General features: G+C 36.6%; 1 pseudogene; it reads right to left on the bottom strand.

Moving 5' to 3' along the window:
* Positions 1 to 37,447: 37,447 nt before the first annotated feature.
* On the bottom strand, positions 37,448 to 37,565 carry LOC145288501 (5S ribosomal RNA; annotated as a pseudogene).
* Positions 37,566 to 72,089: the final 34,524 nt, after the last annotated feature.

The following is a 72,089-nucleotide window of genomic DNA, read 5'->3' as shown; positions in this document are numbered from 1 at the left end:
TGACCAAAAGTTGGTCAAGTGGGCGGTCGCTGGTCTTTGAAAAAGAGAAAGCCTAGTATACTGCGAGAACAGGTACTACACTTTGAGGTATTTATTTGCTCCCCCCCCCCACCGAGCAAATTAGGCACAAGGCCGATTTTTAATGTGAGGAGTGAAGGGGAAATGGGGACCAACTCCCCGGGGAGTAGGGGAGCTGGATAGTGACAATTCGTAAGAAGGGTTGCCCCTATATTGACCAAGGTCTTATCTGTAGGGTCGCCCCCACATAGGGTCTTTGCTTGCAGTATCTGCTGGAACAGATACTACACTTTGATCTATGATCAAAAGGCCAAGAATAACAGGGTATTTATTTGCTCCCCCACCGAGCAAATTAGGCACAAGGCCGATTTTTAATGTGAGGAATGAAGGGGAAATGGGGACCAACTCCCCGGGGAGTAGGGGAGCTGGATAGTTACAATTCGTATGAAGGGTTGCCCCTACATTGACCAATGTCTTATATGTGGGATTGCTCCCACATATAGTCTTTGCTTGCAGTATCCGCTGGAACACATACTACACTTTGATCCTAGCCCGAAGGCCAAGAATAACAGGGTGTTTATTTGCTCCCCAACTGAGCAAATTAGGCACAAGGCCGATTTTTAATGTGAGGAGTGAAGGGGAAATGGGGACCAACTCCCTGGGGAGTAGGGGAGCTGGATAGTGACAATTCGTAAGAAGGGTTGCCCCTACATCGACCAAGGTCTTATATGTAAGGTTGCCCCCACATATGGTCTTTGCCTGCAGTATCTGCCGGAACAGATACTACACTTGTATCCCGGCCCGAAGGCCAAGAACAACAGAAATAAAGCAAACCACTTTTCTATTTTCAATACCTGGATTTATTTGCTAGTGAGAACTTCTGCTGATAGGGATCAATATATTTTATTTTAGTTTAGTTTAGTTTAATGTTTATTTAAAACAGACTAAAAATAATATTCAGTGGTTTGTGTTCGTATATGAGAAAAACGGGAGAAACACAATGGGCTTTTAGATTCATGAAAATCCACATTTTAAAAGGTCAAAGACATTGACGAAATTTCTTTTGCATAAATCACGTTTTCAATTTCAAATTATTCAAACAATTTTTACACAGATTGCGAAGCATTTGTTTTGTTTTTTTTTTGTTGTTGTTTTTTTGTTTGTTTTTTCATGAATTATGATTCATGATTTAAAAATTCTTTCTTCTCTCCATGACATCCATTTCTCTCTCTCTCTCTCTCTCTCTCTCTCTCTCTCTCTCTCTTTATATATGTATATATATATATATATATATATATATATATATATATTCCTCTCTTTATTTATATATATGTCTTCATTGCTTTTTTATTTTTATTTTCATTTCTTTTTTTCTCTTTCTCCTTTTTCTTTTTTCCTGTCTATCTTTCCCTCTTTCTTTTTAACTTCTTTTGTCTTTCTTTCTCTTTTTCTTTTTCTCTCTCGTTCTTTTATTTCTTTATCATTCTTTCGTTCTCTTCCCTTTTGTCTGTCTTCCCTTTTTTTCTTTCTTTATCTTTCCTCCTTTCTTCCTATCTTTCTCTTTTATTATTTTTCAAACCGACGGAGTTTTATTTTTCTGCCACCTCTTTCTCCTTTGCTGCAATTAATCTTTATTCTCCTGGCTTCTTTTGTAACATGGAAATACCTCCTCTTTCCCCTTCACCCACCCTTTTGTTTCGTATCTTTTTGTCTGAACTTGCTTATCTCCCGTATACTCTCTCCCCTCCCTCTCTCCCTGTCTCTTTCTCTCTCTCACTCTCTCTCTCTCTCCACACACACACACACACACACACACACACATATATATATATAAATATATATATATATATATATATATATATATATATACATATATATATATATAGTCTTTTTCATTTTCTGCTTTTCCTTCTTTCTTTTCATTTTATTTATTCGCACCAATGTCATTTCATCTATTAGATTGCTTCTTCTTCTTCTTCTTCTTCTTCTTTTTTCTCCTCCTCTGCCTTTCTGTGATGTCATCTTATTCGTGACGCGATTTTTCAGTGCAAAATACCCGGTATAAATGCACTTGATTTTTCCCCTTCTATTAAATTTTGCAAAGGATTAACTTGATCTATTGCTCTAATGCTCTCGTACGAGGTGCCTTCAATAAGTTTCCAGACTTTTTGTACAGGCATTTAAAATTATTGTAGACTCTTGAAAAACTGTTATTGCTATACATCTTATGAGATGATTGACCAATTCCTATGATTTAAGGTTCAAATGAACAGTTACAGCAATAATTGGAATACACCCTACTAAAGCTTGATTGTCACAGCTACTTAATTTCAAAAATGCAATCTGGACACGAGGACACTTTAAAGCTACATCATCATCATCATCATCATCATCATCATCATCATCATCATGGGCTCTTTACCCGGACCAATGTGACTCTTCCTCTCCAGAGTTTCCTATCTTCCATCAGTTGCCTCAGATCTTCAAGTTCACAGTTGGCGTCGTGTGCTATTTGTTGGATTACGTGGATCGAGGTGGTCCTCTGCTTGTGCGTCCGTGTCGTGGAGTCCATAGCAATACATCACTCACCAATTCATGCTTGCTTCCCAGACAATGACCGGTAAATCGTAGGCTTCTTTCTCTGATCATATTAGATATGGCAGGTAGGTTGCCATAAAGTTGCTGCTTCGTGGGATGATTTTGCCAAGATATATTTAATATTGTTCTTAGCATGCGGGTGTATGTGCCGTCTAGTTTTCTTTCCAATCTTTTAGTGAGTGTCAAGGTTGTAGCACCGTAAACAAGGACAGACTCTACCACTGCCCTGAAGAACTGCCTTTTCAGTTTGTCAGCGACTCTCGAAGTCAATACTGAATGTACCCATCCAATGCGGTCCATGCTTTTGAGATGCGAATTCCGATATCTCTCTCTGTGGAAACTATGTTGCTGCCCAGATACGTAAACTCAGCGACTTCTTTCAGTGTTGATCCAACCAAGGCCCTGATCTCTCCTTTCACATTGAAAGTCATAAACTTTGTCTGATCCGTATTTATGTGGAGACCAATGTCATTTGCAGACTTTTCTAGCTTACATAACAGTGTTTGCGCATCAGCAGTGTTGTTCGCGAACAAAGCAATATCGTCTGCGTAATCTGCATCAGTTATGTGTGCTGATTGATGACGTCTGTTTCTGGATTCATTTAGAGTGAAGCCTAGCATGTTGTGTATATCAACAGAGGTGCGAATTACAAAGTCAAGACAGATAATGAAAAGAAAAGGGGCAAGAGTATCTCCTTGTAGAACCCCAGTGCGGATGTCGAAAAATTCAGTGTCCTCATCTGCGAGGGGTATGTCGGTCCGATTGATAGGGGCTGAAAGCAACAAAAAAAATTTTCTTTCAAATTTGGTTGGACGTCGATTGCGTCTTATCGGTTGAACAGAATAATCTCATGTGAGGAAAGGATTTTATTTTATTTTATTTTTGTAATTTTTATTTATTTATTTATTTTTTTTTTTTTTCATTACTTCAAAAAATGCTGTGAAGAGCATACCGATCCTGGTGATAAAAAGTATTTGAATCTCCGCAAATGTCAACCTTGCGTCATAGCTCATACGGGAGTTAAAACAGTATAGGATTGCCTCAACAGACTATACCGTCTGATGAAAGAAACACTCACATCAGACCTAAATCGTGGCAGAATGAGGATATAGTCTCATCATAGGTAATCATATAGGAGCACTCATAACAGAAGACTGATGAACTGGTAAATGGGCGCTGGTAACGTCATGGGGAGCAGCATGACAGTTATGCGCCTTGGCGGAAGAACAAAAGAATCAGTCAATGGCAGGGCACAAAAGACGCTGAGCGGAAGAATCATTAAGAGATCACCGATCATGTTCAACTAGTCTAATTGCGAAATTACTGCGATTCGCCTGTAGACGTAGCTCACACAGGTGATATTATCCGAGCTATCGAAAGATTCAATATGATTCTAAATCAAACCAGAATTCCATACCGCATCGACCGCCACATGGGTAACCAAGGGTCGCTACTTGGTGTGTCGGCAATGACCACAGCTATCGACAAGTTTACTATAGCACCAAAACCTAAGCTAGCAAAATGTAGACATACCATCAAAATATCCACCTTTAATGCACAGCCACTTCAACACACATCTCAAATATCAGAACTTGTTGCTTCATCCAAAGAACACGATATCGATAGTGTGTGTATTCAAGAGCGCCGTCTCTTCCACAACGACATGAACATAAAGTACCATGAAATTGGTAACAGCTGGACACTAGTATCAGCGTCAGCATGGAAAAATTCGACAAATAGTACCATTGGGGGAGTAGTTCTTCTGCTTAGCCCTCGAGCATTGAAATCATTGAAAAGTGCTGAGAAGATAACACAAAGGATAATTCTTGCTACCTTCAGTGGTAATCCTGCTACTACTGTTATTTGTTGCTACCAACGTCAATGACAAGCAAGAGATCCTGAATTTCTACGATGAACTGTCAGCAATAGTGCGCTCAATCCCCAAACATAATTTATTGGTTATCGGAGGTGACATGAATGCACATATAGGACGGGAAGAGAACAAGTTAAAACTACGATATGCAATAAAATTCTGTTTTAAACATGGAAAAAATGTCACAGAAACGTATGAAATACTTCAGACTACTTTTGATCCATCTTGCTAGAATTGAGCATCAGATTTTGAGAGGCATAAGAGATTAAAGGAAGACAGAAGGTCTGTGAGAGACAATAGGTGTGGGAGGAGTAAAGAAGTCATAACACCAGAGTTGATTGAACAAATAAAGAATTTCATGGATAAGGACCGTGGTGTGTCTATAGAAACATTAAATGCGCAGTTTGATGTCAGTGTGGGAACTGTTCACACAATTATTCGCGAGGAATTGAATGCAGATGATTTTCGCGAAATTCGTCTCTAGGGTGCTCAGAGAAGATCACAAACTATTTGAGCAAAATGTGCATCAAGACAGTTCCCCACCCTCCCTGTAGCCCAGACCTTGCTCCCTGTGACTTTTGATTATTCTCTAAGCTTAAGGAAAACATTAGAAAATATTATGAGACAATTGAGGCTGTGGCGAAGATCATTGACACACTCACACAAGAGGACATCCATGGAGTCTTCCAGGCGTTGTTGGAACGGTACAGGAAGTGCGGAGGAGATTACTTCGAAGGGAACTAGAGTTTCATGTGTGTATTTTCAATAAAGGTGAACATGCGGAAAAATTTGGAAACTCATTGAACGCACTTCGTACATTTGTCCATTTTTACGAGCAAAACGTAAATGATGAAATGATGACTATATATATATATATATATATATATATATATATATATATATATACTAGTAAATATAAGCAACAGCTTCAGGGTCACATATCTCAAGACATTTTAGTGCACGTATGTAAAATTAATATTTACTAACACAGTGATTTGGAAAAATAAGGAGAAAAAATAATCAACCTTAGTAGAAGTCTCTCCAACAAAACTGAGTTAAACAGACCTGAGAGGAAGAAAGTAACGAAATATCAAGTCATGAAAAGAAACTGGAAACTTAGGAAGATTTCATTCCAGTAATAATAGGAGAAAACGAAGTAAAAAATAGAATTCTAAAAGTACCTAGCGAATATACCCAGTGAATCAAGTGTGCACGAGATAGAAACAATTGCACGTGAAAGAATGGTCAGAATCTTAAAAAGCAAAGTCGAATCCACATCCGGCCTACTTTTCCAGAAGTACGTATACAAATTGAAAATCTTTTATCAAATTTTGAGCTTATCAAAAGTTTTGATAAAATACATGAAAGGAAAACATTTAAAAATTTTCCTGATTAAAGTAAATATTTATATTTAAAATTATATACATTTCAAAAAAAAAGAATTAAATTCGAGCATTTGTTACTGCAATTAACGGAACAAAAAGAAATGGAAAAATATGGAAATAATAAATATTACCAAAGACAAGGCTTTTCTGTCCACAGGGATAAGTTTATTTGTGTTTAGATTTATTTTAAAGTGGTTGTTGCTGGTTGTGTTTTTGCTTTACGGCATATCAACCCTTTCTCGGGTATTTATGCCGAATATTTAAAAGTGGGTATTTAGTTCAAAATAAACTTAGTGTGCACTCTGTTAAGTTGGAATTTTAAAATGACTGCCCCATAAGCTCTGCACACGAACCATTGACAACCGCTTCAAATCGAAAATTAAACAAACGCTGACAGAATAAATTAAATAAATGTCAACGATCGAGCGAAAATGTTATGTTCTATAAGATTTTGTTAAATTTTTGATCTTTGAACGATTAGCAAAGATAAAATTGTTAGAATGAGTCGAAAATGATTATTATTTTATGTTAAATTTATGTGCGAAACTGTTTTCCTACTTGAAATTCTAAAACAATTGTTTTATTTTATTTTATTTTATTTTCTACCACGTAATCATCCATAAAAAAGTAGAATCATATTTTGGTGGAGTGATTTAGCTGAAGGTGTTAATCTACTTCTCATTATTATTATTGGCTCACATGGAGCTTTCACACAGGTTATCACAGGTCTGTGGTTTTTCCTGGAAGTTGAGTGATTACAAGTCTCCCCAGACGTCCAGCATTTTCCACCTCCTTCGATAACATTTGCAAATAAATTTGCGTTATCGCTACAGCCTCTCACCATTGATTTCTCGCTAGCAGCGGTCATTGGTGTGTACTGGAATTGAGTGGCACTAAGCTTCCCCGAGGTCACAGTTCTCTCCGCGCTTGTCCAGCGGAGGTCTGGTCAGCGCTCTCCCCTCGGTCTTTCCTTCCTCCTTCGCCCTTCTCGGCTCTTTGGTTTCACACTTTTTTATGAGGGGAAAACGGTGATGAGGCAATGGAAGGGGATGCGTGATGGGGATGTAGAACTTGTTGATATGCAGCTTCATTGTCCTTAATTCCCTGTAAAGCTTCTTCATGTTTTGTCTCTGCAGCAGGTTGTCTGGTTCACGCATGTGTTTCATGTGTATTATTCTCTGCATTCAAGGGCTTCCTTAATATTTCAGCCATTTTCCTTATTGTTAATCGTTGTATCTTTGCAGATATTCCTCTTGTTCCAATTTATTCCATCATTTCTAAAGTTTTTCGGGATTGTTCCTAGTGCTCCTACTATTATAGGTATTATTTTGATTTTCTTCATCATCCAAATCCCTTTTAACTCTCTGGCTAGCTCTGTGTATTTGCTCGGTGTCTCCTTTTCTTTCATACTCGCCCTGGTGTCAGCTGAGACAGCAAAATCTACGATTTGACAGGATTTTTCTTTCTTGTTAATTATTATGACATCTGGTCTTCTTGCTTGGATGGGGTTGTCCGTCTGTATGTCCATGTCCCATAGGATTTTGTGGTTTTCGTTTTCGGGTACTGTTGCGGGCTTATGCTTGTACCATTTGTCTGTACGTTCAAAATGCAGTGTTTGCATAATTCCCAGTGTACTGCCCTTCCCACTTGGCCGTGCCTGTTTTTGTATTCCTTTTTGACCAGTTTGCTGCATTCACTTACTGTATGGTTTATCGTCTCGTCTCTTTGACCACAAAGTACGCTTAAATATGATATTTTAATTCTTGTAGATTTCGTATATATTTTTATAGAGTTAATGTTGTATCGATTTTTATGTTATGAAGTTGCGATTTCAAAAATAAAAAAATATATCCATATGACTTGGGCGTATTAGCCTGAATTGAAACCGAAATAAAAAAAAATATGAATATACATATATATGTGTGTGTGTGTGTGTATAACTTCAGTTCCTTCACACAAAATCGAAACCGAAACCAAAACTTATGAAGAATTCCTGATAAAATTATTTATAAAAAAAAATAATTACTGGAGTGCCATCAACTATAATCGAAACCGAAACCAAAACTTATGAAGAATTCTAGATAAAATTATTAATGGCAGAAATGGAAGTACATAACAATAAAACGACCTTGATGTAAGCGTGACACAGAAAATAACACACACACACTACCGTATTAATTACACGCACAGTTCAAATTTTTCAAAATACAACCGTTAGCAGCAACGCGCGGCTCTTTACAAACAGACTTCTTACTTCAAATTTACAACATGGAAAGGAAGAAGAAAAGAAGAAAAGAAACAAAACAACACACTGAAGATGGAGTATACCTCTGAAATATATTTGTGATAAATTTCAAACAAGCAAAATATTTGTTTATTTTCCTAATATTTCGTTGTGATTTGGCTTTCAAACGCACTTGATGCGTATTTTATTTTATTCAAATTAAAACAACGTTTCTATATGTACTATCATTTTTTGACATTACATTCTTGTTTATTTATTAAAAATATATAAAAGTTAAACCATATGTACACACTTTTATAAAATTTATTTATTTATTTTTAATAATATATTTTATACATTACTAATAAAATTTTGGATTTGCTTTATTAATATATTCTGGTTTATTTTATACGAATTAAAAGTGTCAGGATAACGAGCAAATGCTTTATTTTTTTTAGCTGTATAAATATTTTAGTTTTATCATATTTTATATATATATATATATATATATATATATATATATATATATATATATATATATATATATATATATATATGAAAGAGAAGAGTCTATGGAAAAACAAAACAGACTTCAATGTAGTTTTAGGTAATAATTTATTTCAACCTCATTAAGCGGAATCCTCAGACAACAAAGCACAATTTTACAACTTTAAATTATATGAAAACTACACAGGCTTCAAAACGTCGTCGCCATTTTATCTATTTTAATTTGGTTTGAAAATTCTATCTTTCTCTTATACTCCTCTGTTTCCATCTTTTCGTTTCCTCACTTTATTTTCAATTACATATTTTCCGATTTAAAGTGCGTAATTCACGACTAGGTGGTAAACCATCGGGGAAGGGCGAATTCACACCCTGGCATTCTATTAGGTGATAGCGTGGAGACAATACATATATACAAATATACAAAATATGAAGAGACATATGAAAAGGAGATCTAACAAGTGTTGAATGTTTAGATCAAATAGTATCTTTCTTTCAATTTAGACCTTTTAGATCTTTTAAGTTTTAATCAGATAACCCACCCTCTCTCTCTCTCTCTCTCTCTCTCTCTCTCTCTCTCTCTCTCTCTCTCTCTCTCTCTCTGCTTAACATTCACGGATAATATGAAATGGGACACATACATTGAGGACATTGCAAAGAAAGTTGGTTCCTTCTGTTGTGCTAGAAGACTACTCACACCTGAGAGTATCCTGTACCTCTACAAGGCCACCATCCGCCCATGCATGGAGTGTTGTTACCACATCTGGTCTGGTGTATCTACCACTAGCCCCTCCCTCTTGAATAGAGCCCAAAAAAGAATCTTCAATTTAATAGGCTGCACTTTGTCAACTAAGCTCCAACCACTGTTCCATCGTCTCAATGTTGCGTAACTGTCACTGTTTTAGAAATATTTTAATGGTATTTGCTCTGATGAACTCGCTGCCATTGTGCCTCCTCGACGAACATATCCCTGACAAACTCGCTTAGCAACAAAATCACACCCCTTCATTGTTTAGTTCCCTAAATGCCAGTAAGTTTTCTACTCTAATAATTTCTTTCCTCTAACAGCTAGACTTTGGAATTCCCTTACTGCTACCTGCTTCCCTGAATGTATTGATATACATAAGTTTAAATCTGACTTAATCTAACATCTTGTTAATCTTTGGGGCATGGTCACAAATAGTAGTCTCCTACATCCAAGTGGCAATATGCTTCGGGGCGGGGGTGAACTTGATAATCATCCACATACAGTACTGCTTCGCTGTTTCACAGCTCATCAGTGCGGCTAGACAGGCAACTATCTCAAGCCACGATTGAAACCCGACCGCCTGTACGACAATCAAGGCTCCTAACCATTACGCTAATCGGCGGCTGATGTGCGAGTTATGAATCAACAATGTTTTGACATCGTCCGAACTACCTAAGCTCGATTTGTTTACACAAAGAGCATCGCTTAATACACTAATGATAATTCGTGTATCACTTCTCAATATGCTTAACTCAAGATGAGGAGCATTATCATTTTATCTGCTTAGTTACACATGTTTCGGTTACCGAATCGTATCAACGATCCAGTAACTTCATCAGGCTTTACAGAAATGGTTATTATGATTAGAAAAACGATATTCGAGGAAGCAAAAAAAAAAAAGCAGGGGGGGATAATTTCAATTCTAATTCGACACCAGTTAAGCTTTAAGATTTAAGAAACATTGGAAGGTGCTGATATATATATATATATATATATATATATATATATATATATATATATATATATTAAACTGTAATTCAATGAATTTCAAAAAACTCTTATTGAAATGAAATGAAGTGGTTGAGTTTCATATCAAAGAATTTTTATTATTCTAAGCAAGACAAAGAATGTTTTAGAAAGTTTATCTCCTTAACCTATAGGGTTTCGATGTCTACCATCAGAGGAGTGAAAATATTAGCAAATAGTTATAAAGGTATGCACCCTATTTGCTAAAGTCAGTGAGACATGGAAAGTTTGACTTTCCATGTCTCACTGACTTTAGCAAATAGGGTGCATACCTTTATAACTATTTGCTAATATTTTCACTCCTCTGATGAGATGGTAGACATCGAAACCCTATAGGTTAAGGAGATAAACTTTCTAAAACATTCTTTGTCTTGCTTAGAATAATAAAAATTCTTTGATATGAAACTCAACCACTTCATTTCATTTCAATAAAAGTTTTTTGAAATTCATTGAATTACAGTTTAATTTATTTGCTCTATCTTGAATATCGAGCAATTCTCGTTTAGATGGGATAACTTATAGAATATTACTACCAGTAATATTTTGTAAACCTACAATCTCACGTTTACATAACCACTGATTGTTAAATAAAAACTACTCCGAAGTATATATATATATATATATATATATATATATATATATAATCAGTACATAATAACACTGAAAAGCCGATGAAACAGGGTCTAGTTAATCCCCCAAAAATGAAAACAATTAACGAATTTAAGATATTATTCATCCTGACCAACACTAATTTTAAAAATGTACTAACTTGTGGGTGTTTGTTTAGAATTTTTTACTTTTAGCTGTATATACAAACACACACACACACACACAGATAACTGGCGTTTATATATTAGAAGATAAAGTTAGATAAGTGTGTATGTTAATAAAGTTCTACGTACACTATTCATTCCTAAACTAATTACAAATTATTATAATTTCAGAAAACGGCCACTGTATAGGTAATGTGGGCTTTATTTAATTTGATTTAGTTTTATGCAACGTAAACAAAGAAAAGGGTTTGTATTACTGTACACATAGATTCGAAAAAGTTATCAAAAAACAAATATATAACAAATAAATGTTATCATATTTCAGGACATTAAAATTTCTTATAATCATGTCTGCCATCTCTATAAAGACCAATGTCTTCAACTTCAATGTCCTTAGTCAGTTTATACATATAAAGTTCAACAATATTAGTCATTTTAGCTAAGTTCAAAGCCTATAGATATATCAAATTAGTCGACCTGGTCTCTTATTTTTTATTCACTGTTCGTCATTACTTATCAATATTGTATTTCTACATTTCTTAATGATTTCGATTTCATAATCAGAAATGTTAGAAAGAAAGGTGATAAATTGTATTACTTCCTCGGAGAATTCATTGCTAATCGATGGATAATAGCTTTCAATATCGAATTGTATAAAAGCATTTTTCTTTATTTTCAATATTGAAGAACCAGTTGATTGTCTCAGTCGTCTTAATCCACAGTTAGTTATATAAGTAGACTTAATCTGAATGTTAATCCTTTATAATATTCTTTTACTGATTTACCTATTTCTAGTTCAGTAGGAGCTATGAGCCAAGTGAGAAGGGTGTATGCATCTTTCCTGTATATGTCACGTTTATAAATAAAGACCGGTTTGTGATCTTTGAGAAGGGTGTATGCATCTTTCCTGTATGTGTCACGTTTATAAATAAAGACCGGTTTGTGATCTTTGAGAAGGGTGTATGCATCTTTCCTGTATATGTCACGTTTATAAATAAAGACCGGTTTGTGATCTTTGAGAAGGGTGTATGCATCTTTCCTGTATGTGTCACGTTTATAAATAAAGACCGGTTTGTGATCTTTGAGAAGGGTGTATGCATCTTTCCTGTATGTGTCACGTTTATAAATAAAGACCGGTTTGTGATCTTTGAGAAGGGTGTATGCATCTTTCCTGTATATGTCACGTTTATAAATAAAGACCGGTTTGTGATCTTTGAGAAGGGTGTATGCATCTTTCCTGTATGTGTCACGTTTATAAATAAAGACCGGTTTGTGATCTTTGAGAAGGGTGTATGCATCTTTCCTGTATGTGTCACGTTTATAAATAAAGACCGGTTTGTGATCTTTGAGAAGGGTGTATGCATTTTTCCTGTATGTGTCACGTTTATAAATAAAGACCGGTTTGTGATCTTTGAGAAGGGTGTATGCATCTTTCCTGTATGTGTCACGTTTATAAATAAAGACCGGTTTGTGATCTTTGAGAAGGGTGTATGCATCTTTCCTGTATGTGTCACGTTTATAAATAAAGACCGGTTTGTTATCTTTGAGAAGGGTGTATGCATCTTTCCTGTATATGGCACGTTTATAAATAAAGACCGGTTTGTGATCTTTGAGAAGGGTGTATGCATCTTTCCTGTATGTGTCACGTTTATAAATAAAGACCGGTTTGTGATCTTTGAGAAGGGTGTATGCATCTTTCCTGTATGTGTCACGTTTATAAATAAAGACCGGTTTGTGATCTTTGAGAAGGGTGTATGCATCTTTCCTGTATGTGTCACGTTTATAAATAAAGACCGGTTTGTGATCTTTGAGAAGGGTGTATGCATCTTTCCTGTATATGGCACGTTTATAAATAAAGACCGGTTTGTGATCTTTGAGAAGGGTGTATGCATCTTTCCTGTATGTGTCACGTTTATAAATAAAGACCGGTTTGTGATCTTTGAGAAGGGTGTATGCATCTTTTTTTTTTTTTTTTTTTTAATTACATTTTCACCCCAAACAAGGCACATTGCCACTTTGGTGTAGGGGGCTACTATCAGGGGAAACATCTACTGGGGTACTATGTAGGGATTAGGGCAGCGAGATGTTGGTTCACGTTGCACTTGAACTTATGCATGTCAGTACAGTTGGGGAAGCAGTGACCCGGAATGGAATTCCAAAGTCTACCAGTTCTGGGGAAGAAACTACTGGAGTAGAAGGATCTTTTACATCTAGGGATCTCTACAGTGTGGGGGTGGGATTTTGCAGCTTGTCGGGTCTGTCGAGGGTGTTCACGTCGTGGGGGCACAAGTGCTTGCAGTTCTTCAGAGCATTCACCATTATAATACTTGTAGAACAGGCAGAGGAATGCAACGTTTCGCCGATGGGACAGAGGCTGAAGTTTTGATGCCAGTTTAGGGCCTATCAGATTTGCGACTCTCTTTTGAACCCTGTCAAGGAGCGAGAGACAAGTAGCCGATGCACCGGCCCAAATATGACAGCAATACTCCATACATGGGCGAATAGTGGCCTTATAGAGGTACAGGATACTTTCGGGTGTTAAAAGTTTTCTAGCACGGTAGAGAGAGCCCACCTTCCTTGCAGCAGCCCTGGCAATGCCCTCGATGTAACTGTTCCAACTCATGTTTCCAGTGAACGTTAGGCCAAGGAGCTTGAGAGACGTACTCTCAGATAAATAGTCGTTGGCCATTGCTATAGGTGGTAGAGAAGGTTTCTTGTAATTATTGAATGAAACCAGTTTTGTCTTGGTGGCATTGAACGTTACCATCCATTTTTGTCCCCATTCCACTACTGATTGGAGGTCATCCTCTAGTGTTTCTGCCATTACTTTAGATATATGTTCGTTTGTTTTCCTGTCGTGCCTGCTATAGAGTGTGGTGTCATCAGCATATATCCCCATCTCAGAGGCAATCTTGTCGGGGAGGTCATTTATGAATATCAGGAACAGCAGAGGTCCCAGGATAGATCCCTGGGGCACTCCCGCATTTATATCATATTGTTTAGATGTGCGACCGTCGAGGACAACCTGGATTTTTCTCTTATCTAAGAAGGATTTAATTACGTTAAGTATTCTACCAGTGATACCGTAAGATCTAATCTTCCTGAGGAGACCCTCATGCCACACCCTGTCAAAAGCCTTAGATATATCTAGAGCTACCGCTCGTCCCTCTCCCGCTTTGTCCAGTGAATGGTATATGCGTTCAGAGATTACAGTGAGGATGTCTGCCGTGGAACGGGCTTGTCTAAATCCATATTGACGGTCGGTCAGAAGTTTAGCATCTGTAAGGTGCTGGACAAGAGCATGGTTAATTAAGGTCTCAAATATTTTGGCAAAAAGTGGGAGGAGGCTAATAGGGCGATAATTTAATGGGTCAGTTTCCTGTATGTGTCACGTTTATAAATAAAGACCGGTTTGTGATCTTTGAGAAGGGTGCATGCATCTTTCCTGTATGTGTCACGTTTATAAATAAAGACCGGTTTGTGATCTTTGAGAAGGGTGTATGCATCTTTCCTGTATATGGCACGTTTATAAATAAAGACCGGTTTGTGATCTTTGAGAAGGGTGTATGCATCTTTCCTGTATGTGTCACGTTTATAAATAAAGACCGGTTTGTGATCTTTGAGAAAGGTGTATGCATCTTTCCTGTATGTGTCACGTTTATAAATAAAGACCGGTTTGTGATCTTTGAGAAGGGTGTATGCATCTTTCCTGTATGTGTCACGTTTATAAATAAAGACCGGTTTGTGATCTTTGAGAAGGGTGTATGCATCTTTCCTGTATGTGTCACGTTTATAAATAAAGACCGGTTTGTGATCTTTGAGAAGGGTGTATGCATCTTTCCTGTATGTGTCACGTTTATAAATAAAGACCGGTTTGTGATCTTTGAGAAGGGTGTATGCATCTTTCCTGTATGTGTCACGTTTATAAATAAAGACCGGTTTGTGATCTTTGAGAAGGGTGTATGCATCTTTCCTGTATGTGTCACGTTTATAAATAAAGACCGGTTTGTGATCTTTGAGAAGGGTGTATGCATCTTTCCTGTATGTGTCCCGTTTATAAATAAAGACCGGTTTGTGATCTTTGAGAAGGGTGTATGCATCTTTCCTGTATGTGTCACGTTTATAAATAAAGACCGGTTTGTGATCTTTGAGAAGGGTGTATGCATCTTTGCTATGTATGTTCCTCATTCTATGCCCAATTTGTAAATTATCGGTTATTATTTTGTTGTCCAAATTAATTTAATTTACGATATCTAAATTAATGTTTTATAGTTCTTCGTAATATTCAAAGTAATTCATAATATTCTTGCTTAGTAAGTTTGCAGAAGTTTTGAGTTTTGTCTGCTTTTATTGTTTTTGAATTGTTAATTACCTTAACAGTTTTATCAATATTTCTCTGGAAGTAATTTTTCTTTGTATGGAATGGAATTTGGTTGATTATAATATATAAGATCCCTTTTAAAATTATCGTTCACATGTTTTAAATCTCAAACATTGAAGCATCTTGTTGTGACATTCTTCACGTTCTGGTTTCGTATTATTCTCGGCAGCATCTTAATATCGTTTTCTCATCTTGGCAAAGAATATGTTAGGGACTTGGACGTTTCTATGTTGTCTTCGGAGATTCGTTTTGCAGACGTTTCGGCGGGGGTGGTGTGTATAAGCTATTGAATGGCTGAGATGGATCCATTTGTGACAGATGTCAGAAAAAGTGCAAAATATTGTAATCTCCGAAATGGGGGGGGGTCACCTCAAACACACAAAAAAGGATTATAATTTCAGAAAGTATCTCCACTCCCGTTGCGCCTACTCTCCTGCCCGATCTGAAATCGCCCAGCACCGAGAAATGAAGCTCGTTTTGTAGTTTCCAGCTTCACGCGCACACGAGATTATGCGAGAACGCACGTAATAAAATGCTGGCCGCCATTTTTGTTTTTCCTTTTCTCGGCCTGAACTCACTCGCTGAGCACCCACGGTAAGCCGTTTTTTCTTAGCTTCTAACCACATGCTTCTCTGATCTCAAGATCATATTTCGTAGTCTCTCATCCACTGTGGCGGTCACCTCTCTCTACTTGGGCTCTGAGGTGTCTCATCCTCCTCCTGTTGCTGCACATTGCCCTCCGTTGCTTCGCCTTCCACTGGTCTGATGTCGAGAATGTGCTTCGGTACCCCGTCCACCACAATGTTGTTTTTAGTGTTCCTCCCAGTCACGAAACCTCTACTCCATTGTGTGGTACAGCGCGCCCCCGGTGGCTTCACCCATACATCATCCCCGAGTTTAATGGTCCCTGTGGCCTCTGCCACTCTGCTTGCCAGCTCAACCCTGGGATGTCTCCAGGAATATGCGAACGTTGACAGTTGCGGAACCGTCTCTGGCAATCTAGGCGACATATTATACCAGTAGACGGCTTGCTCAGGTGAGGTGCCTCCTCTTTCCGCAACTGCCTTTATGGTACGGTGGTTTCTCTCCACGATCCCGTTGCCACTGGGTCTGTTGGCAGCTCTGAAAAATTGTTGGATCTTCCATTTCTTCATTACTTCCGTCACTGCTACTGACTTGAATGCGGTCCCGTTGTCAGTTAACAGTTCTTCCACAGAACCTTGCTCCAAAAACACCTCATCGAGGATTGCCGCTATTTCATCGCCTGTTCCTCCACGTAGCTTCTTTCATAGGGCTAATCGCCCGAGTCCGCAGTCAATCATGGTCAGGTAAAGTCCACCCCTGTAATGGGTGACATCGCATGCCAGTCTCTCCCAGGTCCCACTCACCCCCAATTGACCAGCTTCATGCGTGCTTGGAGCAGGATCAATCGACTGACATCTGTCGCATGTCCTGACCACTTGCCTCACTTGCTCCTTGGTGACACTCGGGTCGACTTTCTTCACCAAGTACCACGTCCTCTCTACCCCCATATGGTGCAGATTGTGCAGTTCTTGCACGCCAACATCATCTAGATCCGATGCAGCAACAACATCTTTCTTTGGCAAAAGCCAACTCTTCTTCACTCTCCTGAGAGCATCTGCTCGGTTCTTCTCAGAAGCCACCATGTCTACGCGAAGCTTCAAACTAAACTCCTGCATCAGCTCAGCTAGCATCCCAAGCCTTCGCTTCACTAACATCTCTGCTGCCCCTTTCGTTCTTATACTTTTGTTCGCTTGAAATGAGGGACTTTAGCCAAGCAAACACCGTGGAAGAGTCTGTTTTGATGCAAATGTCACGCAGTCCCCATTTCAAGGCCAGATTGACCCCTTTGATTACCGCATCTAATTCTGCTACATTGATGTGGCTGACATCATTCTTCTTCCGTAACCAGGCCGCATCTTCTGCAACCACTCCTCCAACTTCCAAAACGACCCCTGCTGCAATGCTGCTTGCATCACACCACACGACTCCATTCAATGTTCGCGGTACGTTCCAGGTTTCCCGGACTGGGTCTTGCCGTTCTGCTTCTTTCAGGAGCTCTTCCATCATGGCGACCGTTCTTCCTCCCACTTCCTCCCACTTTATCATTCCATCCTCTTCCTTCGGCATGCCTCTTTATGTAGCTGCATGCTGGTCTAAGCCAGCTAGCAACGGGGTAATGTCCGATCAACTTCCCGCATATGGGAAAAAGTTCCCGTCTGTTGAGCTCGTGCTTCAGTTGCGGGATCTCGTTCCCCCTTCGAAACTCTAGGCTGCCCGACGCACCTTGTTTCAGCCTTAGCTCCAAAGCAGCCCCTCCATCTAATTTTTCAGGCGCTTTGGCCACCAACCCAAACCTCTTCAAATGAGCCATCACCTCCTTGGCAGTTACCAGAGTTTCATTCACAAGAATGTCGTCTATGTATGAACTCACTGCCCCATCTCCTTTTCCCATTGTCTCCAGAATCTTTCTGAGGATAGTTGACATGATCTGGCGTGTCAACCCGAACCCCACTCGCGTAAGGCAGTAGGTTTTGCCTTTGTACCTGGCTAACTGGTATTTCCAGAGCTTCTTGGCGATGTGGAGTTGCAAATAGGCAGATTTTAGATCTGCCAACGTAGACGCGCCATTCATCTGCCTCCATTCTCTAATGGTCTCACTGCACGCATCTATGGTGTCGCCTCCAGTATGGCACTCAACATGTTGGTTCAGCTCTCGGAAATCAAGGACCGGTCTTACTTTCCCTTTAGTTGGTTGCAGAACAGCCATCAACGGCAAAATGCCCGACTCAACATCATCCGTCCAAGGCAGCAGTATACCCTCCTCAATCCATCGGTCCACTTCTTGTTCAAACTTTCTCGCCCCTTCTCTGCGCGAATTAGTGTAGCACGTCACCCTGTTTGTCAGCGATGGCGCTTGATGTTTCCATGTCCACTCCACCGTCAACTGCCCTCCGTCGAATTCTGCTCGGAAGTCCTGATCTTTGATCGACATTTTTCTTTCCTCCCTGGCCTTGTTGGTCCCTCCGGGAGCTTGCTCTGTCACTGCGCACTCAGCTAGTCCGAACCTCACGTTGTTGCATATGATGGTAACGCCTCCAAGTCAGCATATAACATCCATTCCAATGATGGCTTGGACGCCAGGCACCAGATGATCAGTGACAATTGCATGGACCCTCATCCGGTGTTCAGTAATATCAATTGTGACGGTCTTCCTCCCTCGACACTTCACTCGCGACCCATCGAATGCCACTACTTCACCTTTCCCTTTCCATCTACTAATCAGGGTCGTGTGCATCATGGTAGTGGTACAGCCAGTGTCGATCAGGGCCATAACTCCCTGTCCTTCCACCACGATCTTCTGCTTGGGCATCTGCTGCGAGTGCACCACTATTCCCGAATTGGGGCGGCCGCTGGCGCGTCGGCTTCCCCTTGCCAGTTTCCCGAACTCGTGCATTGCACCACTAAATGGCCTCTCCGATTGCATTTATAACACACTGTCTGTTGCAAGAACTTCCTGCAGTCTCTTCTCATGTGTGGTCCCCCACATTCGAAGCATGCCACACTCGGGTTCGGCAGACTCCTTACCACATCCTGCTGTACCGTTGCTATTGTCTCTCCAGACTCCGTAGGCTGGGTGCTTACCAAGATCTTTGCAGTTTTGAGCAGCTCACTCACATCCAGCGTCTCCACTCCCGTAACCTGCTGCAAACATTTCGATATCTCTTCCGGAAACACGGTAATGAATTTCATTTTGAATATGTGACTCGTGGCGTGTCCCGACAACTCAACCAATCTCCTTATCTCGTTCGCGTAGACATCAACAGATTCACCAGTCTACGTCTTCTCCTTTAACTTATTAAAGGCTTCGAAAGGCCCCTCTGCAAAAGCTTCGATTAGTCGACCCTTGATGGCGTCCGCGTCACCCTGATCTCGCTTGCTGAGCTCCAAATAGAGGGCCAGCGCGTCCCCTTCTAGAAACAGTGGTATTACTGCGGCCACATCGTCCAACTTTTGAATCCTTGCCACAAGGTCCACTTTTTTAAGCCACGCCATCACATCACCGTCGCCATTAAAAGGCTTAATCATATTGCTTTCACCTGCGGTTGGCCATCGCCGAAATAGCTTGAATCTCCGTAACGAGGGTGGGAGGGGTTACCTCAAACACACACAAAAAAATTATAATTTAAGAAAGTATCTCCACTCCCGTTGCGCTTACTCTCCTGCCCGATCTGGAATCGCTCAGCACCGAGAAATGAAGCTCGTTTTGTAGTTTCCAGCTTCACGCGCACACGAGATTATGCGAGAACGCACGTAATAAAATGTTGGCCGCCATTTTTGTTTTTCCTTTTCTCGGCCTGAACTCACTCGCTGAGCACCCACAGTAAGACTTTTTTTTTCTTAGCTTCTAACCACATTACTATCTGGCTGTTTTTGTTTCTTTCAGTTTCTGTTGCCTACGCAACACGTTCTCCAAAACTAAAGCTTATTAAAATGCTGTGATCTTGAAATGCTGATAATACATCAGACATTACAATGTTATGTTTGCAAGAGTATGCATTTACAAAAGTATGGAATATTATTTTGCAGAAAGATTACTCCAAGACTGTTTCGAGACTTTGCCGTAACTTTCCTTAAACATGGTATCTAGAAAAACCCCATCTAGTCTTAAAATCAAGTACATAAGCATCACACCATAACATCGCTCCATTTTAGCCTTGCTGCTTATTGAGTCAATGTTTTATTTTTTTAAGGGGGGGGGGGTATTACAATCAAGTCCATAATCCTATGTTTTATTTGTGATCTTTGTCGTTTAGAATCTGTTTGTGGAGTTGGTATCTAAAACCTGTCGAACAAGACATCCATTAGTTCTTCCTTGAAGTATTATTCTCGATAGCATTTGAATATGGTTTTCTTTTTAATCTTATTAATTTTCTTTTGGTAGGTAAACTTTAGTCACTTTACCATGTTTTCAGTCTGCTTATTTTTAGTTTAATTTCCCAATAGGATTTATTGTTTTTGAACAACCGAAGAAAACTTGTGTCCAACACTGAAACATTTCTTCGTGACATTCCTGGTTTCGTATGGGTCAGCAATAATCTTTCAGAAACAGTTTTAATTTTCTTTGCTTCGATTGACGCCAATTAATGTGGAACATTGTTATTTGAGATCGTCCTATATTTCTCACTTTCTTAAGTGTACTTAATATAATTTTAAAATATTAATAATAATAATTAATATTTGTTCGAATTCTTTCTGTTGGATATCGAGCGGGGCGACATCAATAAAAGCACAGGTGTGCACACACGCACATTCCAGATAAACTTTGATCTACATTCTAGTATCCTATAAAATATGACTAGAATTGTAATTAACATCGAAAATAAAGAAGGGTCGGGAAGTTAGAATTACACAACGCACAACGCAAAATAAAAAAGGAACAATTAAATAGTTTTAGTATTTACATTTTATGAATGCTGTTTTTTAAGATAGTTAACATAAACAATTGTAGAGAGAGGGGAAGACAGAAGACCGAATCATTTAGAGTGGTTGACATTTCTCCGCCGTCGCCTGCCACACACACACACACACACACACACACACACAACTTCCAGTTCAACACAGTTGTTATATCCCGTCTCTCCCTCTTTGATGATGGGCAAAAGTTAATTATAAATAAACTTTTATGTTGACAAATTAGTCTGTCTTGATTTTGAGAATAACGACAAAAGAATTGTAAGGTGTATACATAATTTCGCAAGCATGTGAAAATTGTAAACGAGAAAATTATATATACAGTCAATAACACAACATTTCTGACTTCAACAATAATTTTCACCGTTCGTTCTCTGTCTCTCTCAGCTGTCCAAAGAAAAAAGACTCCTCTATGCTTTCCCATTCATCCTTTTCACAGCCGCCACTGTCATCATATGCAGATCAATGCTATATATATATTTAATTATTATAGTAAAAAAAAATAATTATATATATATATATATATATACATATATATATATATATTCTCTACCCTTCCTTCCACACGATAGACAGGCAAAGATGGCGTCACCTGTGTGAGTCATGTTTTGCATTACTTTCCTCACATCATCTACATGCCGTTCTATCTGGTGATTGTTTTTCGCATGGTCCGTCTCAGTCGTGATATTCTCCATAACAAAAGTTTGGCGAAAAACTTTTAATTCGTGTGAAAATTAATGGTTACTTCCGTGGTTTCTTACATTTTACTATTTTCGGACGTTTTCAGAAACTATGCACAACTATTAGGTAATAGAAACAATTCAGTTGGCTGGGTCAGCAAAATCAGTATAAATTTTTAACCATAGTTGGTCAATTTGGGGCCAAGGTATGAATTTTACAGAAGTACCTCCGTTGCCAAAGCACATCCTTTGCATATGTTCACCACATGTTCAATGTTTTTGCCCATACTTGTCCAATATAGATAACTACCTATGAGACTCTTTAACCATAAAATTCCTTGGTGACCGACATGAAATGTGTTTTCTGTAATTCTCCAGGAACAACCACTTGATTGCCTTACATGATTTCATCGCAGATTACTTCCGAGATTTATTGGTGCTTTTCTTGAATTTTATTTTATGTTCTTTATTTCTTCGAATGTTATCGGAAACTTTCTAATACTGTTATAGAAACATGTTTTACTTCTACTTCAGGCAATCCCTGTCTTCAAGGAATCCAGCATGTTTTTTAATAATAAGTCTAAGTAATCCGTTAGTATTTTCTGCGGAAAGTAATGTATGAGACGCGTGAGTCATTGGTTTAAGCGATCCGTCTTTTCATTTTGTGTAATTTGGAAACGTCAATACCGCATGAGCTATTATCAATATCCACAACGACTTCGAGATCTGCATTGTAATGCTTCAAAAATTATTCTAGTATGAGGATATTTTTCAAATACCGCATGGAATTCTGTCTTCTTTTTATATCCCTTAAAGAAGTGCTCGCAAATCGTACATGTTTTGAATAAATAGATTTGAAGAATGTTCTAAATTACAAAAAATCTCTAGTGACAATGAATTTTTGCGAGTTTCATATTTTTATCGATCTCTGGTCATCTAACATTTTCATCTATAACTTGATATGTTTTTCATTCTCCTTATTCAATTTAAATTTTTGGATTCTGCCAAATTCTTTTTATGCGATTTATGTTATTATTTTGAGCTTTATGACATTTGGACATTTGATACCAATGTCATATTTCACATTTTCTCTATGACTAGAACTCATAAACTATTATGGGAATTCGCTTCATGTAATTGTGTGTATCGTGCATATAACGAGTGTATATATATATTGTATATATATATATATATATATATATATGTGTGTGTGTGTGTGTGTGTGTGTGTGTGTGTGTGTGTGTGTGTGTGTGTGTGTGTGTGTGTATAAATGTATATTTACATATATGTTCATCGCGGCTCATATAATTTAGGAGATGTGTGTATACGTATTAATGTTAATCGAGCAGTGGATGTGTGAGTGTTTAAGCATATGAAATTGGACAGCTCACTATCGGACAAATAAACATTTGAGAGACACTTTATTAAACGGGATGAACAAACATTTTTGTCTGCTTGGTATGAGACAAAGCAAGAACATACCTTCGTCATATCGCAACACATCGGACAAGAAGACACAGACCTTTTTCTGAGTCGCAACTCTTTGATATGCTGCTCTAAAATAGAGTACACTTCCCTCCAAAGAACTCATGAAGACCAATTTATATTTTACAAGCAGGGAGACCCAACGTTGCCCGGGATTGAATGGTGATCAACGGATGTTTCACCCTCCCATATTTTTATTGTCAATGAAATCGGTGAAATCGCACATTTTTCAATCACATCGATTGATTGCCTGCTCTAGTTGGGGACCAGGAGGAAACTCTACTTGCCTCTCCTAGTGTCTTGTTCCGCAATTCATTGTAGTCTACATTACAATATAAAGAATCTATTGTTGATTTCATAAAAATATTTTTATATATAATGGCTTGAATTAAAGTTTAAAATGCTTCAATTGCGTCACAAACAGTAACATTCATTTCGAACGGGCTTTTGTGATAACATGTGATATCAAAGAACCTACTCTTATATGGTCTTACCGCGTGTGCGATGATAGAGGTTTGAATTTAAGTTTCAAATGAAAAGTCAAGTATCATCGTGAAATTGTGTATTTAGCAGAAACATTAATTTCGAACGCGCTTCTGTCATATCAAAGAACATACTATTGATTTTATGTCAGACTTTTCTGCTTGTGTGGTAATAAAACTTCTCTAATGCACTCGTGATGTTAGACTGCGTAAGGTGTTAACTTTAGTCAAAATCACCTGTTCCTTCTTTTATCGGATTATTTTGATTATCGATTAACGATACTTATCGAATACATTTCGATACAAACCTATATAAGAACACTGCCAGGCATATGAAGTACTTTCCTGTGAATTTACATAAAAATCGGCCCAGGCGCTTTCAAGTTCTTGGAAAACAAACTCACGCACACGCAAACACACGCAGACAAAGTTCCTTTTATATAATAGTAGAGGTAGGGATATTTAAAATTTATTTCCATGGTTGTCTGCTCTCGGAGTGCACGCTCTTTTCTCTTTTGTCTTTCATATTTTCTCTAGTCTGCCAGTGGAAATGCCCCCACGGCTGATCTGACAACTCTTCGACAAAACTCTAGCTCCCAGACTCTATCTGTCCAACTCTCCAAGTGACTTTAACTGGTTTGTGATGCAAAATATATGAAAATGCTTTTTTTGTCAGTTTGACTATTTGACGTCACATAACGAGGTCAGTCCTTATTCTTGGACATTGTTTTGATAAATTCTATTCGTTTAATGTTTCTAATATTCCTAAATTTTTCATTGTAAATATATAACTGTGAATACGTCATTGTTTTGCTATTGGAACATTTTTTATCAATAAATTCCAACCAAGATGAGTATAATAGGCCAAATAGTACACAAAAAATTTTAAAAAATAAATAAATAATTATAATTCCTCATCTCAAAAATATACATTTATCATATCAAAAAACCGGAATGGACCCGGAGTTAATAACAATATTAAAAAGACTTGACGCTATTTGCGTTTTCAATTTCTAACGGCTGTTTTCGTTGGGAAAGCAAATAAACCAAACAATTTTCACTAATAACCAATAACATCCAGCGTGAATGCACCTGAAGATGGTCGGAGGTTACATCGGCCGAAACGTTGTAAAAAGGTCAACCAAGATGAGAATAATAGTCCAAATATTACACAAAATAAAAAAAAATAAGAATAAAAAATAAATAAAATTCCTTTTTGTTATCGAAATATTTTCTATTAACTAAACATTGACAATCGTAACCATTTTCGTTTCAATTAGGTAATCTAGCGTTTTCCGGGATACCAATATTCGACAATAGGGAATTTTAGAATCAAGTTTGTTTCTGAAGAGTTTAAGAGTGTAATTCATGTTTTATTGACTTCAAGCAAATCTAGTTTAGTTTTATTTTATTAATCAGAAGTATAGAGAGCGAACAAGCTTGTTTTTGGATTTGCTTCAAGTTATTTATATGTAAGCAAGAAGGTCCAATATTTTGCTTAGTGGATTTCTATTCCTAAAGCAACATTAAACTTAAAAGGAAGCAAATTATTTTTTAAGTTACAGAGTCTAAGAAAGAATTCATTAAAAGTTTCTCTCTAGTATTTTTAGAGAAATTCATTTTTTAATCCTCCATATGACAGAATAAGATGTTATTAAAATTAGTTGAGTTTTAAAAAAAGAAACAAGTTTGTATAATTTTTTTAGAAAATCTTACTCTAACATGCATTTTTTATTGTTTATTGCGCAATGCACATGTCCAATTGCATTTATATGCTTGTAAGTAAAATCAAATCGCTATGCAAAAATAACTTCTCATGCATACAAAGACGACCCGTACCACACATATAGATATACACATTGTAAATATTAACCCTCCCCTCTCTCTGTCTGTCTCTGCCTGTCTGTCTGTCTGTCTGTCTCTCTCTCGCTCTCTCTCTCTCTCTCTCTCTCTCTCTCTCTCTCTCTCTCTATCTATCTATCTATCTCTTTTTCGGTTCATTAACAGGATCAGTTAATTCTTCCATAGTCAAATATACATATTGAGGCTGGTCAAATTAATGGAAACATTATTTTCTTTAACTTTGGTAGGATCATTAGCGAAGCCATTTGGTTCTCAGAACAAAATCAGTTTGGCGATAAGTGGAATAACAAAATTTGCGGTAATGTTTATCCGTTGTGTTCTTTCTATGCAAGAGTAATCTTGACAAAGGTTTGATTCCTTGCCACCAATGGGCCATTTTACTATGGACCAGCATCGTATAGTGCTCTTATGCATGGAAACCAATCGAGGAAACCCCTGGAGACCAATTCAGAAACGCACTACCTCTCTGGAAACCCTTTATTTATTAAGTAATAACCAACCTCCACGTTGATTAACCTTGGTGTGTCAACAACTTTCTTTCCCATCAAATCGTTTTTTGGAGTCTATATATTAGATCCGTTGTTCTTTCTTTGTCGCCTAACCAGACGGTTTTCGCTATCATTCTAAAAACTTTTCCACGGCTGACGCAATTCTCTATCCCTATATATGGATTACTGTTATCATATTTGAGCTTGTGAATTTCTGCGCCATTTAAGGTTTCTTCCTAAAGTATTGAAACGTATATGTCATCTGACTGACCTCCGTCCTTTCTTCTTCTCTCCAACTTCTCTCTTACAGACGTGGTGTTTCTATTCGCAATCTTTTCTGTAAATACTATTTTGGTGTTTCAGAATTGTCAGATTTATTCTTTGTTTCCATTAATTCCAACTAGATTGAATCGTTGGTCTAATGGTGTCCATTTAGATACCTCATTGTATTACACCTTCCTATTTGAGTAAGTTCTTTCCAGGCTTGTATAACTTCCTCCTGACAGTTTTCCTCCTACCTATAACTTTGGTCTTTTCAAGCCCAAGGCCAATTAGCATGTGCTCTCCTTACTTTTACGATAATCATCTTTCGTTCTTGTTAGCACCTTACATTAAGTGGCTTCATTCATTGTCTCAAGCGATTTTCATAAAAAAGAAAAGTAATGAGCAGTTAAAAAGTTCCACAATTTTGCAGCTTACATCAAGTGACTTCACACCTTTTCTAAACTGATTTGCTTAAAATCCATACAATTTTATCAAATAAAAACACAAAAACAAATAAACATTGACATAAAAACATATTAACGTTTAATAAACAAGTCAAGCGAACAAATTCATAAAAACAATTAAATTAGCACAAAACATTAACAATTACATTTCTAAACAAGCATAATTACACATTGACATACATAAGCATGGACTTAAATACATGCGTACAAACATATATCCACATACAGTTAAACACATACACGCGCACACATTGAAATGAAGAATAACCATGCATTATTGAAAACTGTCATAAAATACGAGATATGATGGATAATCATCCAGGTGTTTATGTGATATCGAGCGGCGAACCATGATGATGCAAATGCCATGATGATGCAAATGCCATGATGATAGAAATGCCAGGATGATGTGAATGCTATGATGATGTGAATGCCATGATGATATGAATGCCACGATGTGAATGCTATGATGATGTGAATGCTATGATGATGCGAATGCCATGATGATGCAAATGCCACGTTGATGTGAATGCTATGATGATGTGAATGCCATGATGATGCAAATGCCAGAATTATGCGAATGCTATGATGGTGCGAATTCTATCATGATGCAAATGCTATGATGATATTTTTTTAATTTTTTTTTTTTATTACATTTTCACCCCAAACAAGGCAAATTGCCACTTTGGTGTAGGGGGCTACTATCAGGGGCAGCAACTGCTGGGGTACTATGTAGGGATTTGGGCAGCAAGATGTCGGTTCACGTTACACTTGAACTTCTGCACGTCAGTACTGTTGGGGAAGCAGGGACCTGGAATGAAATTCCAGAGTCTAGCGGTTCTGGGGAAGAAACTATTGGAGTAAAAATATCTTTTACATCTAGGGATCTCTACAGTGTTGGGGTGGGATTTAGCAGCCTGTCGGGTTTGTCGAGGGTGCTCACGTCGTGGGGGGCACAAGTGATTGCAGTTCGTCAGAGCATTCACCACTAAAATACTTGTAGAAAAGGCAGAGGGATGCAACATTTCGTCGATGGGACAGAGGCTGAAGCTTAGATGCCAGTTCAGGGCCTATCAGGTTTGCGACTCTCTTTTGAACCTTGTCAAGGAGCGAGAGACTAGTAGCAGATGCACCAGCCCAGATGTGACAGCAATACTCCATACATGGGCGAATGGTGGCCTTATAGAGGTACAGGATACTTTCGGGTGTTAGTAGTTTTCTGGCACGGTAGAGAGAGCCCACCTTTCTTGCAGCGGCCCTGGCAATGCCTTCAATGTAATTGTTCCAACTCATGTTTCCTGTAAACGTTAGGCCAAGGAGTTTGAAAGATGTACTCTCAGATAAAGAGTCGTTGGCCATTGCTATAGGTGGTAGAGAGGGTTTCTTGTAATTATTGAATGAAACTAGTTTAATCTTGGCAGCATTGAACGCGACCAACCACTTTTGCCCCCATTCCACCACAGATTGGAGGTCTTCCTCTAGTGTTTCTGCCATTTCTTTAGAAATGTGTTCATTCGTCTTCCTGTCGTGCCTGCCATAGAGTGTATAGCATCATCAGCATATATCCCCATCTCAGAGGCAATTTTGTCGGAGAGGTCATTTATGAATATCAGGAACAACAGAGGTCCAAGAATAGAACCCTGGGGCACCTCCGCATTTATATCATATTGTTTGGATGTACGACCGTCGAGGACAACCTGGATTTTTCTCTTATCTAAGAAGGATTTAATTATGTTAAGTATTCTGCTAGTGATACCGTATGATCTAATTTTCCTGAGGAGACCTTCATGCCATACCCTGTCAAAAGCCTTAGATATATCTAGAGCTACCGCTCTGTCCTCCCCCGCTTTGTCCAGTGAATGATATATACGTTCAGAGATCACAGTTAGGATGTCAGCTGTGGAACGGGCTTGTCTAAATCCATATTGTTTGTCAGTCAGAAGGTTAGCATCTGTAAGATGATGGACTAGAGCATGGTTAATTAAGGTCTCAAATATTTGGGCAAAAAGTGTGAGGAGGCTAATGGGGCGATCATTTGATGGGTCAGTCCTTTCGCCAGAATTCTTGAATACTGGTACAACAGAAGCAGTTTTCCAACAGCCCGGAAAGCAAGCTTCATTAAGGCATTTGTTGTAGAGTTTGGAGAGAACTGGAGCTACTTCGGCTGATCACTTTTTTAATAGCACAGCTGGGATAAGATCGGGTCCACATGCTTTTGAAGTGTCAAGGTTTTTTATGATAACATGCACCTGAGCAGGGGTGGTTTTCAGATCGTCTTGCGTGGCGTCTGTCCGCATAGAAAAGTCAGGTAGTGGGTGGTTGGAAGGGTCCAGTGTGGAGTTTGAGGCAAACCGACTGGCAAGCATGTTAGCCTTGTCGGTTGCTGAGGAGACAACCTCGTGATTGTTTATTAGTGGGGGAATTGTTGATTGCCCATTATTTACTACACTGTTGTAGATATAACGATGCAAATGCCAGGATGATGTGAATGCTATGATTATGTGAATGCTATGATCATGAAAATGCCAGGATAATTTGAAGTCTATGATTATGTGAATGCCATAATGATGCAAATTCCAGGTGATGTGAATGCTAGGATGATGCCAATGCCATGATGATGCAAATGCTATGATGAGGTGAATGCTATGATGATGTGAATACTATGATGATGCGAATGCCACGATGATGTGAATGCTATGATGATGCGAATGCCATTATGATGAAAATACAATGATACTGTGAATGTCATGATGATGCGAATTCCATGATGATGCAAATCCCAGGATTATGTGAATGCTATGATAATGCGAATGCCATTATGATGCGAATGCTATGATGATGCAACTGCTATGATGATACAGATGCTATGATGATCCGAATGTTATGATGATGCAGTTACTATGATGACGTGAACGCTATGATGATGCGAATGCTATGATGGTGTAAATGACATGAAGATTCGAATGCTATGATAATGAGAATTTTATGATGATGCAAATGCTATGGTGATACAAATGCTATGATTAACTGGATGCTATGATGATATGAAAACCATGATGATCCGAATGCTATTATGATGCAAATACTATGATGATGTAAATCCCATGAAGATGCAAATGCCATGAGTATGCAACTGCTATGATGATGCGAATGCCAAAATGATATGTATACTGTGATGGTTCGAATGCTATGATGAAGCAAATTCTATAATGATGCGAATGCCATGGTGATACAAATGCGATGATGATGAGACTACTATGATTATCCAAATGCTATGACGAGGCAAATGCTATGATGATATGAATGCTATTATGATGCGAATGCTATGATTATGCGAATGCAATGATGATATGATATGATGATGTGAACGCTACGATGATACGAAGGCTATGATGATGTGAATGCTATGATGATGTGAATGCCCTGATGATGCAAATGCCACGATGATGTGAATGCTATGATGATATGAATGCTATGATGATGTCAATCCCACGCTGATGTGAATGCTATGATGATGCAAATGCCAGGATGAAGTGAACCCCATGATGATGCGAATACTATGATTATCCAGATTCTATGATGAGGCGAATGTTATGATGATGCGAATGCTATGATGATGCAAATGCCATGATGATGCGAATGCTATGATTATCCGAATGTCATGATAATGCAAATGCCATGATGATACGAATGCTATGATGAGGCGAATGCTATGATGATGTGAATGCTATGATGATACGAATGCTATGATGATGCGAATGTCATGATGATCCGAATGTCATTATGATGCTAATGCCATGATCATGCGAATGCCATGATGATGCAAGTGTCATGACGATGCAAATGCTATGATTATGCGAATGCTGTGATGATGTAAATGCCATGTTGATACTAATGTCATGATGATGCGACTGCCATGATTATGTGCTGTCATGATTATGCGACTGCCATGAAGATGTGAATGCCATGATTATGTGCTGTCATGATTATGCGACTGCCATGAAGATGTGAATGCCATGATTATGCGAATGTCATGATGATGCGAATGCTATGATGATGCAAAGTCTATGCTGATGCGAATTCTATGATGATGCGAATGCTATTATGATGCAAATGCTATGATGATCCGAATGCCATGATGATGCGAACGCTATGATGATGCAACTGCCATGATGGTGCGAATGGCATGATGATGCGAGTTCTATGATAATGCGAATTCCATGATGATTTGAATGCTATGATAATGCGAATGCCATGCTGATTTGAATGCTATGATGATGTGAATGCTATGGTGATGTGAATGTTATGATGATGCGAATGTTATGATGCGCTGAAAGTAAATGCATCATCTATACTGGCTCTTTTATTACAACCTTATATAGTTCCTCCCCCTTTTTTGTTAAATTAAACTTTCGTGAGACGAATGACATAAAAAGTGTTGTTGTTGTTGTTGTTGTTGTTGTTGTTGTTGTTGCTGTTGTTGTTGTTGTTGTTGTTGTTGTTGTTGTTGTTGTTGTTGTTGTTGTTGTTGTTGTTGTTGTTGTTGTTGTTGTTGTTGTTGTTGAACAGCATCTATGGTGATTTTGTTGGCAGTAGTTTCTCCGGTATCTTTCTATTAAGAATTCTTTCTAGGATCTCCCGCACTTACGGGAGGGACCACTGAATGTTGCCAACGTCTCTAAGTGAACCTATTTCTGTAGAACAAACTGAACTCGAACTTAGCACAGACAGGTTGCCAATCCATTTTGTTAACAACATAGTCACCACCACCTCCTGGACGTTTCACTTTAGTCACCAAATCTATGTTATCACTATTAGTTAGCGGTTAAGGAGGATACGATTATCACACGTTGTATATTAATAAAATAGAAATGGAAAAACGTCTTAAGCTGTAATACATAAAAGAAAGCCAAAAAATATTTCGTTTTGCAAGAATTATCTTCCTTGATCCATCGTTACGAGAATATCAGAATTTCTTTTTACATTTTGTGCGCATCTTCCGTCAGCTCAAATGCTTTTATTGTTCCATAGGGACTTCTTTCGACAAAACAAAACAATCAGTCAAACGAAAAAAAAAAGCAGGCTGATTTATATGATTTTGTTTTCTGCATTCAATGCAATTTTTTAAACGGACATTAATATCACCTTTCTATTTTCTACTTTACATTTGCTCATATAAACCGAGATTTGGAATCGTTCAGTTTATGTTGTCAAAAAAATTAGTAAATTGTAGATATGCGCCATTAGGTGTATCAGAATTTTTGTAAGAATTTTTGACACCCCTAACACGAAACTGCGAATAAAATATAAAAATCTCGTAATTTCTGTTAAACGTGGGTTATTTATTTTCTTTATGGATTATACTTCCAAAATAAACTATTAAAGTTGCTTTAAAAGTTATAGAAATATTTTTTTTTAATAAACAGTAATGAATTTTCCGAACTCAATATTTTTCAATTTTTAAACTTTAAAAATCTATCAAAATTTTTCTATTGATTCTATTTTTACGATATTTTCAGGGTCAATGTGAAATTTTGTGTTCTTTCCAATAAACTGAATGCAATATTTTAGACAAACGTTTTTTTTTTAATTCACGCCCCCCCCCCATTTTCAAGTTTCTATTAAAAAGTAAATAATTAATTTACTCACCGAAAAGTAAATAATTAATTTACTCACAAATTGAAGAGAAAAGGTCAATAAATAATATATTCAAATTTAAAACAAAAACAAAAACGTAGTGTTTTTTTTAATTTTACCTGTAAAGTTTGAAGTTTAAAACCTTTTTTTAACCACGTTATTTGTTTTTTTTTTTCTTTTTTTTAATGGAACCTTAATCCTAGCTCCTTTAATTGAAAAAAAAATAGAGCTTGAATTACATTTTTCGATGAGTTATAAGCTTGAAAAGACAGGGGGTCGAATAATTCACGCCCCCCCATTTTGAAATGTCTATTAAAAAGTAAATAATTAATTTATGTACCAAAGTCTTATATATCACAAATTGAAGAGAAAAGGTCAATAAATAATATATTAAAATTTAAAACAAAAAAAAGAACGGTTTTTTAGAAATTTACCTGTAAAGTTCGAAGTTTAAAACCTTTTTTTTAAAAAAAAAACGCTGTTTTTTTTTTTTAATGAAACCTTGGTCCTTGGTCCTTGCTCCTTTAATTGAAAATAATTAGGGCTTGAATTACATTTTTCGAGGAGTTATAAGCTTGGAAAGATGGGGTTGAATTATTCACTTTTTTCGCAAAATTTCTGACACACCTAATGCGCCATTACTGTCGATGCCAAATAATGAGAAATCGCACACACTGTTTCCCAAATCCAGCTAAAGCAAACTTCTAGTCCGATTTTAATATAATATATTAGGTACGTGGCAAATGTTTGTGTATTCATTACGAGTAAAAAAAAAACTATGTGAAAACATCAGAGTTACTTCGCCTTAATTAGTGGCTGGGAAACAGGCACCTACCACAACGTCTATGTAAGGGAAATAACTAAATAAAAACTATCAGTTACTTCCCTTTAGTTAGTGACTGGAAAACAGACTACGTACTAATATTAAAAGATGTGCGTACGTCTAAGGAAACCAGTTTATTAACATGACTATTCCGTACAATGTATAAAAACAGAAGTTGAGTATCGGCTCCAGACAGACACATACGAAATCACCATTAGTGATATACAAATTTATAATAAATAGTAGTCTGCCTGCGATTAACCAGTTTCAAATGTGTATTGTAATCTTTTGCGGGGCGTTATATATATGTGAAACAGCGAAACAGTACTGTATGTGGATGACTATATATATATATATATATACATATATATATATATATATATATATATATATATATATATATATATATGAACAAATGATAAATAAAACATGTTAAAAGACATCTTGAAAAAGAGTTAAAGACATATTTAATTTTAAAAAAGGAAGCACAAGATAAGTGAATAGTCCTTAATCCGCGGAGTTTCGAAGAAATACTCTCCTTCTCATCAGAGGGCAGGAATTAGCAAAATTCAGGATCGGATTTTGCATAGAAAAGTATTTAATGAAACTACAAGTAAGTCACAGATCTTACTTGGTTAAAAAAAAGGGTGAGATAAGGGGAATAGGAGGTAAAAGAAAAATGATAAAAAGATTTCACATGAATGGATAGTCCGGTGAAGGGTAAAAAATCCAAGAATGGTAAAATCCAAAACGGTCGAATTTAAAATTTCCAATCCAGTGGGTAAATTCCAAATGGTCCAAAATGATCCAAAAGGCAGAGTTCCTTGGAAAAAAGCGCAAATGGAATGAATTCCAAATCATTAAAAGAAAAAGCACTGAAGAGAATATTTAAAACACGTCTGTCAAGGCTGAAGGAATCAAGTAAATTAAGGTTTAAAAAAAAGTTTTTTTTAATTAAAAAAAAAAAACAAAAGCGGTGAAAGTTTAAATTTGGAAAGCAAGGTCAAACTGACTCAGACAAAAAGCGCAAAAGTTAGCGTTAATAATTAGGTCAGCTTAGATATGCACGTGAAAGTCCCAGAATTAAATTAAGAAAACTGGTCAGAAGAACAAATAAATTGCTAAGTTTATGAAATGGAGCGTCTGTTATATTAAAACAAAAAAAATTAAAGTAAATAAATTAAAAATAGAAAATTGAAAGTTAAAAAAAAAATTTTTTTTAAAGTTAAAAAATTTTTAATTTCCTATTTTTAATTTATTTACTTTCATTTTTTTGTTTTAATATAGAGAGAGTTTTGCGCTTCTTGTCCTTGACCTTGCTTTTCAAATTTAAACTTTAACCGCTTTTCGTTTTTTTTTTTAATATAACACTAGTTCAGACAGTTTCCATGTGTGCCTAGTTCAGTGAGTTTCAATGTGCGCCTAGTTCAGAGAGTTTCCATGTGTGCCTAGTTCAAAGTTTCCATGTGTGCCTAGTTCAGAGTTTTCATGTGTGCCTACTTGAGAGTTTTCATGTGTGCTTAGTTCAGAGTGATTCCATGTGTGCCTAGTTCAGAGTGATTCCATGTGTGCCTAGTTCAGAGTTTACATGTGTGCCTAGTTCAGAGAGTTTCCATCTGTGCCTAGTTCAGAGAGTTTCTATGTGTGCCTAGTTCAGAGAGTTTCCATGCGTGCCTAGTTCAGAGAGTGTTCATGTGTGCCTAGTTCAGACAGTTTCCATGTGTGGCTAGTTCAGCCAGTTTCCATGTGCGCCTAGTTCATAGAGTTTCCATGTGTGCCTAGTTCAGAGAGATTTCATGTGTGCCTATTTCAGAGAGTTTCCATGTGTGCCCAGTTCAGAGAGTTTTCATGTGCGCCTAGTTCAGACAGTTTCCATGTGTGCCTAGTTCAGAGAGTTTCCATGGGTACATAGTTCAAAGTTTCCATGTATGTCTAGTTCAGAGAGATTTCATGTGTGCCTAGTTCAGAGAGTTTCCATATGTGCCTAGTTCAGAGAGTTTCCATGTGTGCCTAGTTACGAGAATTTTCATGTGCGCCTAGTTCATAGAGTTTCCATGTGTGCCTAGCTCATAGAGTTTCCATGTGTACTAGTTCAGACAGTTTCTATGTGTGCCTAGTTCAGACAGTTTCCATGTGTGCGTAGTTCAGAGTTTACGTGTGTGCCTAGTTCAGAGAGTTTCCATGTGCGCCTAGTTCAGAGAGTTTCCATGTGTGCCTAGTTCAGAGAGTTTTAATGTGCGCCTAGTTCAGAGAGTTTTCATGTGCCTAATTCAGACAGTTTCCATGTGTGCCTAGTTCAGACAGTTTCCATGTGTACATAGTTCAAAGTTTCCATGTGTGCCTACCTCAGAGAGTTTCCATGTGTGCCTAGTTCAGAGAGTTTCCATGTGTGCCTATTTCAGAGAGTTTTCATGTGTGCCTTGTTCAGAGTTTTCATTTGGCCTTTAACGAAGATACAAAATTTTGATGTCTTTTCACTACTTACTCAAAATACCTCGTTTACATTAAAGGTAATTATTAGCTTTACGAGCCAATTTCCGGTAATTTCGCGTTGGTAACTTCTTGCAGGTTATTTAAGCAACTGGAAGGTATTGAAACGAAGACAGCCAAACGATCATTTCAAAGCGCAGCATACCTCTCCTCTTCTTGTGTTAAGAATGGATATTTATTTAGTGCTTAACACGGGGAAGGGAAATCTCACGTTAACATATCGTATTGAAAGACATATTTATTTATTTATTTATTTATTTTTGTTTAATGACTTTCGCGCTTTCATTGAAACTTGCATTCTGATGGCATATTCCGTGTATGTACGTAGTCTACAAAGAAATGCCGACACGAAGTTGCCTTGATTGCTATTTATCGTCTCCACAACGATATAGTTACTGTCATTGAAGGAACCTCTAAAAACTGCCCATATTTTTTTTAAACTGGTTTAGTGACTCTTTTGCTAGTCTTTATGTTTATGGCGAAATTAATGTTTACAATGTGGAATAGTGCTGACGATGAAGGAATGTTTTGTCGCGAGTGAGCTATTACTTATAAGCTGACACAGATTATGTAAAAAGAAAAAAAACACTCGTGTAGCCGATTCTAATGGATCAAAAATCGCATTTCCAAATAAAAAACATTTCATCTACATGTATAGAACAAAAATTGCTATCTACACAAAATATTAGGAAATAATGCCGAGTAGAATTTTAATTAGATAGAAGAATCGGTTTTATTGTATTTTGCCGATCCGACAAAAATTCTTACTTGGTTAAATGACAGACTGAGTTATCTCCCGCTGCTTTACGAGTATTTCCACTCTTATCAATGTGATAAAACTGATTTATATATATTTTTTTAATTTTATTATATAATATGTCTTAATTTTTGGTGTAGATACCTAGTTTTGCTTGATACGTAAGTATATCGAATAATTTTCCTGTTAATTGATTTGCAACTGCGATTTTCCACCGTGCCCTTAGTTGAATAAGTACCGCAAATCTTACAAGCATTATTGATCTTTTCCTGACAATTTGTCCACAGCAGTGCACATCCATTATTCTATCTCTCCTGAGATCTTCCGCTCACTCATTTGTCACAATTAAGATCAAATCCAAATTTAGGAAGATCTCGGATATCCATTCCATTGCAAAGGGTATCGATAATAAAATGGCTAAATGGAACAGTTTTATGTATTTCTTCCCTAAAAAAATCCTCTGAATTCCAGTTTCAGAAATAATGTGAACTGTGTCGACTCCGGTGTATCTGATCGGTTAATCGCTGGCATTGAGAATTTTATACCCTTTTTAAGAGAGTGCACATGACCGCAGATGGTGACTCCTGAATGTGTCGCCGCTATTGTTAACAGAAACCACTATTCCAAATGATTTCAACAAAATGGACTCCCCGAGACTTAAAAAACGTATTAGGCTTACAGAAGGCGCAGAACGTTCAAAACTAGAGTTGCTGAACAGAAGCTTAGTTTCCATGATTTTTGGAAAATGGTTCTGAACAGGTATAAAACTTTTATTCCAACTGTTATTAATAGACCAGAGGTTATCTCCTTCGATTACTCCGTTCAGTCTCAAGAGGCAATGGACACCCCTATAAAGATAGCTGCGCGTGTAATTGCGAGACAAGGATTGTGCAATCCCCAACAACACCTCTCCTGAATCAGCACTGTTTGAATCCAGTGGCAAAGAGAGGTCCAAGACTGTGGCAACAATGCCGAGATAAGTGAAGAGCGCATACAGCACCTGGAATTCCCAAATGGTCACCCATTTTAGTAATGACCAGGCTTAACGTTGCTTAACTTCGGTTATCTGACGGGAACTGGTGTGTCAACGTAATTATGCCATATATAGGATAGATTATATCCTAGCATCTGATAAAGTAACACTTCGCGATCAAGTTCAGCTATCTCTAGATACCCCCCTCCATGACTGAATATACTTCAAGCAACATCCGAGATGTTGCTGAATATAACGTGCATGGCAATGCATGTTCACAATGTTTGGAAAAGCTGAACCATGAAATATTCACGGGTTCCGCTAATATTTCACATTTCGATGAAAGTATGAAACGAATGAATTTTCGAGTCATCCGGCACTCTATTGCTTTCGCATCATGGACTCTCTTGCCAGCGGAAAAGAATTATTCTCAGATCGAGAAAGAGGCCCTAGAAATTATATTTGCAGTTTCAAAATTCCACTGGTTCTTGTACGGAAGACATTTTTTCTACAAACCGACCATAAGCCGTTGATATCCATTTTTGGATCAAAAAAAGAACTTCCAACATTCACTGCGAACCGACTATTAAGAATGGGAACTATTCTGCTGAACTATAATTTTACAATTCAATTTCTCCCCTCAAAACAACTAGCACATGAAGACGGTCTATCGAGACTGGTTCCTGTCAAAATGGAACCTCTTGAAGATTCAGTAATCGCGGTACTACGTGATGTAAAAACCATGATAAACAATATTATCTGCGGACTGCCGGTCACACTTCAGGAAATTAAGTCAGAATCCTTAAATGACAATTTAATTCAAACCACGAAGCAGAAATTGGCACTGGATGACACCAGTTCAGACATTTTTTCTGGTTGCGACGAAATACAGTTATACGGTGAAAGGGTTGTCATCCCTCAAACTCCTCAAAAAAGAATTCTCAAGGATTTTCACATGGGGCATCCAGGAATAAACAGAATGAAAATCCTAATGAGAAGTTTTGTTTATTGGTCAGCTATCGACCAAGATATTACCGACATGGTGAACAGATGCAAAGGCTGTGCTTTAGCTGCAAAAGCATCACCGAGAACATATAAACCTTGGCCTAAGACTAAACAACCATGGTCGAGGATCCACATCGATTATGCGGGACCTGTGGAGGATTTTTACTACCTGATAGTAGTTGAATCTTACTGTAAATGGCCAGAGGTACTAAGATGAAAAATAAAAACGACCACGGCAACAACGACAAATGTTTTAATGGAATTGTTTGCACGGTTTGGGGTTGTAGACTGTTCGGTTAGCGACAACGCTACACAGTTCACCTCGACAGAATTCAGAGAATTCTGCAAGACGTATCAAGTCAAGCATATTACGACACCCCAATACCACGCCAGAAGCAACGACCAGGCCGAACGCTTAGTCGATACGCTTAAAAGGGCATTAAAAAGGTGTCTGGAACACCGACAGAAAAGGCCCTTCAGCAATTTCTGCAGGTTTACAGAATCACGAGAAATCCGAACAAACCATATGCGGTATCCCCAGCAGAAATCATGTTTGGACGGAAAATAAAATCCGTATTTAATAAACTGCTACCCAAACACATAGTACACAACAGAACCTCTACAATGCCAACGAAACGGTTTAACAGAGGAGATAACGTGTATTTTAGACATTTTAGAAATAACGTTTCTTTTTGGGACAGGGCACGATCTTACGAAGAATCGGCCATGTTACATACATCATTCAGGGCCCAAAGTTCCAACATAAGAACGCTTCTACGAGGATCAAGAAGATCCACCTAAGGACGGCAGTGAGGCGATTGAAACTGTGTATGACTGTTTTGACATAGATCTTCCGAAAGGGATGTCAAAACCGAGACGCTCCGGTAGAAAGAGGAAGCGCACAGACCCCTTGGTGGTCTGCCCCAAAAGGAAGAAATACTGATTTTCACAACCGCGGAAATCAGCTTGGGAGGGGGGTGTTGTTGGGGAATCCCCCTCCAAATGGACTGTTCTATCCATTATATAAACCATAGACCTTTTGATCCCAGGTGTGGATTAAACACCAGAGGACCCTCGCCTGCTCGGTCACGTTTATTACTCTTTTCAGTTGTAACCTTTTTACGTTGTTGTTCCAGTAATACATTGTGTAAACTCTATTCCGTTGTTCTGTTTTCTTTGTGGCTTATTGCAAGCCATAACACTGATATAAAGAAATCGAACGAAATAATAATGGGAATAAATACATTAGTATTGCGATAGATTTTGGTTTTACATACAAAAAGAAAAAATATTTTTCTTTTTAAACCTATTTATTTGCAGTCCTTCCATGTAGTATAATATGAACACATGTATTTCCCGCAAATCTTTATTGATTTATTTATATCGGCCATTAAAAAAATTAGACATCAAGAGTATCTTTTAACATTTTGCCATCACGTTTCAACTTGATAAAAATTATTCATTTATTCTTTATTTTTCACTCTAACAAGGCACATTATAACGGGAGGGGTTACTAATTGGGATCATGTCCAAAAAAAGACTATGTGGGAAGTTGAGTCGCAAGCTGCGGTGGCGTAACAAGGAGAGTGCAACGAGCGGCATTTTGAGAGGGTAAAAATAGAGAAATAGAAAAAAATAAATACATTTTTTTTAAAATCTTAAATCTTATATAGTTAGGTAAAAAAGAGTAACTTTGCTTGCTTTTGGTAACATTTGTTTTTCGTTTATTTATTGTTTCGTCCATTTAAAAAAAAAAAACGAAAAATTTTCTTAAATTTTTCATTTCATTTTTTTTTTTTTTTGGTAATTATGCAGAGAAAGGATGATGAAATTCAATTTTTACGGTATCTTTTATTTAAAATGTTATGTGAAACTACAGTCTAGTTGACACAAAAATATTTATTAGTTATTTCATTTCATTATTAACATATTCAAAACAAGTATAGAGTAGTCAAAAATTAAAACACGCTTATTATTCGTTGTTGATATCAGCAGACGAGTTGCTGTTGTTTTTTTGTTTGTTTTTTTACTTACTAGGCTGTACAGTCGACTCGCTAATTTTGCTTCCCTAAAATGTGCGTTCCTTGTCGTTCTTTACATCCGTTCGCGGCCGCCATCTTGCATACGACTTTAGTCAAGATTGCCCATTCCTTGTATTTTTTATAATACTTTGTTAAATAAGGAAATACTTTGAAAAGTATTTAGTTACAGTCAATCAAAAGTTGAATTGGAAAGTTAGATGTTGGTCTATGGCCTGTTGCGATTAACCGTGAAATTTGCGCTATGTTTGTCCGGCAGGGATCTGCTGCTGTGCAGCACCTCGATCATGAATTCAGAGAAGTAGCACGAACAGGAACGTAAGGCTTCCAGAGAAGCCTTATTTTGCTACTGCTGCAGACTGTTTTCAACTGGACTGTAGAGTTTTTCTGCTGATATGGGTTTATGAATTGGTGGAAATTAAATCCAAATGTATAGAAACACGAATCAAGTTCAGACGTTCCTTAACTGGAAGGAGCTAAGTAAAGCAAAATCTTATTGAGAAGGAAACTAAGAAGTAGCGGGAAATCCTAGCTAGATTGCTGGACATCATCAAGTTTCTTGCCAATCTGGCACTGCGAGGTCACTTGGAAGACATTCATGATGATGAAAGAGGTCAAGAAAACAAAGGCAATTTTTTACAATTGGTAAATTTATTGGCCAAGCTCCGTGAAAATTTGGTGAAAGTTAACCTGGGAAAAAATCGCTACTTCTTATCTGTCACCAGAAATTCAAAATGAATTTGTGAGCATTTTCGCAAGACATGACTATCATCGATCAGCAAGTATTTTCCTAATTTATTTTCCTAATTTATTATAGCACTCCTTATGTATCTAACAAAGATCAAATGAATGAGGTATTGAACTACCTAAAAATTGACGAAAATGAGGTGAAGGTCGGAGAGTAGTTTCTCTGCTTCATCGAGACAATCTTTAAGGTAAATTTCTGAACTGAATTTGAGAGAACTGGAGAACGATGGGATTCAGCTTGCTTGTATTTGATCATGCCGCTGTTATAGCAGGCCACCGATCGAGTGTGCAGAAAACGCATCTCCAAAATCAACCCAAAAACTCTATTTGTATAATGCACAAACCATTCACTAAATTTGATTTGTGTATGTGCAGCCTCTGTAGCGGTTCACTTTATTACATTTTTTGCACACTGGATTGGTTATGGAGTAGTCGAACAGACGCTGTAAATGTTGTGATAAAAAATTATTGCAAGTCGTCATTGCACTGAAACAGCTCACAGAAGAAGGAGAAAATACAACCACAAGATCTTTAATTCTTATTTTCGTTTCCGTTTCTTTCATTTTTGAGCCTTTGGAAAACTATTATCCCAGAAATCAATGATGCCCAGAAGAATCTTCAAACAAAAGTGTTGGATCTGCAACAAAGTTCTGTCAGCGTTGAGAGATTGCCTTCTACAGAATAGAGAAAAGATGCTGGGTACTGCAATAGACGAGTCAAAAAGACTCTGCTCTGAAATGGGGATAAGCATGGAGCATCGTATTAACAAAAAGCAACGAATGGTGAACGATTGACTGATTCAGCACTGGGGTTTGATACTGAGTTGAGACGGGGAATACTGTCTGTCATAGACAGGTGGACTGAAGAAATATCTTGCAGATTTCAACAAGTCACGATCTTGCAAGTAAATACGCTTTTCTTACACTGTCAAATTTGCTTAATGATAATTATGATTGTCAGCTTCGTGAAGTTAACAAAAATATAGAAAAAGATGAATTCTTTGCCGAAAGGAAGCGATTAAAGTATTTTGTGAAAACTTCAGGAAAAGACAAAATCAATGGGCCTCTTGAACCTTTGAACTTCATACAGAGATAACACCTTAATTCTGCCCCTAATATGGTGATCTTACTCCGCATTTTCCTTACCCGAATTATTAGCGTTGCTAGCTGTGATGCGTTTTTTCGAAACTGAAGCTCATAAAGAACTACTTTCGATCAACGATGATTCAGACAAGGCTTACAGACTTGGCAATCCTCTCCATAGAGAGGGTACTTGTCGGTGGAGTGGTTTTTGTAGAGTTATTGGTACTTTTGCCACAAAAACGCACGAAAAGTATGTTTGTAAACTTTTAACCGACTATTATTCCTTTGGAGCATCGGCATTCATTTTGAACGTACCTAGTATTCTTCAAAGTTCTAGAGATCATTTAGAAAGACCCTACACCCCTCCTCCTCTTCCACGCACTTCATGCCTAAGTTTCTTGTATGTTATTTTTCATTTTTGTGTTGTAACTCAATTTGTAAATTTCATGCAATAAACTATATAAATAAGAACAAAATGTAGTATCTGTTCTGATACTACACTTCACATTTTTTGTCCTTAGTCAGTGGAGGAGAAAACCTGCTAGACTGAGACAATTTTTATTTGTGTTCCTATCCAAAGTGCCCCTTTATAGGGAGATGAATTTCCCCTTATTAAAAACCGCCTTGTGTCTAACTCTTCCCTCGTGGGGAGGCAAGTAAATAGAAACAATATTCTCTGCCTGAGTGAAATGTGGCCTTGTGAAGATATAGGATACTTAATTTTACTTATAATTTTATATCCGATTTCATTGAATAAATTGTTTTGAAATAGTGTCAAGTGGAAATTTTCGGATTTTCCTAAAGTTCCTATTTACTTGCCTCCCCACGAGGTCGGTTTTTAATATGGGGAAAAGCCAACTCCCCAAAAAGGGGCACTCTGGATAGGAACAAAAATAAAAAGTGCCTCAGTCACGAAGGATTCTCTTCCACTGACCCTGAACAGAAAAGATCAAATGTAGCATTAGAACAGATACTACACTGTGATCTTGTCCCGAAGGCCAAGGAAGTTTTTCTAAAGTTAATTTAAACAAAAGGTATTATATTGCCTCTCTCTCTCTCTCTCTCTCTCTCTCTCTCTCTCTCTCTCTCTCTCTCTCTCTCTCTCTCTCTCTCTCTAAACACTCAGCATGGATGAATTCTTCGGCTAAATTATATTTACTAGCTATATTTTGATCCATGTGTATTCGTTTATTTGTCTTTCCATAAATATTTATATAGATGTACATGTATGTGTGTGCAATTAAACCTGTATGTGTGTATACAACGACACACACACATACAAAGACACCCTTACAAACAAAGCCTGGACGGCTTTTCTTGAAAGAGAGGCTTTCAAATCATGGATGGAGCCTTGATGTCTACAATAATACCTACTGACACCTGGTTGGAAAAGGGTCATAAATAAAAATAAGAAGTTGATTTCAACATGAGTTGAAGCAGAGGTCAAAGTTTAGGCAACGGATTTGTACGCCCAAGTTCGTATTGTGTGTGTGTGTTCTTTTTATTCGACTGTATTACTGATTCCAACCTGTTTAAACGAGGGGGGGATAAAAAAGCGGACTCTCAGTGTACAAAAATCACGAGGAACTGTTTTCGATAAACACCGATTAATGGCCGTTACTGATTTTTATACCAGAAGCCGTATTTTTCAAATTTATACAAGGAAAATAAATGTTGAGAATTGATATTATAAATAGAGGTACGAAGAAGTTGTCAAAAAACAAATCTCTAACAAATAATAGGTAAAGCAATAATGGCGAAAAAAAAGGAAAAGGGGGCACAGTTTTAAAGCCGGTTTATCGTAATTGTTTATAGGTTTCCGACTACTTTTTTATTGTATTCGAACGATTAAAGCCTAAAGTAAATTTCTAAAAGGAAACGGCATTAGTACACATAAAAGTACGTTATAAAATATGTTTTCTAGGGACTGCCAAAACAAACTGAAAAAAAAGGAAAGCATGATTCCGTGACGTCAGACTTGTGTTAACTGTACGAACTATGGAAAAGCAGAAGTGACCTAATGATTTTTTAAAACCTTTGTTTATCTTCTTCAAACTGAAATTAGTAATTAATCTTTGTTATAATTTTGTCAGGTTTTAAGATTTACATAGTTTAATGATTAATAATATTATAAATAGTTGTATATTAAAGATCAAATACGGTTTTACAAGTGTTTATTTGGGTAACCATCGGCTTCCATACTTTTGTCCGGTAAAAATAGACAAACAAAATATGAGGAGTATATAAAATGTCTAATATTTGTGCAATAATATTTTTAAATCGGATTTAATTTAAAACTTAATATTTAAAAAGAAATTTAAACACAATTAATTAAAAATCTATATTGTAACGGAACATTTTGAAATAATGGAATTTTAATCGTTTTAATCTTTTATAAATTAATTAATTTTTAGGAAGTTTCTTTTTCTTGGCAATTCAACTGATTATAGTATATTAGATGTATTATATGTATTAGAAAAAACGCTATTTAAATAAAAACCATAATTATATTAAATTTATAGCATTTTTTAATTGCAATTTCAAGGTAAGTTTTTGATCAATACGTGTATTTAAACTTTTACAAAATAAATTTTTTTTTTTACTTATTTGAACTCTTATGTTTTATAATAAATAGAAATTTCGATAGATTTAAATATATATAGCGGAGTTTTCAATAAAATTGATTAATAAATTTATTTAGTGATTACTTTTTCTCTGAATGATTGATTTTAGAATTTTGAAGTAAAAATTTAAAAAATTAAAAATTAGTTAACGAGAGATTGTTAGCACATGGCATCTATCGCGCCAAAAAAATATTTCGCTTTTAATTTATTAGTTAATTTTTGCAAAATTTGACAGGACGACAATAAATGTTGATAATGGATAAAATTATGATTTTAAATAACGCATGAGTGCATTTGGTATGAGAGAAAACAAAAACATAACAACAAAAAACTATCATAATTAAAAAACCAAAACAAAAAAGTAACGCTCCCAGTTTTTAATTTTTTGGTTTTGTTTTTTATTATTGTTTTTATGACTCCAAAAAACATCGTTAAAATAAGAAACAAAAAAATTGTAATTAACTTTGTATGAACATATTAAACGCTTTAAAATAAGTGAAACCACTAAGAACTTAGCCAGTTAGGTAGAAAACGGGCAATCGATTTTATTTAAAAAAAAAAAAAAAAACATTAAACAAATAAAAATATTTTTTTTAAAATATTATGGGGGGGAGCTATAGTCTATTTTAAAAAGCAATATCTCCTTCAAGAACGATCATAAAATGTGTTTTCAATCGATATTTATTCAATAAGGGACCAGTTTTCCTACCTAGCGAAAGTGGACGAGTTTTCCCGAGACGAGTTTTCCGGAGACGAGTTTTCCGGAGACGAGTTTTCCCGAGACGAGTTTTCCCGAGACGAGTTTTCCCGGGACGAGTTTTCCTAAATTCGAAATGCTTACTACATCGTAACGTTATTTTAAAGCGCCAGTTATGTAAACATGATTTTTGTCTCGCAATTTCATTATTTTCGTACGATGAAAAAATATTTTTGTTAATTATTACTAGTTTATTTTGCCCTTCTTCTTTTAAATGGTACAAAAGTTATATTGATATTAATTCATAATAAAGTTACATTGTTTTACTTCAGCGCGGTAACATAAGTGTATAAGTACTTAATTGTGGGGAGCTTAGCCCTATGTAAAACTAGGGGAATGCGAGCTTAGTCCACATTTCTCGATCGGTTTTCATTCCACATTGTCCAAGTGTCATTTTTACTTACTTTTGGCATTTTTACCGGCGCCATTTTTACGTGCCATTTTCACCGTTTAATTTTTTCTGGTGCCATTTTTGCCGGTGTCATAAAAACACTTTAAAATAAGTTAAAAGACAAAAAATTATCCAGTTAGGTATCCTGCCTTTGGTAAAAAAATTTTTTTTTACCCCCATTTTTTTTTTTTTTTTTTTTTGCTTTGTTGACTATTCTGGAAAATCACCCATAATTTATACAATGATCTAACAAGGTACATGATTAGCTCCGTTCAAAACTAACGGCAAATTATTCAAACATGTTCGTACTTTCTTGTTCACTAGAGATTAATGCTTATTAGACAATATCCTCGAGTGTCTAACGTTTGTACAGAGGTTTGTCAGGACAATCTGGCATGAGGATACTTTTCCATACAAGTAAACCCTGACAAAAATATTCAAAATCATATAGTATTCGAGGCCTAAACAGGATTTCCTCGGTATGGCTAACCCACACTCTTATACAATAAATGGTGCACCTTCTCCAAATGATGTTACCTCAAGTAACAGCACGAATTTGGATATTCCACCAGATTAAGTGAATTCTCGTCCTGAAATCCAGTAAGACTAAGCGACCACAAGACAATATACTATAATATACTTTGGAGAGATGGGATGGTTGTTGCCAACGTTTTTACTAACTCATTGTTTGAGAAGTAAAGAACTTTAATGGAATATTCGAATATGTATCGTATATTGCATGCTGTATTCATGTCTATTGTTTTTAGTGTATATGTATATATATATATATATATATATATATATATATATATATATATATATATATATTGTAATTTATAAAATATATATGGCGATTAAGCTACACTGAATATTCGGCGTTTCATCCACTCTAGGATTCCTCTGGCTTATGCGCGAATTCTGTGGTTATTTATCGTTTTTATATGGTCCTCTTCTATTGAGGATTTAGTTAGCCAATCAGCTTTCTAGTATCCACCGCGCCCCTTCCTATCAGGCAAATGGACATGCATTTTATCGAACAAAGGATCTGTTTTAAAACTAGGTTAGTGGTTTAATGCAGACATTTTCTTCTTTTTTTGTTAGTTTATATATAAATATACATATGTGTACATGCATATATGCACATATATATACATATATATATATATACATACATATATGTGTGATCGTTTATGTATATTCATGTTTATTTAATTTATTTATTTGTTTATTTTCTATTGTTTTTGTTAGTTTTAAAACTATTTTGTATCGCTATCCTAGAGTAAATTTTATTTTGTGAATACAGTTATTTGCTATTTCTCTTCTACAGTTTAATAGATTTTGGGGTTCTGTAAAGTACAGGAAAGCAAATTTTTCATGAAGGCATAATCTACGTGGGTCGTCTAAATGCCTACACGTGGTAGCTTGCCTTATTATTTTCCATTCGACTACCGGCGAATGTCCGCTTTCTTTGAGTTCCCAGTATTTATTCGCTAGTGTTGTTTTTATACAGTGTTTTTTATTGTTGAATGTACTTTTGTGGTCATAGTATCGTATATTAATTTTATGTGAGTAAATGAAGTAGTTATATGTATGTATATGTGTGTGTATGTGTGTGTATGTATGTATGTATGTATGTATGTATGTATGTATGTATGTATGTATGTATGTATGGATGGATGGATGGATAAAATTAGTACGAAAAATATATAAATGTTTCTATCTTTTCTGTATTTATTTCCTATTTGTTAACGTGTAGTAACACAAAAATCTTCCGGAGAAATGGTTGTATTCAGATGAATTTACGAAAACTCGCCCATGGAAAACCTGTCCCCGGAAAACTCGATTTGCCCTTTGAAAAAACATCATTAAATAAGTATAAATATTTTATATATATATATATATATATATATATATATATATATATATATACACGTTCACTTTTATATATATATATATATATATATATATATATATATATATATAAAAAGTGAACATGTGTGTGTGTGTACATTTCCCTACCCCTACCAATATCTCTATACCTCTATCAATTTTTAGTCTACAGACTTGAAATTTGATATACAGGATACTGAGATTTGGCAAAATTGATGTGATCGGTTTTTGGCCAGAAATTTTGCGATTAAGGGGTCAAAGTTCAACGATTTGACCTTTGAGAACTCTACCAAACTTCTCCGACAATTTTGGGTCTACGCACTTGAAATTTTAGATATAGATTCCTTGGACATGGTTCTAACTTAATAACTTGATTTGAACCCAAAACAATAAATTTTAAGAGGTCATAATAGGGGTCAAAGTTAAAAGAAATTGACCTCTGCCGTCTCTTCCAAATTACACAGATAATTTCTGGTCTAAACATTTGAAATTTTACATAAAGGGTATTCAGAGATATGCAAGCTTTTGCATCAGTTTGGGTCCAAAATCTTTATTTACCAATATATAAATGTATGTATGTATGTATGTATGTTTGCATGTCTGCCTTAAACTTTCAATAGAGGCGATGGATTTTATCAAGATTAGTATCGTTTTAAAGTCCGACCTTTCATACGACAAATATCGAAACATTGGCTAAAAACATTAATATCTTCCCCTTCAACTAGGCACTTTTCTACAAGGGGGGGTTACTTTTTTCGTCTATATTTTTGAAAGTTATCCTCTCCTTTAGATTATCTAGCCTTAATTTTATTAAAAATGTCGCTTCCGGTTTGGCGGTGATCGTAAAAGCATAAACGTTAGGTTTTACTCCTGTTCTTTTCCTCCTTTGCGGTGCGGGTTCGAGCCTGCCTTCCTACTACCACTTTTTTTTTTTTTGCTTAACATACACATCCAAATACCCGGGCAACGCCGGGCTGAAATGTTAGTATATATATATATATATATATATATATATATATATATATATATATATATATATATATATTACAGCGTTTACTCTGTTCAAAAACGGGATTACGGGCTGCATAATATATATATATATATATATATATATATATATATGTGTGTGTGTGTGTGTGTGTGTGTGTGTGTGTGTGTGTGTGTGTGTGTGATGAAAAATTCTGATAGATATTACTTAAAGTAATACTTTCAGGTAGATCCTAACCAAATAGGAAAAGCTGAATATTTAAGAATAGAGCAGTATATAAGTTTCGTGGTTCAATTTTAAATTCTGGAAAAACAACATATAGAGACATATATTCGATTTGAGAATGTATTGCTCGACAAAGGAATATATAGAAGGGGTTATTTTAATTTCCTTAATCCATGAATTTTCAACAATGGCTCATATCATCAGAGGAAATGAAATGCAGTTAGCAAAATGTTCAGCTGCGAATGGACGCTATTTTGCTTTTCAGCACAATTATTGAAAATAGTTTTTTTAGTGGTTGTGGATAATTATATGGAGAAAATTATACGAAAAGAGAAATTGATACAACCTAGATAGTCCATTATCGGAAGGAGTCCAATGTCATTCGGGGTTATAAATCCGGGTGGGCAGAAAATAGGCCCATTGGAAGAATATATATTCCCATATAGCGAAAGCGTACTGCTCCTTATTCCTTTGTCAAGCAATAAATTCTTAAATCGAATATATGTCTCTATATGTTGTTTTTTCAGAATTTTAAATTGAACCACGAAACTTATATATATATATATATATATATATATATATATATATATATATATATATATATATATATACATATATATGAGAATTGTGTAACCAATGCCTACAGTTCACTCAAAAACGTACTCAAAACGACATGGTACTACAAGAACTGATTGAGAAGCCATCAGCGAACATATCAGAGATGCCCCATGGACCAATATCGTCTCTCTCCCTGCTGTGCTAATCAGACAACTGAATGGTGCAAAGCGGGCATTGAAGCACATGTCCCCGCACCGAAATATTATAGCAAACCTCACTCACTCTCATGGTCACTACAGATTGTGCAGCTGTCAATGCACAAAGACAGCATGCGCTCCGCCAACTCGTGCATCATAAGTCGAATGCAAATTGGCAAAACTTTATAGATGCTAGAAATCATTGTCAGAGAGTAATAACCACAACCAAAAGAAGATATGCTGAAAGAACCATGGAACGCATAGAATGGCAGAAGATAATAACTCGCGATTTCTGGAAAATTTATTATAGTGTAGTGAATAAAGGACAATCAGTAATTCCCCCGCTATCCGACAACCAGAAGGTTGCATGCACGGCAACTGAAAAGGCGTAACTGCTTGCTCGGCGATTCGCCCCAACTCCATTCTTAGAGTCAACAAACAACTTCCTCTCAAATTTCCGTATGCGGATGGGAACCCCAATTGATAATCTGAAAATCACCCCTTCACATGTCCACGATGTCATCAAAAACTTAGACACCTCCTCGGCGTGTGGGCCTAATCTCATTCCTGCTATACTAATTAAGAAATGCTCAGCTGAGATAGCGCCCGTACTTTTCCAACTCTACAAGAAATGCCTTGTTGAATCTTGCTTTTCTAATAGCTGGAAGATGGGCTCTGTAGTACAAGTGTACAAGAATTCTGGCGAAAGGACTGACCCTCTCAATTATCGTCCTATAAGTCTTCTTCCCCATTTTATTCGAGACGCTAATCAATCAAGCACTAGTCCACCACCTTGCAAAAGTTAATCTTCTTTCTGACAAACAGTACGGATTTAGAAAATGTCGTTTTCCTGCAGATATTTTAACAATCATCTCTGAACGTATATACCATGCACTGGATAAGGCGCGTAAACCCATGGCTGTAGCCTTCGATATATGCAAGGCCTTTGACAGCATGAACGACTGCTAATGAAAAGCAAATAATATGGTATAACTGGACGAATACTAAATATAATTAGATCCTTCTTAGACAATAGAACTATCCAGGTTGTCATTGATGGACATTTATCAAAGAAGCATAACATTAATGGGAGAGTGCTTCAGGGGTCGATCCTGGGACCACTATTATGCCTGATATTCATCAATGACGTCCCCGATAATATTGAGTCCGAGATGGGTATATTTGCTCGTGATACAACGCTCTGCATGAAGGCAGAGCGGATGTACACAAATCCAAGACAATAGTTAAATTCAACTACGGTCTGGAAGTAAAATCTTTTAGGATTTTTTAGGTGTTTTCTTTTTTGTGTGTTTGTTTGCTTCGTAATAACACAAGCAATGTTAAAAACCAAAGTAACTCTGGTTTATAATCAACGCCTTACTTCGCTTATGCCGACTCTTTCTTCATAGAACGGAGTTGTATATCTGCGCGTGTGTTCAAAGAGATGAAATAGGCTGGGTGAGCAGGAGAGGAAAGCAAGGAAGGAGAAATAGAGCAAGAGAAACGGATATAGAGATAAGAGTTTTACTAAAAATATGTTCCACTTTGCCAGGGGCAACGCTGGGTAGCTTTGCTTTTATGTAAAATAACACCTTAATCGATGAAATTAAAAGAAGAAATAAGATAGCAGGGAAAATTAAAGTAAAAAGACTTCAGAGTAACGCATGGTTAGCAGTGTCAAATGTCACCATTAAAAATGAGTGATAAAAATCTGAATAATTAGACTCACTTTCGAAGATTATAACTACTGGAAAAATGTAATTTTAACCCTAATTACTTTCAATAAAAGGACCAAAGTACAAATTTTAAAATAATAAAAGGTTTAATAGAAAAATATGCAATATTGTTTTTAATCGGTTTTCTTTAAAAACGATTTCAAGAAAATCAACGAATTTTAACTTACTTCGAATATAAAAATATATATAAATTCCAAAAAATCACTTACCTATAAAAAATAATAATCAATGAGTACTTCCATTCGTCATTGTTAAGAATTTATCTATATTTATATTTTATATTCCATGTCTAGAATATTATATTTGGTTTATTGGAAAGGGCATAACATTTTACATTAATCTGAAAATATCTTAAAAATTGAACCAATAGAACAATTTTCATAGATTTTTAAATTGAAAAAATTGAAAAAAATTTAACTCGTAAAATTCAATTCATTTCATTACGTAGAAAAATGGCTGCATGAGCGCGCGCATATATATATATATATATATATATATATATATATATATATATATATATATATATATATATATATATATATATATATGAATTTAGGAAAACTCGTCCCGGGAAAACTCGTCTCCGGAAAACTCGTCTCCGGAAAACTCGTCTCCGGAAAACTGGTCCCCTTTCGCTAGGTAGGAAAACTGGTCCCTTATTGAATAAATGTCGATTGAAAACACATTTTATAATCGTTCTTGAAGGAGATATTGTTTTTTAAAATAGACTATAATCCCCATAATATTTTTAAAAAAAAATTTTTAGTTGTTTAATGTTTTTTTGTTTTTTTTTAATAAAATCGATTTTCTAAGTGTTCGCTTTCTACCTAACTGGTTAGTGGTTAAGTTCTTAGTGGTTTCACTTATTTTAAAGCGGTTAGTATGTTCATAAACGAGACCGCTTTTTTTATATTAATATAAAAAGAATTTATGGGTTTGTATTACTGTACACATAGATTCGAAAAAGTTGTCAAAAAACAAATATATAACAAATAAATGTTATCAAAGGCAAGATAGATTACTTTTCTACCAAACTGGAAATAATTTTCGTGTTTTTATTTAATTTAACATGTTTATTGAGCTCGAAAAGCATACAGTGTTTACCGATGTATTGGAAAATTTAAAATGGCGGCCGACTCTCTCTTTAACACGGTAAGTTCGGAAAAAGGTGTAATAAATAATAAACTAGAGAAAATACTGTTAGAAATTTGCTCAATATATGTTACCGTGACATAACTTGACATATATTCGGTGGTTTTTTAATAGCATTTTCTCTAGTTTATTATTTATAACACCTTTTCCCGAACTTACCGTGTTAAAGAGAGAGTCGGCCGCCATTTTGAATTTTCCAATACATCGGTAAACACTGTATGCTTTTTGAGCTGAATAAACATGTTAAATTGAATGAAAACACGAAAATTATATCCAGTTTGGTCGAAAAGTAATTTATCTCGCCTTTGATAACATTTATTTGTTATATATTTGTTTTTTGACAACTTTTTCGAATCTATGTGTACAGTAATACAAACCCGAAAATTGATTAATAAATTTATTTAGTGATTACTTTTTCTCTTAATGATTGATTTTAGAATTTTGAAGTAAAAATTAAAAAAAATTAAAAATTAGTTAACGAGAGATTGTTAGCACATGGCATCTCTCGCGCCAAAAAATATTTCGCTTTTAATTTATTAGTTAATTTTTGCAAAATTTGACAGGACGACAATAAATGTTGATAATTGATAAAATTATAATTTTAAATAACGCATGAGTGCATTTGGTATGAGAGAAAACAAAAACATAACAACAAAAAAACTATCATAATTAAAAAACCAAAACAAAAAGCAACGAAAAATCGAATCGCTGCCTATTTTTAAATTTTTTGGTTTTGTTTTTAATTATTGTTTTTATGACTCCAAAAAACATCGTTAAAATAAGAACAAAAAAAAAATTTGTAATTAACTTTGTATGAACATAATAAACGCTTTAATATAAGTGAAACCACTAAGAACTTAGCCAGTTAGGTAGAAAACGGAAACTTAGAAAATCGATTTTATTTTAAAAAAAAAAAAAAACATTAAACAAGTAAAAATATTTTTAAAAACATTAGGGGGGGGGCTATAGTCTATTTTAAAAAATAATATCTCCTTCAAGAATGATCATAAAATGTGTTTTCAATCGATATTTATTCAATAAGGGACCAGTTTTCCTATCTAGCGAAAGGGGGCCAGTTTTCCGGAGACGAGTTTTCCGGAGACGAGTTTTCCGGAGACGAGTTTTCCCGAGACGAGTTTTCCCGGAACGAGTTTTCCGGGCACCATATATATATATATATATATATATATATATATTAAACTTTAATAGTTTATTTTGGAAGTATATTCCATAAAGACATTAAACAACTCACTTTTAAAAAGATATTACGAGTTTTGTATATTTTATTCGCAGTTTTGTGTTAGGGGTGTCAAAAATTCCCGCAAAAATTCTTACACACCTAACGCCTGGTAGTTGCAGCTAGTTATATATTATCATTAAGGACTATCATTTTGCTTTGGGGGGGGGGGTTATGGGGTTATTTCCTTTTGCTTCATACACCTGATTCTGCTTTGTCAGTTAGCAAAGCATTTTCTACTTGGAATGTTCTTAGATTATCTCCCCTTCTTTCCCCTTCTCGTTGTCCCTTCAGACTTATAGATTCATATTCTGTTTTCTAATCATTCGACCTTATTTGTTTTTTTCTTTTTCCTCGGTACACCTCCTCCTCCCAACACTCGCACTTAATATTTCTGCCTGGGAAACTAGAAAACTCTTTCGGCAACCTTAATCAGTTCTGGTTATTTATTTTTTTTATTTCGTTTATTTATTTCCACTGTTGTCGAACCGGCGGCCTTTCTCGCTCGTCTATCACCGCCCGAATCTACCCGAAGGACAGGCCGAGCCGAGAGATCAAACGTAGAAATCATTAAATGTTCAACGAACTGCGAGTGAACGAGAGAAATAGATAGAAAGATAGAGAAAGAGAGAAAGAGAGGTGAGGCAAGGAGGGGTTAGGGTATGGTTCAATGGCTACGCAGACAACAAAGGCGCCGGTTGTCACCCATCGTCAAGTGGAACACCGTTATTCCTTTCCCCATCTATTTTAAACCAGCAATGACCGTGCCCCTGTCACGTGTAAAATGCGTCCGATCATCTCTAAGAAAGCAGAGGGGTTGACTTTCTTCTTTGTCGGTCTGTCACGCCCAAGTTTTTTCAATAAATCTTTATGTTTCCAAAACTACGCAGTCAGACACGCTTTGTGAAAATTGCTATGTCCATTAGCACAATGGACCCGAATATGACAAAAAATGTTGAATGGGACCAAAAAATGTTCTTGTTTCTAATTTGATTTCCGTTGATCCGTCACGCTTAAATCTAAAATAGTACCGAGCTCTGCTCCCCATCCCCAACCGGAAATTTTTCGATGTAATAATACATCTATCTGCCACAGCTTCATAGATCATCCCTTTATTCATCTGTGTACCTAAAACAAAACGAAACTTACACGAAGAAGTTCCCGTCCGCGGAACACAATACCACGAAACTGTTTCCTTGTTGACTACAGCATGATTGTCTTCAAATCTAATGTAAACAGTTAGCCTTGGTTTTACTTTTGCCAGCCTGGTAACTCTTGCTCCCGTCCTTCAGTTCTCATATTCCCTAAGAGATGTTTCTGACAAAAGGGGAAAATTGCTGTTTTCTGGGTCTGAATATATCCAACTCACACATATTGTTGACTGTTTTTTTTTTATCTTAGAGTAGTATTTTTTAGCTCCTTACATTAAGTGGTTTCATGCCCTATCTCGAGCCACTTCTATAAAAAAAAGAATACTGCTGATCTCCCCTTTTAATTAAGCAAATTCTGACCATTCCATCCATCGTTTCAAATCCTCTCATAATATTGTTCATCATCTAACCAACAATTATCCTTTTTTATTCTCGGGTGGCTTTTGGCCTTATTTGCTACTCATTAGTATAAAAAAGTATTTTTTATTTGTGGCATTTCAGTTTGAAATATGATGCTTATCATTAACCGTGCAGATTAAATGGACGCACCTTTATAGGCGCCCTGTGCATTGCTTGATTTGTCACGAGATTGAAATAATATGTTTGTTTTTGTTTGTCAGTCACGTTTAAGCTAGAAATAGCATCTGCATCACTAAATGTGTGGATTGAATGAATGCACCTTCTTTTAGATGCGATAAAGAATAAACAAGGTTGTCTGAAGATACAGGCGTGCTGGCCTTAAATGCACCTAACATTGATGCTCTTATTTATTCATTTTTTTTTTTTTTAATTTCCCTTGGCAAAACCTACTGTTCTGCAAAGTCAAAAGAAACTATAATAATTTTCCTCTGAAAAAAAAAACAAAACAATCAAACCATGAATATTTGAAGATATAAAAGAAACTGGAAGCATAAGACCTTTTTTCAAAAGTGATGAATAATACGGCACTAAATAACTCGACAAAGTGATAAGATGCTGTAAAATAAAACGACAAAACAAAACAATGAAACCAAACATCTTGAATAAATATTTGGAGATATGAAGAATTTGAAGCATTAAAAAAATTGCAGAAAATATCTGAATTCCGCATTAAAAAATCCGACAATGGTCGGTATGTCGTAAAACAAAACAATCAAACCAAATCGCCAATCTGTAAAGTTTTAAATAACATGTTCCTATTTTAACGCCCGCATTTGCTGGGGGCGCTTAAGGAGGAGGTGTGTTCCTTTTCCAAAGTGCACAGCTGCTGATTCGGCTATTTTTTTTTTCACGCAATATATCTCAGCATTCAATATATCTCAGCATTCAATATATCTCAGCATTCAATATATCTCAGCATTCAATATATCTCAGCATTCAATATATCTCAGCATTCAATATATCTCAGCATTCAATATATCTCAGCATTCAATATATCTCAGCATTCAATATATCTCAGCATTCAATATATCTCAGCATTCAATATATCTCAGCATTCAATATATCTCAGCATTCAATATATCTCAGCATTCAATCCTTGTCAATAACAAATATTCTTGCAGTAATTTCGCTGACCTCTCAATAGGAAGTATTCTCACTCACTTTTGTTATCCCTTAAACGATATTTTAATTGGCGTTTGAAAAAGAAAAAAAGACTAAAGAGAAAAGTAGTCACATCTGGAAACGTGGCGCTTAGAGCACTTTTTCCTGCATTAACAGTGTACAAAATCGACTTCGAAATCTAATTGGGGTAACCCCACACACACACTCATACACAGACCACTTATCACAGAAAATACGTTTCTAATCAATTCTATTGTTATTTCTATTGAAGGTCCTAGATCGAATTCCAATCTTTGGTTTCTCCTTGTAAGACATTTACAGCAAGAACTCGTTTTCTACCACAACGGAAAATACTTTCCTATTTTATTCCATGTGCCTGGAGTTAAGCGAAATTTCCATGAACAGAGTTCCTTTGCAAGGGGTTTCCGTCTATAGGATACAATACCGTGGGACTGCTTCCCAGCAAAATAAATGTAGCAGTTTTTAAATCCGATGTCAATAACTATTTGTCAGAGAATATTTCTTTAATGAATCAAACTTACTTCATTTTAAAAATTAACTTAAATACTCCTAAAATACTTTTAATCTTTCATCATTTAAGCTGAATAATCCGTTTTTTACTTTCTTTTTTATTTCGAGCGCTTCTTGGCCTTGATAAATGGTGACCCAGTAGTTAAAAACTACGAAATTAATTTACTCTAACCACTGCGCCACGGGTCCTTGCGGACAATTCTAGTGCGAATTTTAGGAGATTTAAACCTATTTTATTTCTGGTTAATATATAGTAATCATTAATAATAAATAGTTATATTTACAACGAAATAAAATAGGTTTAAGGCTCCTAAAATTCATACGAGAACTATCCGCAAGGACCCGTGGCGCACTGGCTAGAGTACTTTGAAAAATCAATTGTAAATTCTCCTGAAGGTTGAATGTTCAATCATGAGTGTGGTCGACCGAAAAATACGATTGCAAATTACTTAGGACCTCTATTCAATCATGGCTGATGGAACAAGAGCATGCTACCCCTGTGAAGTAAATAAAGTGTTTCGCTCGAAAATCGCACTCAAGGTGAGAATAGTAGTCCGAAGAATCCAAATAATACGAATAACCAATCGTCATTTCAAAAATTCAGAAACACCGTTTTTAATGTTTTATCTTGATCGATTATGTGGACCATACGACATAATCATGCTGACACACTGGTTTTCATTAGATCACCATTGATCTTGGTCAGTACCAAATGAGTGACCAATTTTGGAACACCAGGCACTGTATGCAGGAGGACCTCGATACTTTACTACGATGACTGCTAAAATCCAACGTCCTCATCTCCCCTGACTGGAATATCCATGCAATTGGGGACAGTTTGTGAATGTAATATTCCGATGACACTTTGTCCTTCGGAGAAAATCAGTTCAACCAGCCCAGAATGAATTCCGTTAAAAAATTACGTAGACCAATCCTTCGAACCCAGTGATGCATCCGTCCGGCAGCTCATAAAATAGACAGGTGAAGTGTTGTAGAGTGAATGACACGTAGCAGCAATTCGTTCTCTCTTACCTTTCGTTGTCGTGCTGTCGTAGTGCGTGTTGATTAATCGCACTAGTTATAAATAATAACGCCACAAAATTATTTGGGTTTTAACAATTCTTTTGATGTTTTCATTTTTCTTGACACTGTACGTGTACATATACTCCTAACATCCAGTATATGTGAAATGGGAGTAGGTCACTACCGACACAGTCTTCTACCTGTATGAGAGCTGAATACGTTCTAAGATCGATACACTCGTCTAGCTACAGCCACTGCCAACATTTCCCTTATTCTCTTTTCCGTGCTGAAAACTAAACAAATTTCCATGAGCAAAAATTCTAGAACTACCCGTCATTGGAACACAATACCGCGGGGCTTCTTTCCAGCTGACTATAACATGGCTGTTTACAAATCTAATATCAACAAATTTATATTGAATAGTCCTCTTAAATAATCAAACACTACTAAGTTCCACCATTGCTGATTATCGTGGTATTGTCTCACGAGCCAACTGACACTTATCCCCTAGTGGCTTTTGGGTCTTGAAAAGCGGTGAACCCCCACCCTTGTAAAAAAAAAGTTACTCAAATCATAGCTGCTTTCTCTATCAGTCCGGAAAAAAGAAGTAGATTTCATCAGCTTATCCACTACGTGTAAGTATCGACTTTTTATGCTCATCACAGCGACCAATTAAAAAACTGCTTTTAATATTAAAAAAATAAATCTCTGGGTTTTTTTTTTACGTTTCCTCTAAATATTTGCCGATTTTACAAATTGTGGATAATGTTGTAGTTTGGAGGGAAACGTTGGTTTACATTGCTAAGCAAGTTCACAAGACCATAAAACGCTTATGATCCTTAAAGCGCCTCTTCTGCCTTGACAGAATACAAAACCGACTTCGAAATTTAGTGGGCGATGCTTATTCTCCTCCCTCTTTCTCTTAGAAGTGTTTCTCTACTATATCGCTATTTTATTGCAAGCGCTCGACTGAGCTTCAGCCCCCTGCGAAATATTACCAACAAAACACGTCTAGCTACAACTACTGTCGATAGTTTACCCTTCTCTCTATCCTCCTACTCTCTCTCTCTCTCTCTCTCTCTTCGTCTATCTCTCTTCCTCTTTTTTTCTCTTTCTCTCTCTAAAACTAAAGGAAATTTCACTGAGCTAAGTTTCTTTCCTACAATTGTCCGTCTGTGGAACATAATACTATTACATAGTCATTTTCAAGTTCAATGTAAATAAATTCTTGTTTAACCACCGTCTAAAATAATCAAATTTTGCCCAACCACCTCTATTATTGACAGTCATCATTGTATTGTCTTGCCATATACCTGCCACTCATGCACCATTATCTACTAGTGGCCTATGGGCTTTGATAAACGGTGACGTCCTAGCAAAAATTGAGAAATAATAATATCTGGATGTGGAACAAAGCAACTCAAAAGACTACTTAACTTTTGGGAGAACATGGGCGCCAGTTAGCTTTGAAATGGATATTTCTTTGATGAAGGAGATGAAAAGGTTTGGTTGCGTTGTCAAGACGATAGCCGGCAGAGTTCAAAGGTCGAAGACCAATAAATATTTGCGTCTATCGAAAGAACATTTTGTTTAGATTTACATATTTCTCAAATCTTAGCTCCGGTCTTTTGGTTGAGAAATATGCAACATACCTGGCCTGATAGAATCGATGAAAGGTTAAGCCCTCAAAAGGCAGTACTTTGCAACAAATTTCAAAGTTCGAATTTAGCGATAAAATCTTTCAGATGCTGCTGATGTTTTGTCATCAGTATTTGCCATGTGACAGTTGCCATACATGAGCTTTTTGGATTTTTTTGATAGAAATCGAGTTTGAGTGAGACGATTTGAAATGAAATGTTCTTCTTTAGAAAAGAGGTTCATCCATGCATATAAAAGCAGGCCGACAGAAATGTAACCTTAAACTCAAGAGTAAAAATCAAGGAAAATTATATTTTAAACATAATTGTTGATATTTTGGATTGTTTATACCACTCTTATCTTGATCCATGGCGTAACGGATAAAATAGATGGTGCCGCAGAAATACTTCCCACATTTTAAACTTTAAACTATACGTTGCTAATGAACTTATGCAAGTGCCAATGATGTTTTCATTTAGCTAATAACTTGTCTTTTTGGGGGGTGGGGAGTACCCTCATCAGGCAATATGGCTTGGACTAGTGTACATCGTGCTTTTACTGTAAAAATATTTTTGAAGAATGGTGAATTATTTAAAACATAGCAATCCGATGTAAATTCTATATCAAACTTAAGTGTGACAGACTAAAAATAAGGCTATTTAAAATTAATTGTAACCGACGAGCCGACAAACAACGCCATATAAATGTTTTAACGCATTTAAAATAATATTTGCATGCTTTGCGATGATAATGTTATTTTAAACTAAAATGTGACCATTTACAAACGGACAGACGAAGCCTCTTTCTATAAAAATGGAAATCCTTGATTCATTACGTCATAATATAAAGAAAATCAATACCATGTAAAAGATAAAACATTTTGATCTTTTATCTATATATATTTTTTTTTCCAAAAAGAAAATCATAAATATTTCAGCGCATGTCATGCAAAAATTGGCCATTGGCTGCTTCCTCTATCGATGTCGGCTATAGCACTATAACAATATTACCAAAGAATTATTAGTTTGTCTCAACAATGAATCGCATTAGCTATATTTATTTTTGTTTTATGTTTTTAGTTTCAAAACATGACCAGAACAATGGAGCCTTGTTGGAAGCAGATGTTGTTAAGGATGTTGTTAAGGATGAGGGTAAACATTTTAGCCTTTATTATTCAGGTTTCATCAATTTGAAGTCTGTTTTTACGTGTGCAGTTTAGGATTTATACTTGTGTTGTTCACAAGACTGTTCTAAATTTGCGATGGAGTGGTTTTCTGTCATTTAAAATATTGCCAGATGTACTTATTGTCAACTAAATGGTGAAGAAGAGGGCGTGGCTGGATAGGGGTGATGTGAACAATGTAGTTATAAACCGATTAAGACACATGAAATTATTGATTTCGATTTTATTTATTGATTTTACTCGTTGTTACACACGATGGCCCATAAAGAAACTAATTATATGCACAATGAAAATCATAATACATACATATCAAAATAAAATAATACCACCGGTTGTTCTCAAAGAGACATCTTTGAGTGAAAACTCCCATTGAGTTAATAATAATAATAATAATAATAATAATAATAATAATAATAATAATAATAATAATAATTTTTATCTGAAGAGTTATGACCCTAATAGGCGATACAGGAAAAAAATGCACCATATATAGAATTAACTATCAAAAAAAGGAAAACCTTGCAGGACAAGCCCGGATAATAAGAAATAGATTGCTGTCTTCCCTTGAAATTGAAAATCTGAAAAGAGAAATTAAGAAAGATAGTGTGGGCATCAATAAAAATGATGGGTTGATGAAATGATGAAGGCAGAAGCAACTGCTGACAATGTAAATGAAAATATTTGACCTTTCAACAATCAGACTCTTTACAAGAAAAAACAATTAAACTTATGATTGAACATGGGAAGATGAAAGAAGAGATTGATATCTTCAAATTAGTAGATGAGAAGCTAAGAGCTGGCAATTTAGAAAAACCGCTGAACCTCCGATTTGCGAATCGGAGAAGACTAAAATCTATCACTACTAAAGTGAATGAAATCCTGCAATTTTTTCCAGTAAATAATTTAAAACAGTGCATTAACGTCATTAAAGCTGTTGCTAATAATCTATCAATGTTGCTTGGAGTGTGAATACGTAAAAAAAGAAGAAAGGAAGGAACCCTGGTGGCGGAAATGAATAAAGCAACTGCGAACGGACCTCAGTAGAGTATAAGATGCCGTAGAAGGCAAACTAAAAAGTCAGAGCGGATGCGATAAACTAAATAAAAAATTTAACATACAACAAAAAGGTTTTCAGTGTGTAATTGAAGAACTAAAACAGCGTATCACACCAAAAAACTGCCACAGTTAAACGCTACAGTGGCAGAATTGAGTAATATTGGCGAATACACTGTTTGAGAATAACTAAAAACTTCTTTTTAATCAACTGGAAGGAATTGAAAGACGGAAGGACGTTGTACCCAATGCTGATGAATCGCGTGTATTCTGGAAAGGAAGAAAAACACCAAGACGACGCAGAATGGATCAAAGATATTGAAAGACAAGTGTCCTCTAGAATGAAGCAACAAATGAACATAACAAATGAACCGTGAAAATGCTGAGAGTTTTCAAATTGGAAAGCGCCTGGACCTGACGGAGTCCAGGGATACTGGTTTAAAAACCTCCCAGTTCTCCATCCGCTTCTTGCAAGAAGGCTAAACGACTGTTTGATGACGGGTAACTTTCCTGGTTGGCTGACAAAGGGAACTACAGTCCTGATTATGAAGGATATTTGATGATATAAGGAACGTGAAGCATTTCAAAAACTGCTGAATTCAGCCTTAAATAACCCAAATCAAGAGAAAACAAGAAAAGCATTAAAACACGAAGTATTAATGAAGATTGCTAAACCAATGAGAACGCTTCCGACGCAGATTTAACAAACCAAGATTTCGATCCTCTCAAGTGAAATAAATAAGCAAGTTGACCAAAAACGACACTCTACAAACTACAGAACTACTTTCAATGAATTATAGTGCAATTACTCAACCACCAACTTTTGCACATTCACACAATTTGAAATTCACACAATAATGATTACTAAAATTTCGAAACATTTGTAACATAATAAAATGTAAAGTTGTACATTAATAATATTCTTATTTCATTCTTTTTGACGCCGTGTCGTTGTCTTGTCTCCTTTTGTCTTGAGTCGTCCACTAATTAGCGCCCTTGTGGATTATATCTAAAAATCTCAACATCTACAGAGGAATTAGATCATATTTTCACAATTTAAGTAACATGTTTATTATCCCTGGGTCCGGAAAAAAAATGCATTTTGGTCTAAATATTATTTGAGCAGACTTCTGTTTTTGCTATTATATGTACAATTTCAGTTGGATAAATTTTATGTGATTACCATGCGCTCTCCCGTTCGACAACCGGCGGCCCAACGTTTTTGTGTCCCTGGATTTCTTATCTTTCATTTTCTCTTCTGCCTGGTCGTCATTTTCCACATTGGCGGCTGCCGAGGGGATGCGCAATGGCTCACAAGTACATGGAAGGAAATTAATAGAATAAAACTCCCACATATTATGTATGTTGTACTATGTTTGTGTAATACCATCGATTATTTGCACATTAACGTCCACATCTTAGTTTTTTGTTGAGGACAGTTGGTTAATCAACTCTTCTCCACATCTGTTTCGAGACACATTTTGCCTTCAACTACCCTTCGTGTATCAAAAAACTGTAGTCAGCGATCAACTCAAGCTCACAAAACTCACCACCACCGTTAAAACTGTCCGTAAACTAACTTTGAATATATTGACCTCTATGCCAGACCTTTTATCCTTATCCCCGTCACACCTTGAATAATCATTTTATTTCAGATGAGGTTTTGTTTACTTTGATGAACCAATTCTCTTCATTGTCTTTCTATACGTTTTATTTTCCTATACGTTTGCTGATTAACTATTTCCTTCTTTTTCATCACTTCCTAACACATTTTAACGCGCTTTCAAGTCGCTTCTTCCTATTTACGTTTTCCTGTTATGAAAAGGGACAAATCCTCAGTAAGTAAGAAGGCAAAAGTAGATAAGTTTGAAAATTATATTTGGAAAAGGTTAGAATTGAACCCAGTACACAAGTGTTAAAAGATAATAGATATTTAATCCTAGGAATGCGGTCGATTATTCATTCTTTTAGAAATAACTTGATATTAAATATGTCAGTTAAAATAATGGACAATACGAGTTTAGAGATAATGATTAATAAAATAGGTTAAAAATGATACAATTCAATTTAGGAATTTCTTTTGTTTACCAGAGGCGTGTGGGTGCATGTGCAAAGCGCATGTCTAATTTGGAACGTGAGGGAGTCACATTGTTCACCACGCCTCTGAGGTCATCAAGAAAGATTTCCAATATATGGAGACAGGGTTTGAAGTTAGGAGATAGCTAGTCACAGACAAAGAGACTCAGAGAGATTCGGTCAGACTGGGAGTTGATGCTCCTTAGAGGCGAAGGCGGGGAGGATGAAACGATGTAGTCGTAAAGGTTTGAATCCCTGACCATCATCATCACCAGCTGGTATGAATAAAGAATCATCTAATATTTGTAAACTGTTGTCTTCGTCTGTCGTTATTCCACAAAAAGGAGAAGGTAAATGTGTTTTGCCTATCATCTTGTAAACGAACTTTGAATAACTCCCTTCAAATTCAGCAATAACTCTCACCTCTTGTAGCATAAATGTCTCACCTCTTGTAGCATAAATGTCTCACCTCTTGTAGCATAAATGTCTCACCTCTTGTAGCATAAATGTCTCAGCTCTGTATTAATAAAACATCAAGTTTCCGTCGTCGTGTAAATAATATATAAATGTCATTATCATCCTTATCATCATTATCAGAGAGAAATACGTATTTATACTGTAAGACTTTCACCTATCTCTGAGTAAAATAGTGGCTTGCGTTGAACAAAAACGCATCAATCATATCCATATAGATTTTCGACATTAAATGTTCTGTTAGTATGCCGTAAAAGAGAAAGGACGAAACCAACCAAAAATACAAAGTTTTGTCTTTGTAACATTTTTCCCGAGCTGAGAACGTTTTTGAAGATAATTTTAAACTTTTTTTCTTTTGACTTTTATTCTTTCCATTTTCCAAACAAGGCGAAACAATTTTTTTCTCTCCTTTAAAAGGGAAGTTTCAATCTCAAACGTAAACTTGAACCATTTCTAACAAAGGTATCCATTGTGCGACGCCTCCAGTTTCAATAATCGAAGCGAACACAATATATGGGCAGTCTATTGATTCCTAGTTTTGTTTTGTTTTTTTTCTTAGGAGTCATAGCTAACATAGTGTGTCTGAGTATCCATTTTAAGCTGACAATAAGGATCATCTCATCCCGCCAGGAAAAGCCTGACACGTGAGCTTATCTGGGAAACAAGCGGCGCTCTCATTGACGGATGACGGGATGACTGATGTAGCTTATACACAAATCAGCCCTTACAGAAGAAGAAGAAGAAGAAGAAGAAGAAGAAGAAGAAGAAGAAGAAGAAGAAGAAGAAGAGTTACGGAATACTTAACGGTGTGGGTGGTTCACACTGTTGTTCGATTAGAAGCAAATAAGTGGAAAGATTTGAGAAAACGTGCCAAATAGATTTTCTGGAAGAATTCACGGAGATTTATTAATGCTGAAATAAGTCAATCAATAGAGTTATGGAAATGAATGTGATTGATTGTCGATTGGGTTTGATCAGAATGGTTTTTTTTATGCGTCTACTAACCTCCAGGTATTTGCACAACTTTTGAAGCAGACAAAACAATAGTAAAAAGCCGGAACAAAAATGGATGAAAACGAGGCTGATTTTCAACATGAAAGAAATAATGAAAAAAACTGATTCACCGTGTTTTTTTGTTTTGTTTTTTTACAATTTATATATTTTCTGACGGAGAAAATTAAATGATTTAAAAAAAACTATTTTACAGGAAAATCATTTTTCTTTTTTTACAAAATCAATGTGTAACGGAGCGCAGACGCGCGTATGCAAACTGCAAGCCGTGTACGAAATGACTTCACTGTAGGAAAATAGAAAAGAGACTATAAAAACGAAGGTGTGTACCGATAGAAGACCAGGTTCGAGAGCACGTTCGAACATTGTTCGCGAGGCAGAGGTCAGAGAGAAGAAATATGATCACATTATAGACATGGGTGACGTCACAGCCATAACGAGAAGACACGTGTGACGGGGAAAAGGTCTTTTCTTTCCTCTTTCTTATTCTTTGTCTCCTTTGCGACTTAGTCTACAAGGTATGAGTCCCGGGTGTCCACATGTTAACGCGTGACAATAGGTTACAAATGCCACATTCATTCCTCCAGTTTTTTTTTGTTTTTGTTTTGTTTTATTTTTTTAGGTATTGGTACTGTTTTGGTAACAAACAAATTCCGACTATTTACAGTTAGTTTATGGTTAGATTAGGGTTAGGGTTGGGTTAGGGTTAGGGTTGGGTTAGGGTTAGAGTTAGATTAAGGTTAGGGTTGGGTTAGGGTTTCGGCTACAGTTATAAAATTAATTCTCCATTAATTACATTTCTTTAATAATCACCTGCCTGCCTGGCATAAGTGCTCCCCAATTTACAGTAAATTTGTGTTTTGCTGCTCAAGTGTTCTGATTAGCGTTTTTGCACCATTCGGTTTTTTCCGAGAACGGGCGGAGGATGCCGAACAAAAATCATCTCTATAATATGTTTGCGTCGATCGATTCTATGATATTTCAGATTTAGATATTATTTCGTTTGTCTATCGCGCCTAATTTTGATAGCGTGTTTTAAATGTGTACACACATCTCTGTAACAGGTGATCTCTGCTCGTCAATCGTTTAACTTAGACCCCTTGACAGTCAAATTTCTGGCTGAAAACCGATTAAAACGATTTTCCCAAATCTCAATAACTCTTTTGTCAAATCTCGAGTCTGTAGACTAAAAATTAACAGAGTAGTTTGCTAGGGAAATGTACATACGCACAGACAATATTACTTTAATAGATGTAATAGATAGATTAATTCAGTTTTAATCTCAAACCCAAAATTATTTGCTATTAATTTACTATTTTCTCACCTCCAAACATTTTACCATTAATTCACTATTAATCTCAAACCCAAAATTATTTGCTATTGTACTCAACCCAAAACTTATTTACAAATAATTTACTATTAATCTACAATTCCAAATTATTTGATACAAATTTATTATTATTCTTAAATTCAAACTTATTTACTATTAATTCACTACTAAACCCAATTTTGACCCCTTAACCATAATTTTAGGGTTAAAATCCAATTATAAAGTTAGATCCATGTCCAAGCAACCGACATTTAAAATTTCAAGTGTTCAGATTCAAAATTGACGGAGGAGTTTGGTTGAGTTCTCAAAGATCAAATCGTTGAACTTTCACCCCATGACAGCCACATTTCTGGCCGAAAACCGATTGAAACGATTTTCCCAAATATCAATACCCCTTATGTCAAACTTCAAGTTTGTAGACCGAAAATTGACAGAGTTGTACGGTAGAGAAATGTACACAGACAGAGATACGGACTGACATTTTCACTTTTATAGATATACTAGCATGGGTGCCCGGCGTTGCCAGGGTATTTGGAGGTGTATGTTGAGCAAAAAAAAAAAAAGGTCAATTTTTTTAAATTTTTACTCCTATTATGACCCCTTAAAATTTATTTTTAGGGGTTGAACTCAAGTTATTAAATTAGAGCCATGCCCAAGGAACCTATATCTAAAATTTCAAGTGTTTAGACCCAAAATTGGCGGAGGAGAGTTCTCAAAGATCAAATCGTTGAACTTAATCGCAAAATTTATGACGGAAAACAGATCACATAGATTTTCCCAAATCTCAGTACCCTGTATATCAAATTTCGAGTTTGTAACTTAAAATTGATAGAGTTATTGCGTAGGGAAATGTACACACACAGACACACAGACAGACAGATACACAGACAGACATACAGACACACAAACACGTTCACTCGTATAGATAGATAGATAGATAGATAGATAGATAGATAGATATAACGATAGCCGTACAGTTATTCAGTTCAGACCACACTCTCAATGCACGTCTACGAGAACGACTAGCATAAGGGCCTACAGCACAACGTTTACATCAAAGCCTAGCGAAAACTGACGCGATATAATTAAAAACTGGTTTGGATTATAGGCAAATATGAGTACAGCAATGAAGGACACCTGCTTTTACCAAAAGAAAATTTCATCTGCATGAGGAGGAGCAGATGTGTGCAAAAAACACTTCAATCATTTAAAATATCCCTCGATTGAAATCAAAAGCAAATTAAACAATTGCTCATACCTATCATATAACACATTCATTTTTAATATGCATACGTATGTATGTGTATATATATATATATATATATATATATATATATATATATATATATATATATATATATTCTTTCAAAAGTAACAGTCGTTGACTGGGTTAAAAAAACAGCCTACAGAAAATGGACTCTGATTTATGAAAGTATGATAGGTTATGAAAAGGAAGGGTTGTAAAGAGATAGCTTCGAATTCGGGGGTATCAAAACCAAAGCAAAATATGATGAAAGTAAAAATAAAATAGATAAACCCCATAATTTATTATATCATACCTGTTCACACTGAAACACTTATCACAATATTCTGTGGATCTATATTAAAAACCGTTAAACTTTGTGACATATTTCCATTCTATGGAGGTCAGGCGAGAACGAACACCCCATAATTTTATCATACCATATTTCTTCAAACTGAAACATAATTATCAAAGTGTACTTACGTAGCTAGATATGAAAAGTCTATATTAAAGTTTGTGCCTATTTAAGTTAAAACATACTTATCAAAGTAGTATTATGTACATCTATATCAAAAACACTTGTAAACATTTGTTTTTAATTTTTTAATTTTTTATTTCCATACTTTGTGGACCAGGCGCGTACGTAGACCCTACAATTTTAATGAATCATCATTATGCCAGATCAAACATACCCATTCCCGTGTCTCAACGCTAGCCAAATGACTCAGGTCCGCCTTAACTAGGCCTATCTCTAGGGAATCCCCCTCTGCTATCGCCCGGGATAGTCTATCCTCTAGACGCTTCTCTGCCTTGGCTCTATCTAGGGCGAGGCGTTGGCCATATTTGACAGAGAAGTCTCTAATACTAGATTTGGCGTTTACCCACCACCTACTCCCGGTAACCGCCCCCACTAATGCCTTCTTGATGTGTTCGGTTAGCTTTTCCCGAAGTAATCTATCTCCAGTAAAGAGATATTTAACTTCCAGTACCCGGCTAACTTGGGGTTCCTATCTAAATCTAACTGGCCACAAGTAGTTTGTGGTCAGTGGCCTAACCAGTGGAACGTGGGACAAGACATGTATTCTACATTGCCTCTTCTAACTAACAACCGATCTAAGTAAGTACTTGAAACGGAAGGCCTGCTAGAGAGCCACGTCCATATCTCCCTCCCCAGATGATCCACCCGATACCGGTCTACCAGATCGCATCTAGCCATCAAGTCCGACAGACTGGTTTCACACCCATCCGTCCCTCTATTCCCGCCCACCTTATCTACCCTGGGATCAAGGATGGCATTCCAATCACCCACTAGGACTAACCGTTCCGAACCCCCGAGAAACATCTCCAACCGCCGGAAAAAGGAAACTCGCTCCCGTACGCAATTGGGCGCATACACTGCGACTACTCGAAACGCTCTATTTACCACGGCAACATCGGCCACGATCAGTCTACCATCAGTATCCGCATTAACAACGTTAACCGTTGCAGAAAGGGTGCGCCTAACTAACAAAGAAACCCCCTACTTTGGCTATCACCGTATGCTGAAAAGACATCGTAATGCCCCTCCATCACCCGATGATCGTCAACGGAATTGTAGTGAGTCTCCTGTAACGTAGCCACATCTATGTTCATTGACATGAGGTCCCTCAGTACCCTAACGGCTTTGCTTCGGCACCTCATGCCCCTACGTTCAAGCTAGCGAGTTTCAAGGACGTGGCCATTGGCCCTATTCATCGACAACCACCGGCCTAAAGTCTTTTGTAACTAGGATGCCCAAAATTGGGCGAGGTTGCCCGAAAGCAACTCGGACGTTACTCGTCCGTCCCGCACAATACCCCCGACATCGAATGGGAACGTTTACTTAAGGACCCTATAGAAACAAGGGTGGACGTATATAGGAACCTTCCCTTCACATCTAGGTGCCAGCTGTTTGAGGAAGTCGTGCCCATCTTCCACCAGTTTAATGTTTGGAAATGCCCCTTTGCCTCCTCAATCATGTTCCACATGGCCTTTGTGCGACCAACTTTTGTGTGGCGCACAAAGGTCATGATTAAGGGCGTTTGAGAAATTCTTCAGGTTGGTGATTTTTTTTTCTCTCCACTTTGTCTAAATTTCGGAGCGATTTCAATAGACCCCTACGACGCTGCGTGATGTAACTATCAGCATGAAGGGGGTCTACATCGCATATTCGGTCGCCTGGAAGAAAGGGTGTTTTTTTGTTTTGTCCCTTCTTATCGGGGACGCAGAAGCAGCTCTTCTGTTGTTGGGTGTCTCCGGCCTCTCCCGGGACAAAGATCTCGCAACCGCTGGGGGGGGGGATCAAATAGAGATGGGGATGTTGGGGATTTTGGTTCAGCCGAGGGGTTTTGGGTTGGGGTTGAGGTTTGGGTTTTAGGGACTCTACTGTTATAGGGGACGGGGAGCGAGGCCCAGCGTCCCTTTTTAACCTTTTTCGGCTTTTCTTTTTTTTTGCCTCCTAATTTTCTGCCGCCGTTGTTGGACTTTCTGCCACTTTCTCCTGCTCCTCTTCCGATTTGGATAAGGGGAACCGGATTTTTCCTCTTTAGGCCGCTCACATCATCATTTTTCGATTTACTGGTGGAAGAAACGTCACTGGACGACCCTGCGGGAACTGACCGACCTTATATATCCTCGGGCCACTCTTTTGTGGAGGGGGGTCTTCGTGGCTCTTGAGTTCTTCTTGACCACCTTGGTCCAGCCATCCGACGTTGTTGCTTCCGCTGTTGAGGTGCCTCCTCCGGCTGGCTTCTCAGGAGCTGCTGGTACCACCGCCGATGGTTTTGCAACTGCTACTGAGGGTTTCTTTTGGGGCATTCCCGTTCCATATGACCCTGCTGTTGACAATGCCTGCAGTGGGGCCTGCGACCTTCTACTATTATACTCATGGACCATATGTCGCATCTGAGTAGGGGGGATTTTTTGTAACCCTTCCTTATCCAGTCGCATTGTTAGATTGTAGTCCCCTACCATAAGGTTACGGGGACCACGGATAAGAGAATGGATTAAACGTCCCCATATTGGCTCATAAATGCCCCTAATTGCTCAGGGACAAGGAAGCAGGGGACGCCCAAGATTGAAACATTAGTCCGTATTTTACTCAAGTATTCAGGTTTAAAGCGGAGGTTTTTCTACCTTAGGTTCGACCTAAATATTTTGACGGCATCTTCTTCTCTCGGCAGCAGGAGATCCCACATCGCATAACGACGATGACAGATGTAGGTTGCGGGGATATTGAGTTCCCCCAGAATTTCCGCCATACTATCTTTAGAAACCCCGGTCAGTCCTCTCTTTTTGACTAACGATACCATCCTTTTTGATAGTCTTTCCACAGCTCCGGGTAACGCTTTAATGATATTACCGTCGGTTAACTACTTGTATTTCGATTCGAATAACCGACTGTAATCTTCAGGGGTGAGTTAAGACTGGGGGCCTGATCCGAGTCGGTGGTTCTCAAAGTGAAGAAATCGGCAGAGGTGGATGGTTTTATTCCTGTCTCTAGGAGTTCTGCCTCCCATGGGCGAGAGGGCTGACAAGTTAAAGCCTCCTTCCTCTGTCGATCCTACCAAGCCGGATCACCTCTCCCAGCTGGCCTAAACCTACCACTGCCGGGGACAGCAGTGTCATTAATAGTCCAGGAGCCACCGTCTAGTGCGACGAACTCCTCTACACATACGGTGCGGGGGTCAGACTCGAAATATGATATACAAGGCACTGAGATTTGGGAAAAATCTATGTAACCGGTTTTGGGCCAGA

Source organism: Euprymna scolopes, chromosome 11 (assembly GCF_053919585.1).
Source record: "Euprymna scolopes isolate OS-2025 chromosome 11, ASM5391958v1, whole genome shotgun sequence".
Lineage (NCBI taxonomy): Eukaryota > Metazoa > Mollusca > Cephalopoda > Sepiida > Sepiolidae > Euprymna > Euprymna scolopes.
The sequence above is the reverse complement of the archived record's forward strand: the minus strand, read 5'-3'. Positions and strand labels throughout refer to the sequence as shown.